The following is a 71,175-nucleotide window of genomic DNA, read 5'->3' on the forward strand; positions in this document are numbered from 1 at the left end:
CCTAGTTGTATAGTACCTGTGGATACAGATGAGGAGGTAAGTACTGATGCATATATAGGCCAGACTCTCTTCAGTACTGTTTTAGAAAGGGCTTGAGATGCTGGACGCACATACCTAGAGGTCTTATGTACTTACACATGTACCCCGATACAGCATGTAACATTGACATTAATAATAAGTCAGATGGCTAGCTCAGATTACATTAATTTCCGTTGCAATGTAGCAGCAGGAGATGAATGTAGTGTGAGATATTGTTGATGTGACATGGGTGTGTGTACTGTATGTGTAATGGCGGGTTTTTTGTTCATTTACCTGCTTCCACAGATTCTGCAGCAACAGGCCTTCTTGTCTTGGATGCGTTTGCACTTCGGGATAGACAATCTGTGAAAGGAAAGATGGGCAGCCATTATGGGGGAAATTTACCAATATGAAAAACCTAGTTTTTCGTATTGGTTGTTTCCCTACGACTGCATACGACTGTTTAAGTCGTATGCAAAGTCGTGTTCCGGAGGGGGATTTACAAAGCAGTCAGATACGACTGCTTTGTAACCCTCCGATGGTGTAATGATTCGTATTAGCGGCCGTATATACGGCCGCTAATACGAATTATTTCTAGCAGTCTGCACGGATCAAGTCAGATCCGTGCAGGCTGCAAGGTGTAAAAAAAAATAGAAAAATAAATAAATAAAAAAAAAAACGGCGTGGGGTCCCCCCCACAGCCGAAACCAGCACCAGGCTGAAGGAGCCGGGGCCGGTAATTAAAAATCAGGGAACCCGACAAATAGGGGTTCCCCGATTTTTAACAACCAGCCCCAGGCTCCAGGTCCGGGGCTGGTTCCCAAAATACGGGGGACAAAATGAGTAGGGGTCCCCCGTATTTTAAGAACCAGCCCCAGGCACAACCAGCCGGCAGGGTAATGTCACAGCCGGGGGACACTTATAATATAAGGTCCCGCGGCCAAAACATTCTCCCTACCGACCAGTCAGCCTGGCCAGGGGCCCTGGGGGAGTGGGGACCCCCCCAATAAAGGGGTCCCCCCCCTCCAGGACTTACCTGACCAGGCTGAAGCCTGGTGCTGTCCCCGGTGACCCTGGAGCGGTGGTCACCGGGCTGATGGTATTGTGTAAAAAATAGATAAACCATTGTTTTTTACTGTGGCACTACAAGTGCCAGCAAGCCTCCCCAGCAAGCTGGGACTTGGAGAACCACAAGTCCCAGCCTGCTGGGCATTAAAGGGCCCGCTGGCACTTGTAGTTCTACAGTTAAAAAAATAGTGCACAAAACACACTGACACACTTTTAAAATAAAACTTTATTACACACAAAGCCCACACATACTGATACTTACCTATCTTCTTCCCATAGGTCGCCCTGATGTCCTGTGTCGTCTTCGGGATCCATGTCGACGTCCTTCTTCATGTCGACGTCGCTGTCGGCGATGGTGTCCCCGTCCGGATCCGAAGAAATCCATTTGGGAAGCTGTGGAAGGAAACTATACTCACCTGTCCCAGCGCGACGTAGTCCAGGTAAGTGTCTTTGCAAAAAAACAAACCGACAGCCCCGAAACCAAACCGGACACGACGGAGACACACGGTGTGTTTACATCGTGCGGCTCCGCCTCCCGAATGCCGCTATTGGCCGCCTTGCGGCCTAGCGGCCAATCAGGAGCCGCTAGGCCGCAAGGCGGCCAATAGCGGCATTCGGGAGGCGGAGCCGCACGATGTAAATAAACACACGTGCGTCTCCGTCAGAGTCCGGTTTGGTTTCGGGGTTTTCGGTTTATTTTTTTGCAAAGACCCTTACCTGGACTACGTCGCGCTGGGACAGGTGAGTATAGTTTCCTTCCACAGCTTCCCAAATGGATTTCTTCGGATCCGGACGGGGACACCATCGCCGACAGCGACGTCGACATGAAGAAGGACGTCGACATGGATCCCGAAGACGACACAGGACATCAGGGCGACCTATGGGAAGAAGATAGGTAAGTATCAGTATGTGTGGGCTTTGTGTGTAATAAAGTTTTATTTTAAAAGTGTGTCAGTGTGTTTTGTGCACTATTTTTTTAACTGTAGAACTACAAGTGCCAGCGGGCCCTTTAATGCCCAGCAGGCTGGGACTTGTGGTTCTCCAAGTCCCAGCTTGCTGGGGAGGCTTGCTGGCACTTGTAGTGCCACAGTAAAAAACAATGGTTTATCTATTTTTTACACAATACCATCAGCCCGGTGACCACCGCTCCAGGGTCACCGGGGACAGCACCAGGCTTCAGCCTGGTCAGGTAAGTCCTGGAGGGGGGGGACCCCTTTATTGGGGGGGTCCCCACTCCCCCAGGGCCCCTGGCCAGGCTGACTGGTCGGTAGGGAGAATGTTTTGGCCGCGGGACCTTATATTATAAGTGTCCCCCGGCTGTGACATTACCCTGCCGGCTGGTTGTGCCTGGGGCTGGTTCTTAAAATACGGGGGACCCCTACTCATTTTGTCCCCCGTATTTTGGGAACCAGCCCCGGACCTGGAGCCTGGGGCTGGTTGTTAAAAATCGGGGAACCCCTATTTGTCGGGTTCCCTGATTTTTAATTACCGGCCCCGGCTCCTTCAGCCTGGTGCTGGTTTCGGCTGTGGGGGGGACCCCACGCCGTTTTTTTTTTTAATTTATTTATTTTTTCTATTTTTTTACACTGCAGCCTGCACGGATCTGACTGATCCGTGCAGGCTAAAACGCAAATAGAACAGGAAAATGGTGTTCTATTTTCCTGTCGTATTTGCGTGGGTGTTTCACACCACTAAGCAGCCGTATTGTCAGTACGGCTGCTTAGTAAATCAGAAACCACCATTCTTTTGAATGGTGATTTCTGTCGTATCCTATCGATGGTGTAGACATTCGTATTTGTAACTACAAATACGAATGTTCCATCTTTAGGACTACGAATTGTTGTATTTTTGGGATTGTAAATCCCGAAAATACAAATTCGTAAAAAAAAGGTGTATTTCTCCCTACGAATACACCTTTTTTCTACGAATCCATTTTGGTAAATGTCCCCCTATGTACCTTGCAATGGATAAGCATTTATGGCAAACATGCATTGAAATGACTATAATGGACAATACTTCCTTTGGATAAGGACTACATTATTTATTCCCCACATGATTTTTTATTTATTTTTTCCAGATTATTTTGTTAGAGTATTATTAAACTATTGTACACATGACAACTATTGGATAATCTGTAGTATGTAGGCATGGCAGCTAAACCACCAGTACACCTATGTGTTTTTGGCCACATACATGTTAGGCTGCTAGAAAGAATACAGTTACAGTGTTGATCAATATCAGCAGTTGTGGAACTACAAGGCCCAGCATTATGAGCAATTTGAAAGTAGGAGCAGGCAATTTCTTGTGCATGACCTTGCTGGGCTATGTAGTTCCACAGCAGCACTTTACTTAGCATAACAATTCAAGTAAAGATTACAGTTTGAAAACATTGGCATGTTTGTTTAAGATTGCATGTGGTCACACTTACCAGCTCTAGATGGCGTTTGCGGCCTATCGGTATCCGACACGTGCATGCCAGGCAGGACCTCAGGGGGTATGATGCGCTTCAACTTCACTTCATAGGATGTGTAGCACACAGTGGTGGGGCTTCCTCCGCCAGTCTTGGTGGCCTCCTCCAACTCCATGGCCATTTTACTTTTCAGCTGCCTTTTGATGTAATTGAATCTCTTCTTGACATTTCTGACCAGGCGCTTGTGCTGACTTACAGCGTTTACCGCCTGGGTGATGTCCTTCCACATAGCCCTTTTGCGCTGTGCAGTGGTCTTGTGGTGTGTTTTCCCAAGTAATCGGTCAAACACAGGCATGATAGCCCGGACAAGCGCAGCATTTTCCTCGTAGGAGAATCTGACCTTTCGGCCACTTTTGGTGCGGCCAACTTCTACCTCCTCCTCCTCCTTATTTTCTACTCCAGCCATGTACCCCTCCTCCTCCATTCCAGTGTCTTCCTCCTCCACACCTCCATCTTCCTCCACCTCTGACATGTGGCCCTCCTGCAGCTGCTGTGGGGTATGGTCAAGGTCTTGGCTATAGGATGGGGATGCCAGCGGATCCTCCACCTCCTCCTGCTGGGTCTGGACGCCCAGGGCCTGGTCTGGGGCTAGCCTTGCTGTGGCCATGCTGCCTGCCACACTGCTGGCTCTCCCACTTGGCTGGCTGCTGCCACTGGTCCCTCTGCCACTGCTCCCTCTGCCACTGCTTCCTCTGCCACTCCTCACTCTGCCACTGCTCCCTCTGCCACTCCTCACTCTGCCACCAACACCTCTTCCTCTACTCACACTGCCACTGCTCCTCTCCATGCTCCTTACTTCCTATCAAAGAGTGAAATGGCGCCAGTGCCCCTTTATATAGGGGGTGTGATGCATAATGGAGGGGACAGAGGTGGGCCAATAGGTTGGGGGGTTCTTAGTCATGCGGAGACAGTTTTGTAAATCGCACTCTGGTTGGTCCAAAACTCGCACATGACCAGCGGAAGAAATCGCACTTTTTTGTGACTTAAATTCGCACCACTTCGCCGCAAATCGCACCACTTCGCACTTTTCAGCCTCCAAAGCGCATCATCAAATATGCGATTTATTACAAAAAAATGCGAATTTAAAAAGGGCGAATAGCGGCGAAGTGGTGCGATATGAAAACATGCGCATTTATCTCATCCCATAGAATGTCACCCAGAGAGTGGGAGTCTTCTTGAGGGGGACAATGTAATAGCATATCATATTAATAATTATTTCTGCTCAGTATTCCCTGCTGAAAGAGAGGGGAAGGGGCCACAGTTAAGTATATTCAGAAAACTGAGGGAGAAACAAGTACATTTACAGAGGAGAAAGTCCTCACAGAACTCTCAAAACTGAAAGTGGATAAATCAATGGGGCCAGATGGGATACATCCAAGGATACTAAAATAGCTGAAAGGGGAGCTGGTAAAACCAATAACAGAATTATTCAACCAGTCACTAGCTACTGGAGTAATCCCAGAGGACTGGAAAATAGTGAATGTAGTCCCAGTGCACAAAAGTGGAGGCAAAGAAGAGGTAAGCAACTACCTACCATAGAGCCTTACCATCAGTAGTAGGGAAATTCATGGAAACACTCTTAAAACAAAGAGTTGTAGAATATTTCAAAAACAGCAACTTGCAGGATCCTAAACAGCATGGATTCACTGGGGGGAGATCATGTCAAACAAATCACGAGGACATGCACTGAAACTAGAGGTAGGAAGATTCAGGGGAAATTTGAGGAACAATTACTTCACAGAAAGAGTAGTAGATAAGTGGAATAGCCTCCCATCAGAGGTGTTAGAGGCTAAGACAGTAGAACAAGTTAAACATGCTTGGGATAGGCATATTGAAATAAGGATCAAATATGGTTTGAGGTAACATGTTTAAAATAGGGGAAGACTAGATGGGCCAAGTGGTTCTTATCTGCCGTCAAATTCTACAGAAGAAGAAAAAGAAGAAAAAAATCCTTGTTCTACTTCATCAATGGTAGGAAACCATATGGTTCTCCCCCATCGATGGCAAAAGTATTCAACATTGGTCATAGACCATTGATGATTTGGAATCATCAATGGGCGATGGCCATCCCGACTCCTTCACCAAATAAACCCGGAAGGACATACTGACTTTGGGACGGCATGCATTAATCAATAGTCAATAGGTCAACCGTTATTTGTCAACATAAACAATAGGTCAACACAAGTGGTACAGAGGGAAACCCCTGATTTTTAGATTATTTTAAGGCTGACAAATAAAGCAGACTAGATGGTAAAAGTGGTTCTCACCTGCCTTATGTTTCTATAACACGTTCTACCTGGTGGCCACACCCCCTCCATTTTCCAAGGGCCCGCCCCACTTGTCAGCACCCCTGTTGACATATATGTGTAAAACTTTATGGAATGACACAGAAGACTGCTAAGCTGTACAACTACGAGATGGTACTGTAGGTGCGGCTGTTTGTAGTTGAAGTGTTTCTCCAGGATGTCTCATATTTACTAATGTCTAGGTGTGTTAGGCTGATGGAAAAACGCATTGTGATCTGTAATGCTGCCCTGCCAGGCAAAACGTATATGGTACACTGGAGAAGTGGTCAGGTGGAAGGGGGAAATGTACTAAAGCTGTACTTTCAAAAAATAAAAAGAGATGATATTACCGGTAGCAACCAATCAGATTCTATAATTTTCTAGGATGCAAAAAGAGAAAAGATAGACAGAATATGGTTGCTATGGGCAACATAATATCTTTTTAATTTTTAGTAGCTTTATTAAATCCCGGATTTAATACCCCCCTATATATCTAATGTAGCTGCAAGTGGTTGGGAGTAAATGAAAACTCCCTTCATTGAAGAAAAGAGGAAACATTTATATTGTCACCACTGCGCTTATAGTTGATTAAAAATATATCTGTGTTGAGTTTATACATGCTCACCAACAATGTAGACTCAGGGAGTGAAATTTAATAGGATGAGAGATTCAGAAAGTGAGAGATTTGGTAAGAAATCTCCAGTTTTTTTAAAGCGGCAATCCTTTACACTGCAAAATCAAACTGGTGATTGCCGCTTTAAATAAACTGGAGATTTCTTACCAAATCTCTCACTTTCTGAATCTCTCATCCTATTAAATTTCCCCCAACATATCTGCACTTTCCACATAAATGTTTTTTATTATAAACACTTAATGCACAGAAAAAGGTAAAACATTTCCCAATAATTTTTAAGATAACGAATACATTTATAAAATCAGAGCAGTCAATAGCACAAAGACTGAAACTTGTGGACACATTCATTGAAAAGTTCCCCTCATATAATTTTAAGTGCATGTGCATTTAACCTCTTCTGTCCCAGCAGCCGGTGTCCTGGGATTCTAGGGCCCTGTTAGGTAGACGGACCCCAATGTTATTAGGACACTCACAACTATGTTGGTAGATGCTGGAGTGTTGAGAGGGCAAATTCCTCTTAATGCCAGATAGAGGCGGCCAGATAGCAAACCACAAGATGCTCTATAGTGAATCCTGGTAAACTCACTTTTGCGACACGCGGTGTAGTAGAGAGCCAATAGAACCCAAGGCGTATGGGTTGTTTTGTAGAATGGCAGTGAACCATGCCCCTCAATAGATGTATCTGCTGGCAACGGTGCTGTGTCGTCCCACAAGCAGGCAGGGACCGGAGGTATACTGCAATGTCCGAGCCTGCTCTTGGCGTGCGGTTAGGGGATGGAGCTTCAATAGCATCTAGAGCACTAATAGAGGCAAGTCATCTGCAGATAAGTTGGGGCTAGCGGCTGTGACATCAACTACATTTGTCCCGTGATTCGCCAAGTATCTTAAGAAAGTCCCGGTGAATCACGTGACAAAACCAGGAGAGGCTCCAGAGTTGGGGCAGGTAAAAATTCAAATAGGGAATGCACAGCAGCTGCTACCAACTGCCATTCCAACTGACTCACTGGCAGTGGGTGTGGCTCCCTTATTTGAATTTTGAACTATGCCCCCCCCCCCCTGGATCCACCACTGCTAGTGACTATTGATTGGTGCACCAATTATGATTAGCAACAAGTTATAACAAGCATCTCATTATTAAATGGGGCCCTAAGAGCCCAATCAACATGAGTGGTGGGATAACGCTTGGGTAAGTTTGGATCAAGTGCTTAAACCAGGAAAACAGTGACATTACAGGACAATGACATGGTATATAAACACTGCCGCATCAGCAGCAGGGTGACAGAACCAAAGGCTAAGTGTCATTATAGGGAACATGGAGAACATGATAGAATAAAAGTAAGGCAAAGTAAAGCACGAGGAGAGAGGGCCCTGCTCATGAGTGCTTACAAGGTGGGGGGGGGGGGGCAGACCAACAGGGGTGTCACAAATAGGGTAGACAGTGAGCAGGGTACAGAAAGCACGGCTGCAAATAAGATTTTCATCACCCAGGGCAAGGCCGTAATTTGGTTCTGCTTGCTCCGCCCCCCCCCCCCCCCCTTTCCTGCATGTCTGGGTATCACATCCAGAACCCAGGACATGTAATCCCCATAGCGCTCACCAGGTCCAGCCCTGCTGCAGGTTAGGATCATAGATGGCTGTTTTGGTGAAGATTGATGGAGATTGATGGAGAGTCTGAGAGGGAGAGAATTCCAGAGGTAAGGAGCAACACGTGCAAAGCTTTGGAGGTGTAAGGAAGGATGTAATCAATATCTTTTCTAGTCACTGTCTCTGATTATTCATCATTTGATGCCCTGTCTACTACAGTATTGCTTCATTATATCTAATTGTAATGGTGAAGGATTTAGGAGGAAAAACACTAATTATACATATCAAATACTTCCCACCCATGTTTTGGAATAGAGTTTAGTATAATGACTCAAAGATCTCTTTGCAATGGTTTGCTGTTCCTTGGATGTCTGTATTCTTTTTAAATGAAAGGGCCCATTTACCAATGAGCTTTAGCCATTTCAAACTCATTGAATATGATAAGTTGTTCCTAGCCAATCAGCTCCCAGCTGTCTTTATTCAAATACATAACAGTTAAAAGCTGATTGCAGTAGATTGCAATGCAGTAGGCTCCCCATTTTATATAGAGTGTTTATTGGACTGCCTTTGGGCACGTGGTCCAAAAAATGCAGTGCCCACTGTTATACGCAGAGGAACCGTTTCAGCCTATACGTGCACCAGTCTAGTAGGAAGGGCTTCACGATTGACTTGTGCATGATTGAAGACCAATAACGTGTTGGAATGTTACATTTGTAATATATATTTATCATTATCTCAAGTTCTACAAAATGGTCCAAATCAGCACAATAAACACTGAAAATGGGAAAGTCTCCTGCAAGACTCCAGATGGAACCGTGATCAACATCAATCGGCATTCTGCCATGGATTGTCTGCTGGATAAGATCCGGATGCTCCAGATCAAGGCAAAATCTTCTACAGAGACTGAACCGACCAATGGGACTGCTCATGCGGCCTCTCTTGGCATTGGGGTAAGGTGTCTTTAGATAGAGACCTTTTATTACTTATCACATGGAATTAAAATGACATATGATGTGATGTGGACATGCTGGACTCCTGCTGATAATATAAATGTTCTCCAGAGATCCATTAAGATTTATCATTGACTTTAACATGCTCGGATAGGACCATTTCTTTAGATCATTGTTATAAGTCTGGACCACCATGAAACCATGGCAACAGTATAGTTATTACCAGGGAAGAGTTAATAAACCAATGGGTTTGGTATGGCTAGTCAACAATTAGAAGGTCAACACGAGAATGTCAACAGAATGTTGGCATTAAACATGTCGATGCCAAAATGTCAACATATGTGTTTTTTAAAAAAATTTTTAGCCTATGGGTTCTCAAACTTGGTCCTCGGGACCCCAAACAGTTCACATTCATTTTCCAGGTCACCCGGCAGGTGCACAGGTGCACTCATTACTCACTGACACATTTTCCAGGTAACCCGGCGGGTGCACAGGTGCACTCATTACTCACTGACACATTTTCCAGGTCACCCAGCAGGTGCACAGGTGCACTCATTACTCACTGACACATTTCCCAGGTCACACAGCAGGTGCACAGGTGCACTCATTACTCACTGACACATTTTCCAGGTCACACAGCAGGTGCACAGGTGCACTCATTACTCACTGACACATTTTCCAGGTCACCGGGCAGGTGCACAGGTGCACTCATTACTCACTGACACATTTCCCTGGTCACACAGCAGGTGCACAGGTGTACTCATTACTCACTGACACATTTCCCAGGTCACACAGCAGGTGTACATGTGCACTCATTACTCACTGACACATTTCCCAGGTCACACAGCAGGTGTACATGTGCACTCATTACTCACTGACACATTTCCCCGGTCACCCAGCAGGTGCTCAGGTCTTCTTATTGCTCACTGACACATTTCCCAGGTCACACAGCCGGTGCACAGGTGTACTCATTACTCACTGACACATTTCCCCGGTCACACAGCAGGTGCACAGGTGTATTCATTACTCAGTGACACATTTTAAAAGATCCACAGGTGGAGCTAATTATTTTACTTGTGATTCTGTGAGGAGACCTGCACTGTGTGGGGTCCTGAGGACCGAGTTTGAGAACCTGTGTCTTAGCCTAACTCTAATTCTCACCCAATCTGATAAATGAACAAAAAACACATCTTGGCATTCTGGCGTTGACGTGTTAAATGTTGACATTCTGAATGCATCGACATTCAAATATGTTGATCTAAGGGTATGTGGACTTATTGAATCTAGAACTAAAGCCTGTACCAATACCAAACCATACTTGACTACCATTACAGAATTGCCAGGGGGCTCCCAATAATCGGGTGGCCCTCCAGCCACCTCCCCCCCACGGGAACTCCTGCATATTCCCTAGAGCCCCGCTTGCCCTTTCGCGCTGAGGTAAATGCTGGAATTTGCGGGTCTTCAGATCGAAGGAAGGGCAACAATGAATTGCATCATTTTGTGTCATTTTGGCCCGCCCTCTCTCTGAAGACCTATGAATCGTGGCGTTTGTATGGTATGGGGCGGGGCTTGGTGAGGTACCCCCGATGTGCTGCCTCTGTCTGTTTAGATGGATATTCTGTGTGGTAAAACTCACTATATATAATCATCTGTGTAGTACATATCGTATAATACATGTTTCCTTTGCTGTAGGTCTCCCTGATCAGCCTTGGCTGTATCTTCATCATGGTGGCTGTTTTGTACAGCCAGGACTGGGAATCAACTATCTTGGGGTACACCATACCTCCCAACTTCCGTCCGGAGGAAATAGGGACACTCGGAAAAGGGGGCGGGGCGTATGCAAATGAGGGCGCGGCTTATGCTAATTAGCCGCGACCTCATTTTCATACGAGAATAGACGCTGTGCGCATGCGCACAGCGTCTATTCTACTAGATTGGGGGGTCTCCCAACTGCCACCCCCCGCAGCGGGACAATGCCTGCCGCGGGTGGGACGTCGGGACAGGACCCGAAAATCGGGACTGTCCCGACGGAATCGTGACAGTTGGGAGGTATGGGTACACTATTGGGTAGGATTTCCGGTGAGTAATGGCTGCCATGATCAGGGGCGGGCTGGGCTGGGGGGCGGGGTGCCATGTGTCCCCCGGGCCGCTGAATCGTTTTGCGTGCGGGCCGCCATTGTTCTGAGGCTGCTGCTGCAGCCAGACTGACCAGTTTCCGAGTGGTCTCCATAAACATGGCCGTCGGCCTCCTGCACTGAGAACATGTTTAGTGCAGGAGGCCACTACAGAGAATCTGTATGTTCCACCTACTTCCTGCCTGTGCGTTACACTTTCTTCCATATGCTGCAGCCTGCCTCACTGTCTGGCATCAAGGTAAGAGGGAGTGGGACTGTACAGGCCGAGCAGCCTGTAAGGTTCAGTTATTATTTTAAGGGGGAGCAGCCTGTGGGGGTCCAGTTAATATTATAAGTGGGAGCAGCCTGTGGGGGTCCCATTATTATTATTATACAAGGGGAGCAGCCTGTGGGGGTCCTGTTATTATTAATATTATACAGGGGGAGCAGCCTGTGGGGTCATTTTATACAGGGGGAGCAGCCTGTTGTGTCCTGTTATTATAAAGGGGGAGCAGCCTGTGATGCATTTTTATTATACAGGGGGAGCAGCCTGTGGGTGTCCTGTTATTATTATTATACAGTGGGAGCAGCCTGTGGGGGTCCCGTTATTTTTATACAGGGGGAGCAGCCTGTGGGAGTCCCTTTATATACAGGGGGAGCAGCCTGTGGGGGTCCCGTTATTGTTATTATTATTATTATAATAATACAGCGGGAGCAGCCTGTGGGGTCATGTTATACAGGGGGATCAGCCTGATGTGTCCTGTTATTATAAAGGGGGAGCAGCCTGTGATGTAATTTTATTATACAGAAGGAGCAGCCTGTGGGGGTCCCGTTATTATTATACAGGGGGAGCAGCCTGTGGGGGTCCCGTTATTATTATACAGGGGGAGCAGCCTCTGGGGGTCCCGTTATTATTATACAGGGGGAGCAGCCTCTGGGGGTCCCGTTATTATTATACAGGGGGAGCAGCCTCTGGGGGTCCCGTTATTATTATACAGGGGGAGCAGCCTCTGGGGGTCCCGTTATTATTATACAGGGGGAGCAGCCTGTGGGGTCCTGTTATTATTATACAGTGGGAGCAGCCTGTGGGGTCCTGTTATTATACAGGGGGAGAAGCCTGTGGGGTCCTGTTATGATTATAAGACAGGGGGAGCAGCCTGTTGTGTCCTATTATACAGGGGAGCAGCCTGTGGTGTACTTTTATTATACAGGAGTAGCAGCCTGTTGGGGTCCCATTATTATACAGGAGGAGCAGCCTGTGAAGGCCCTGTTATTATTATACAGGGGGAGCAGCCTGTGGGGTCCTGTTATTATACAGGGGGAGAAGCCTGTGGGGTCCTGTTATTATAATAAGACAGGGGGAGCAGCCTGTTGTGTCCTATTATACAGGGGGAGCAGCCTGTGGTGTACTTTTATTATACAGGAGTAGCAGCCTGTGGTGTACTTTTATTATACAGGAGTAGCAGCCTGTGGGGGTCCCATTATTATACAGGAGTAGCAGCCTGTGGTGTACTTTTATTATACAGGAGTAGCAGCCTGTGGGTGTCCCATTATTATATAGGAGGAGCAGCCTGTGGGGGTACTATTATTATACAGGGGAGCAGCCTGTGTTGTCCTGATATTATACAGGGGGAGCAGCCTCTGTTGTCCTGTTATTATTATAAGACGGGGAGTAGCCTGTGGTGTCCTGATATTATACAGGGGAGCAGCCTGTGGTGTCCTATTATTGTTTTTTTTTTTTTTTTTATTAATACATATTTTTAAACCGCAAAACCTAAATTTAACGATGCACTGTTACTTATGGGCCAGTGCTCTGGACTTGCCCCCCCAGGCTAAAAGTTGCCAGCCAGCCCCTGGCCATGATACAGTATATTCCTCCCTCTTACTAAATGCTGACACCAGCTCTGTGTGTGGTTTTGATAGTGTAGCAAGCCAAGCACATTGTATTTACATACCTCCCAACTTCTGTCCGCGTCCGAAAAGGGGGCGGGGCGTATGCAAATGAGGGCGCGGCTTATGCTAATTAGCCGCAACCTCATTTTCATACGAGAATAGACGCTGTGCGCATGTGCACAGCGTCTATTCTACTAGATTGGCGGTCTCCCAACTGTCACCCCCCCGCAGCGGGACAATGCCTGCCGCGGGTGGGACAGCGGGACAGGACCCGAAAATCGGGACTGTCCCTCTAAAATCGTGACAGTTGGGAGGTATGTATTTATATACTTATGTGTGCAAGGCAGCAATACGGTATGTGGTCAGGGTCCCGGCGGTCAGGATTCTGACACCCGCATCTCAGTGGTCAGAATGCTGATGGTAAGTACTGGGGTCAGAGTTAGGGTTAGTGCTAGGCACTAGGGGGAGGGTAAGTTTATGGTGGAAGCCATTAGGGATAGCCTGTGGGGGAGTAAGGGTTAGGCTGCAGGAGGGGTTGGTCAGGGTTAGGGGCTTTATTCACTTAGAATACACCTATCCAGAAGGGAACACTGCACTTTGGTTACTACTATATAAGACATTGCTATGGATTCAAAGTTGAAAGGATCTTCTGGAAAGAATTGCAGAATTGTTTATACCAGGGAAGGGCAGTCAGGGGAAGCTTGGAGACACAGGGGGAGGCAGGGGGAGTCAACTGAGGCAGTAGGAGCAGGACAATGCAGGGGGAGGCAGGGAGATACAGGGTTGGGTCAGGGGGAGGCAGGAAGATACATGGGGAGGCAGGGAGAAGAAGGAAGAGGCAAGGGGGTAGCAGGGAGAAGCAGGGGTAGGCAGGGAGATACAGGGGTGGGGTAGGGGGAGGCAGGAAGATACAGGGGGAGGCAGGGAGAAGAAGGAAGAGGCAAGGGAGAAGCAGGGGGAGGCAGGAAGATACAGGGGGAGTCAGAGGAGACCGGATGAGACAGGGAGAAGCAAGCAAGGCAGTGCCTCACCTGTTATACTCCAATATAAATAACACATTTTTTCCAGTGATCTGTGCTATATTTACAGTATATAAAATGGTCAGTGTTCTAAATGATAGTAATCTGTTTTATTCATTGGTGCATGGCAGGGAGAGACAATGTGGGGCAGCAACAGAATTAGCCTCCTCTGCTGATCAGAAACTGCCCAGAGCTGGGGCAGGGACCACACCACAGCCAATGAAAAAAAACCTCAATGGGGGCTGTGCGGTGGTGGGTGACTGTTTCCTAGCCTGACCCGGGAGCTGCGCCTGGTTGGCACAACTGCGTCTCCCCCGCCTCTGTCAGCCAAGGGGACCTAAATCGAAGCCGTTGCTCAGTGCTGTTTCCATTCCATACTGTATATACTTTGACCTCACTACACTCCTCTGGCATGTACATAAAGGTGTGTATGTTTCTGTGTGTCTTCAACAATGAGAGATGCTATAAAAAGGGTGAGCGCAGCTATTCAAAACAGACGATGTCAGTCTTCCCCTTGTAAACTTTTATGTAATGATGTATTCAGCAGAGGTGCGGGTGAAAAGTCCCAGCTGTGTATAATAATAAGGTCTATGGCCTCTAACTAAAGCTGGAAGAGACCCAGGTCCTGATTCAGGCTGCAGTTTTTGCAGATGGACAAAACCCTGCTGCACTGCTGGTGGGGCAGATGTAACAGGTGCAGAAAGAGTTAGATATGGGTGGGGGGTGTTTAAACTGAAATCTAAATTGCAGTGTAAATGTTAAGCAGCCAGTATTTACCCTGCACAGAAACATATGTTAGGAATAGGTGGAATTTTGCGGCATTGTTTGTGTGCCCCTCTGCTCTTATTGCACTTGAGTGAATTGGCCCCACAGACCCTTTATAAAAGCAGACTAAAGCTGGGTACACATATATACAATTGTCGGGCCGTTCTTTCGTTCTGGGTCAGACGGCCGTTCAATTGTATATGTGTGTACGCTGTCCCGTACGAGCGATAAACGGCAAAAAACTGTCTTGACCGTCCATACTCGGTCGGTCGACGGTTCTTTGCTGTTTAATTTTCATCCGACAGGACGGCCTCATATCCGTACAAAAGTGCAGTGTGTACGCACGTTCGACCGATATGCTGCCGTCCTTGTGACTATACTGCCAAAGCTGGAACGCCCATGTGGGCGTTCCATAGCAGCATAATCTCTGGCAGGGTGACTACAAAAAAATAAACCGGCGTGGGGTCCCCCCCACAGCCGTAACCAGCACCAGGCTGAAAGAGCCGGGGCTGGTATTAAAAAATCAGGAAACCCGACAAATAGGGCTTCGCTGATTTTTTAAAACCAGCCCCTTGTGGTTCTCCAAATCCCAGCTTGCGGGGGAGGCTTGCTGGGACTCATAGTTCCACAGTTTAAAACAATAGTTTTTTCATCTATTTTTTTACACAAAGATCAGCTCGATGCCCAGGGGCATCGAGGACAGCACCAGGCTTCAGCCTGGTCAGGTAAGTCCTGGAGGGGGGGGACCCCTTAATTGGGGGGGTCCCCACTCCCCCAGGACCCCTGGCCAGGCTGACCGGTCAGAGGGCTAAATGCTTTGGCCACGGGACCTTATATAATAAGTGTCCCCCGGCTGTGGCATTACCCTGCTGGCTGGTTTGGCCTGGGGCTGGTTCGTAAAATACGGGGGACCCCTAGTCATTTTTTCCCCCGTATTTTGGGAACCAGCCCCGGACCTGGAGCCTGGGGCTGGTTTTAAAAAATCAGCGAAGCCCTATCTGGTTGGTTTCCTGATTTTGTAATACCAGCCACGGCTCTTCAGCCTGGTGCTGGTTACCCCACGTCGGTTTTTTTTTTACGGCGAGATTTACTAAAGGGAAAATGCCGTAAAACCCCCGTTTTACGGCATTTTCCTATGTATCAACATACGTCCGCAGCGTTTTCGCTTTGCAGGGTATCGCCACCCTCTGGGTGGCGATACCCTATAGAAGCCTATGGGCTTCTTTCGCCGCCCGCCGTACGCCGTCCGCGCGCCCACCCCCTCCCATCCTCCTGTGATCATCTCCTCCCCCTGGTGTGACAGCCGGCAGGACATCCGGCTTCAGGGGGGAGGAGGAGACACAGGGGGACGCTGGCAGCCGCCGGTAGGTGACGGAGACCCCCACAGCCAACATCACAGGTATCGCGGGGGTCTCCGTTACCGCAGCCCGATGCTGGCCGCATATGTTAGTACATATGCGGTAGCATCGCGGCGGCTGCCGTGCGAAGGGCGGAGATGTATGTTGATACATCCCGCCGTTAATGAGTAAAAGGGTGACTAAAATGTAGACGCATAACCCGTCTATATAGAAGTTTAGTCACCCTGCCGGCTGACTAAAGTTCTATATAGACGGGTTAGCGTCAAAATTTTAGTCAGCCGGCAGTAATGTAATTTGCGGGGCGTGGACATGTGATATGCATCTCGGCCCTGCCTCTACGGTTAGCGTCTCTTTTCCGGGCTTATCCTATAGGGGTGAAGTTATTGTTAAGGCTAACCGCCGAATTATTTATGTCCTATTTCCATGGGTATGAGTCATAATGTCGACGCACGTTGACATGGACACCGGATCAGTGCCTTGCGCGCACTTTTATATTCTCCCCCCACGCCCTAGTGAAAAAAAACATGAAAAGCTCATATGGTCCATTTGACTGTCGACCTAATGCTTGTGTCGACCGTCGGACTCTGTCGACTGTAGGCGTGTCCAACTATTTCATATGTTGACCGGCATGTCCCCGGTCAACCTTTAGAGATCGACCTAATGTATGTGGACCTTCATACTGTCGACCTAGTGACCGTTTGGCCAATTCTGGTTCACACGTGAATAACCGAATTCTACACATGTACAAACCCCGACTGCGAACAGCCGCGGCGAATTGCTCACTCGCCGGCCAGTTCGCAGAGGGGAGGGATGGGGGCAGTGGTGGCGCTGGGCCATGGGAACTCCCAGTGTTTCATGGGAGTTTATTAAGTCAATCAGAATGACCCAGGGTTGCCGACCCTCCCGGAATTACCGGGAGTCTCCCGAAAATCGGGTCCCCCTCCCGGCCCCCCGGAAGGGTGGACAACCCTCCCGGATTCAGGGGGGACCCCCGCTGCGCCCACGATTGCGGCATTTAAATGCCGCAATCCGCGGGTCTCAGACGAGGGGGCGGAGCTAAAATGGCAAAATCGCGTCATTTTAGCCCCGCCCCCTCCACGGAGATCCGTGAATGCAACTGTTTACCACAATGGGGGCGGGGCTCAAGCCCCGCCCCCCGAGCAGCTGCTGAAACTCTCCTCTCCGGGCTTCTCCCAGAGAGGAGAATATTAAAGTCGGCAACCCTGGAATGACCCCTTGTATCCCATTTCAACTGCAGCCTCTTACCCAGTGCTGAAGCTGCTGCAGATCAGAGAACGCACATTGTAGCATTGGAAAGGCCTGAGGACATTTTGTTTTATAACCAGTGATCTAATAAAGCTATACCTGAGTAAATATTGACCAAGTTGCATGTAAGATGTGCCACACAGATATCCGAGCTGCATGACACGCCCTGACAGGTCTGAATCTCAGGCTGGTAATACTCAGACTATTATTCTGTAGCGAGGTAACACTGCCATATGTTCTGTATTTGGGAACAAGATATGGACATCCCCTCGCATGCTGCCACAGGAGAAATCATTCGATGGTCATAATCTGTAATAATTATCGTCTCTATGACCTAAATCGGTTGCTTTTCTCTGTCACTATTAACATTTTTGTTTTCTGTGGCAATGTGTGTACATACAGTAGTGTTGTGTATGAGATACGGGATGCAGTCAATTTACCTACAATCAGTGGCGTAACTATGAATAGGGTATCCTTGATAAAGGCACACACGTGCCGAAACGCGTTGGACACCAGGACAGAAGTCCTGCACCCACCCAGCAACCCAAAAGTCTCCTCCGCAAGGAGTTGAGCGCGCGCCGCCGCAGGACCTCTGACACCCCGGGTAACGCCGTCAAGCCGAACCCGGAAGTGCCGTGAGCAACTGCATCAGCGGTGCGGACCAGACTGCCGGCTATCGCATCAAGTGAGGACGCCGGTGAAGACTCGAGGAAGGACGCGGCAAGCATCTCCTGCTAGCAACAAACCAGGTATCAGGTAAGTGCACGGTGCACCACCGGAGGGTCAGGGACGCCAGCCCACCGGTACCACCGGTCACTTTCCTTGACCACCCAGACTTTGTCTAATAAGAGACTTCCGCTATTACCTAAAGCCTGACAGTGCCCATCCAAAGTTCCGATCAGCCTCCCACCACCCAACCCCACCCAGCCCCATCCACATTAGTAAATCCTGTGCATTGACCAATCACAGAGGTCTGCTAAGGATCAACCCAACCTCCCACCCAGGGAGGATCACTACAACCCTATTTGCAGAAGACACCAAGTGAGATCTGCAATATTGGAGGTCCATGAGACTTACCTACCCCCCACCCACCCAGCACTTTTTTGACAACCCCCCAATTTTCAAGTGTCAAATAAAACCAGCACAATTCCCAGTGGGTGATACGGTAACTAGGTACGTCTGCTAAAAAAAAAAAAAAAAAGTTAAAAAATTCCGTCAACCTTTTGACTTTCCCATTGTCGACCTAATACTTGTGTCGGCCTTACCTATGTTGACCTTAATAGGGTCAAGCTAATGACCGTAGTCCGTACCCCATGCGAAAAGGATGTGTAAACACCTGTTGGCACATTATTGTACTAATAATTATGAATTATGCCCTTTTGTAACTTTTCTCAGATTGTATCACTTTAAAAAAAAAAAGATTTCCTGAGTGACTGTATGCCAGATGCACTAAGCTTCAAAAGTGATCAAATGGAGAGTGATAAAAAATCAACCAATCAGCTCCTGTCTGACATTTTTCAAACACAGTCTGTGATTGGCTGGCTGTTTATCACTCTCCATTTGATCACTTTTGAAGCTTAGTGCATCTGGCCCTGTATCTGTAAATCCTTCATGATGAAATTACATGAAATAAACTACTAACTACAGAAAGTAAACTGAGGAGGCCTAGAAACAAATAGTTCCCTCATCCCATATCCTTCCACCGTATACAGTAAGTGCCGGCCCCCTTCCCAGCAGCAGCCGCACCTCCTCTGTCCCTGCACAATACAAAGCTCTCAGCTACATGTTGTTATTACTGTATGTACAGTTAGTGCTGGGCTGGCAGTGCGAGGTACAGGAGCTGTGTCTGTGTCTGCTGGACTGACAGTGCGTATACTTTTTCTTATTCCCACTGCATTATACCTCATGTTGTGTTCTACAGTGTTTCTGTTTACTAGGTTCTTTTTATTTATTTTAAATATATATCATTTTATATATTGTTTCTTATATACAGTAGCGTACTCTGTATTAGTTCTGAATTTCTGTGTAGCTTGTAAAAGCTGTCTGGCTGTTATGGCGCACTGAGATCTGCAGGCTGTTATATTGGGATGCTGCTGATCGTCGTACAGGGGGCCTCCTGCTGATCCTCGTACAGGGGCCCCCTGCTGATCCTCGTACAGGGGCCCCCTGCTGATCCTCGTACAGGGGCCCCCTGCTGATCCTCGTACAGGGGCCTCCTGCTGATCCTCGTACAGGGGCCCCCCTGCTGATCCTCGTACAGGGGCCCCCCTGCTGATCCTCGTACAGGGGCCTCCTGCTGATCCTCGTACAGGGGGCCCCCTGCTAATCCTCGTACAGGGGGCCCCCTGCTGATCCTCATACAGGGTGCCCCCTGCTGATCCTCGTACAGGGTGCCCCCTGCTGATCCTCGTACAGGGTGCCCCCTGCTGATCCTCGTACAGGGGGCCCCCTGCTGATCCTCATACAGGGGACTTCCTGCTGATCCTCGTACAGGGTGCCCCCTGCTGATCCTCGTACAGGGTGCCCCCTGCTGATCCTCGTACTGGGTGCCCCCTGCTGATCCTCCTACAGGGGGCCCCCTCTTGATCATCGCACAGGGAGGGCCCCTGCTGATCCTCATCCAGAGGAGGGGTCGCTGATCCTTGTACAATGGGCCCACTGACCCTAATGGGACACTGGGCAGTGACACCAGTAGTAATGATTGCTGACTGTCTAAAGCAGTGTTTTTCAACCACTGTGCTGTGGCACGCTAGTGTGCCTTGAGCGGTTCTCAAGTGTCCCCCCAGATCTAGAGGGGATACAGTCATTAGGTCTACAGCAACTAGGTCGACAAGCATTGGGTCAATAGGCAACAAGGTCGACATGAGTTTAGGTCGACATGGGTCAAGGTCGACGTGTGTCTAGGTCAACAGATCATTAGGTCGACACAAGTATTATGTCAACGTGGGCAAGGTCGACAGTCAAAAGGTCGACATGTGGTTTTTCACAGTTTTTTGAGCCAACATGTGTCGCCAGGCGGTATTTCATGCCCTACCATCCACTAGGGCGTGGTGGGAGAAAAAAATAATAGTGTGCTGACATGAACTGCGTTTATGTCGACTGTGTTGACATCTGGGTAAAAAAATATATAGTGAAAACCCCCATGTCAACCTTTTGACTGTCGACATAATGCTTGTGTTGACCTAATGTCCTGTCGACCTTGACCCATGTTGACCTAGACCCATGTCGACCTTGCTGCCTGTCGACCTAGTGGTGTCGACCCAATGCTTGGCGACCTAGTTGTTGTAGACCTAACAACCTACACCCATTTGGAAATCCCCAAACCAGTTTACAGCCACCGCCAGTTCAACTTCACCTGTTATTTACTGGTGTCTTCTTTTCATGTAAAGGGCCAATGTATTTTATTTTTGTGACCTGATTGTTTTTTATATGGGGGCCAATAGGTCTTTTTTTTTTTCTTGTGGGGACCAATATGTTTTGCCCTGTGGGGATCTCATGGTGCCGTGGAACGAACGGAGCACCCCTGTAACTGCTCCATAGCGGTGAGGAGCAGCGTCAGTGTTTTATTATATAGGATATTCCTGGAGTTATTGCTTTCAGTGTGGGATATTATTAGTATATCGTTACCACGTTTCCCACATCGGGTACGAGTCTTAAGGTCGACAATAATTAAGTTGACAGGCCGTAGGTCAACAGGTAAAAAGTTGACATACCTTAGGATGACATGGTCGAAAGATTAACACAAGCAAAAGGTCGACATAAGTTTTTCACATTTTTTGGTGTCTATGCCGACATACAGTAGGTCGTACCGCAGCCCCTCACATGTGCTTCGGGCACACTATTATAATCTAACGCTATGTCCACTTGGATAGTAAAGTTTGAAAATCCACCTATTTCGTAAAAACGTGAAAAACTCATGTCCACCTTTTTTCATGTAGACCTTTTGCAAGTCAACATATTGCTTGCGCCATCTTTTTCACCATGTTGACCTAAGATGTGTCGACCTTTTTTCATGTGTTGCCCTATTATCTGTCAACCTTATTACTGTCTACCTGCCGACTGCATCCCTCCGACATCTACCCGCTCCTGGTATTGTGGCAGTAATAGCGTCTGGCTTCTCAAACCTATCAGTGTAAGAAAAACAACGTAGCAGGAAGCTAAGCGGTAATAGTACAATGTGTGGGTGTACTGGCTGCAGCCGGGATATTATCTGCAGAACGTGGCCTATATCATCATATCTGTGTTTGTATTACTGTTGCGGGGAAGAAACTTTGACCAGGATTTACGATGCTGCACTGCTGGACGACAGCCATATAGTTCCCTCGCCAGGGTTATTAAGGGGGAAGTACAATATGGCAGGTGTCTCTTCTATAAAGTGATGCGTCATCCCATGATTGACAGGCTGGGGAGTGGGCGGAGCTGGGAAACATTGCCGAAGGTGGGGAGTCTCCCTATTTCCCCGGGAGTGCCAAGGCCGGGGCATTTTCTGGCCTCAGCTATGGAGCAGCGAGAGACAATTTGTGTAACGTCAGATGGCCGATGGTCTCTCCGATGAGCCATTAATCTTCTCTTAAATTCATTTTGTTTGTCTTCTTTATTTATCTCTAGTTGAACAAAATGATCCCGGTCAGTACCATAAACACTGACAATGGGAAAGTCTCCTGTGAGGCTCCGGATGGAACTGTGATCAACATAAACATCAATCAGCGATCTGTCCTGGACTGTCTGCTGGACGCCATTCGGACAATCCGGACCAAGACGCAATCTCCTACAGAGACCAAGCCGACCGCTGGGACCGCTCCTAGTCATGTGTCCTCTCTGTGGCTCGGGGTAAGACGTCGTAAAGTAGAAATCCTTTTGCCGATTTTGATGGGTGTAACTAAAATGTCATATAGAGTGATATTAGGATGCAGCTTAATATCGCTATGGAAACCATGAATTAAATTAAACTAAATCGAGACCCTGGTCAAAAGTGACCATGTCGACACACATATTGACAGCGTCAATGGGCACCGTGTCCACCTTCTCAGAATATTGATATCTTTGCAATGTCAACAACTGAAGCTTTTACAGAATGCCGACAGTTTATATATAGGGGCAGTTGGGAGGTGGTCGAAATCCCGGCATTCAAAAACCTGACACCGGAATCCCAACCGCCGAAATCCCGACAAGGGGGACGTGGATCGCCCCCCCCCCCCTGCGGGCTCGCTGCGGTCGCCACACAGCAGGCCCGGTGCCTCGCTATGCTTGGCACACTAATTTATTCTCCCTCTATGGGTGTCGTGGACACCCACAGAGGGAGAAAGTGTTGGGATTTTGGCGGTCGGGATTTTGAACACCGGGATTCCGACCGCTGGGATTGTAACTGCATCCCACTGGAAGGGTTAATGGGAGGGTCAATGTACTTACTGGAACCCTGGAGTAACCTTTACCTCATGTCACTGATCTCCTCCATTTTCTACAACCCTCTGTTTCCTATCCTGCAAACATTGCGGCGGTAATGTAGCTATATATGATATAACTAGGTGATTCATCGCGCCCTACGGGCGCTCTTCACACCGTCGTAAGGGGCTGCGCCCCCTTAATTTGTGAACGTTTGTATATGAGAAATATGGTTAGAATTGTATGAAAGATGCCCTGTATTGCAACTTAGGTGTCCGCGAATCGAGGGAGGGGGGGTCGCGGAGGGTGCCGCGAATTGCAGGAGGGGGGGTTGCGGGGGGTGCCGCGAATTGCAGGAGGGGGGGTTGTGGGGGGGTGGATGCTGCGAATCGCGGGAGGGGAGGGATTGCAGAGAATCGTGGGAGGGGGGTCGCGGGGTGGGTTGCCGCAAATCGCGGGAGGGGGGTTACGGGGGTGGGGGTTGCGGCGAATCATGGTAGGGGGGGTCGCGGGGGGTGTGCCGTGAATCACGGGAAGGGGGGTCACGGGGTGGGGTGCCGAGAATCGCGGGGGGGTGTGTGTGTGCCGTGAATCGCGGGAGTGGGGGTTGCGGGGGGGGTGGGGGGTGTGACGCGAATCGCCACAAGAAAAAATCAACACAGAAATGTCAACTCATGTAAATGTTGACATAAGTGTGGCACTTTATTGGTGTCCATGTCGACACATGAGAATGAATATGAAAACATTCAAAAAATGAAAAAAAAAACTTCAAAAACTCATGTCAACCTTTTTCATTGTCGACCATAGCCATGTCAGTGTTTTCCATGTGCAATTTAATTCTGGAGTTGCCGCGAATCGCGGGGGGGTGCCGTGAATTGCGGGAGGGGGGGTCGCGGGGGTGGGTGCCGCGAATCGTGGGTGGGGGGGGTTACGGGGCGGGGGTTGCGGCGAATCATGGGAGGGGGGGTCGCAGGGGTGTGCCGTGAATCACGGGAGGGGGGGTCACGGGGTGGGGTGCCGAGAATCGCGGGGGTGTGTGTGTGTGCCGTGAATCGCGGGAGTGGGGGTTGCGGGGGGGGGGGGTGTGTGACGCGAATCGCCACAAGAAAAAATCAACACAGAAAGGTCAACACATGTAAATGTTGACATAAGTGTGGCACTTCATTGGTGTCCATGTCGACACATGAGAATGAATATGAAAACATTCAAAAAACTTCAAAAAAAACTTCAAAAACTCATGTCAACCTTTTTCATTGTCGACCATAGCCGTGCCAGTGTTTTCCATGTGCAATTTAATTCTGGAGTTGCCGCGAATCGCGGGGGGGTGCCGCGAATTGCGGGAGGGGGGGGTCGCGGGGGTGGGTGCCTCGAATCGCGGGTGGGGGGGTTACGGGGCGGGGGTTGCGGCGAGTCATGGGAGGGGGGGGGGCGGGGGTGTGCCGTGAATCACGGGAGGGGGGGTCACGGGGTGGGGTGCCGAGAATCGCGGGGGAGGTGTGTGTGTGTGTGCCGTGAATCGCGGGAGTGGGGGTTGTGGGGGGGGTGTGACGCAAATCGCCACAAGAAAAAAATCAACACAGAAAGGTCAACACATGTAAATGTTGACATAAGTGTGCCACTTCATTGGTGTCCATGTTGACACATGACAATGAATATGAAAACATTCAAAAAATGAAATAAATCTTCAAAAACTCATGTCAACCTTTTTCATTGTCGACCATAGCCGTGCCAGTGTTTTGCATGTGCCATTTAATCCTGGGGCTGCCGCGAATCACGGGGGGGTGCCGCGAATTGCGGGAGGGGGGGTCGCGGGGGTGGGTGCCGCGAATCGTGGGAGGGCGGGATTCACAGGGGTTCCGGTGGGGGGTTGCCGCGAATTGCGGGAGGTGGGGGGTCACGGGGGGTGCCGCGAATCGCGGGAGGGGAGGTTGCGGGGGGGTGTGACGCGAATCGCCACAAGAAAAAATCAACACAGAAAGGTCAACACATGTAAATGTTGACATAAGTGTGCCACTTCATTGGTGTCCATGTTGACACATGACAATGAATATGAAAAAAAATAAAAAAATTAAAAATAAATCTTCAAAAACTCATGTCAACCTTTTTTCATTGTCGACCATAGCCATGTCAGTGTTTTGCATGTGCCATTTAATCCTGGGGCTGCTGCGAATTGCGGGGGGGGGGGGGGGGGTGCCGCGAATCGCGGGAGGGGGGTCGCAGGGGGGGTGCCGCCAATCGTGCAAGGGGGGGTCGCAGGGGGGTTCTTTTTGCCGCGAATCGCGGGAGGGAGGTCGCGGGGGGGGGGGGGTGTTTTTTCCGCGAATCGGGGGGGGGTCACGGGGGTGGGTTTGCCGCGATTCGCGGGAGGGGGGGGTCGCGGGGTGGTGGTTATGCCGCGAATTGCGGGAGGGGTCGTGGGGGGGTTCTTTTTGCAGCGAATCGCGGGAGGGGGGGTCGCGGGGGTGTTTTTGCTGCGAATCGCGGTAGGGGGGGTCGCGGGGGAGCGGGTGTTTTTGCCGCGAATCACGGGGGGGGGGGGGGGCGTGCGGGGGGGAGGTTTTGCCGCAAATCGCGGGAGGGGGGCGCTCACCTGGTGGCTGTGGAGTAGCAGTGCTGGGCAACATGGGAAGGCAGTGGGTGTCTGGCACTGTCTGTGGGCTCACTGGGCTGGTTCTCTGTCACATACCTCCCAACATGACCCTCTCCAGGAGGGACACATTGCTCTGTTTCTAGACTTCCCCTTAATGTATGATTGCCATCACCTGTTTTAAACAGGTTAATTTCTCAGAAAGGTGTTCAGCACAGATGAAGGCAATCACACATTAAGAGGAAAGTCCAGGAACAGAGCGTTATAGACACAGACACCCACTTTGAGTGACAGATGTAGCCAAATATATAGGAGATGGGGGAAATGGAATAGGGTGAGAGAATCAGAAAGTGACAGATTTGGGAAGAAATCTCAAGGGTTTTTCGGTTTGATTTTGCAGTGTAAATGATTGCCGCTTTAAAAAAATATTTCTTACCAAATCTCTCACTTTCTGATTCGCTCATCCTATTACATGTCACCCACCATGTCTGAAATATTAAACAGAATTGTTTTTCTCTTGCTGTAGGCTACGTTGATCAGCTTGGGCTGTGTCTGCGTCATGCTGGCTGTTTTGTTGGCTGTTATAAGGCCAGGCCTAGTCATCTTCTATACTGGGACACACTTCTGGGTAGGATTTCCGGTGAGTATTGTCTCTGATGATAAAAGCAAAATATACACAATAAATATGGTACAGAATATATTATGCTAATGTTCTGTTTTTATGGTGCTTTCTATATTCCACTGAGCATTGTAGCGTAATGTAAGTCCTGGAAAATCACATTGTTTGTGTCTAAATATTGATTGTTTTTTTATTTTATTTTACAGTTGATGGTCACTGGTGCGCTGAATGTGGTGTCTTACAGGTATCCAAAGGCATGCTGGGTAAGTGTTTATGAGCCAGACACTAAGCTTCAAAAAGTGATAAAATGGAGTGTGATAAACAACCAACCAATCAGCTCCTGCCTGACATTTTTCAAACACAGTCTGTGACATGGCAGGTTGGTGGTTTTCCACCTAAAAGTTAACTGTAAGGGCCTAATTCATTACCGATCGGACAGGGCCGAATTCTGAAATGTCTCATGCGTGCATATGCACATGTAGTGCCCCACTGTGATAAGACCATCGGTGAATATCACAATCGCTGAGACATTCACATGGGTAGGGGAGGTAGGGGAGGTAGGGGGCGGCGACACGACGCTGCTTAGCGAGCTTTTCTGAATCAGGCCCAAAGTTTGAGATGCAGTCAATTTACCTACAGTCAAAATACTGACCACCATTGACCGACGGTTAAAATACTGACAGATTCAAAATGCGACATTCATGCCGACATGGTCAAAGGCCGACATTTCATATGTCCACGGGCCAAAAAGTTTTTTTAAATTTTTTTTACGGTCCTAATGGGCATAGAGTTGGATCATAATAGTATGCCAAGTGTAGCGAGACATCATGGCCGAAGCACGGCGGGTGCAACGAGCCATGCCAGGGGACGTGGTACACTTATACGCATAGACTCTGGAAAAATCAACATGTCGACGATTTGGCCTGTCGATCTTATAAAGGTCAACATTTTGACCACGTCGGCATAATAAATGTCAGCATTTTGAACGTGTTGAAGTCGGTCAATGGTGGTGGGTATTTTGACCGTTGGAGTTTTGACTGTAGGTAAGTCATACGGAACCTGTAAGTTTAAACTCTTTTTCCATGGCGCTTGCTACGATTGGGGGGATCCTAACACGAATACACAATGACCTCCCTCCTGCAGTGAGAAGCTGCGGCAGCGCTCAACAATGTAGTTTTCCCCATCCCCTAGGGTTAGAAGTTCGGTGTCGGTGAGCCTTGGTGGGACACAACCCCCCAAACAAGGCTGTAGAAATCACACATTGGCGCCAACAATAATAAGCAAATTGGTCAGCACAGGAAAAAACCTTAAACGTATTGCTCCACACAGGTAAAAAATTGTAGTGTCCCCCCCCACACAAAAAAAAAAAAAGATTTTCAATTTAATTTCCTCAGCTCTTAACTACTTACTTTAGTTCCGTGCAAAGTGTCAGAGGTGAAAGGAGGAATGCTGTAATGCTGATTGGGTCACATGTCAGAGTTCCATCTGAATCACGTCTTCTACTGACTGTAACTGGAAGCCCTGGTGTTGTACACTTCTGCCATGCAAATACCCTGTTGACTTGAAAAATGTCACAATTTATTTTTTCATACTTTACGATCAATGTCGACTACCATTGAGAACGGTAAAGGTTGCCGAGCGCAGTAAGCCATGTCAGGCTACGCCTTACACTTATTGGGGGGCCCATGTTTTACAGACGTCGACAATGACACACAAAAAATGTCAAGAAGAAACTTTGTATCGGCCTTTTGCTTATGTCGACCTATTGCATATTGATCTTTTATTCATGCATGGACCCTTTGCCCGTCGACCAATAGTGGTTGACGTATTGACTGTCTAGACACAGTCCATCTAATAATCCACATCCAATCACAAGCAAGCATATCCTCCTGCCCGGCGGTAAGGGAAGTACTGGAAGCTGGAGCAGTTTGATTATCTCTGTATTGGTCATGTGACAGATCTGAATGCTTCCTAATTGTCATGTCTCCATTGTATTTTCCCACAGAAGGTAATGGCCTCCCTCGGGCTCTTGGTCAGCCTTGCGGTTTCCATTGCAGGCCTGGTCATTGCTGCTGGTGATACCAACAGATATTGGTACAATGAATGGAATTCAATCTGTGACACTCTTCGCAATGGGAGAAACAACTATAACAACTATAACAACTATGACGGCTATGGCTACGGAAACACAAGACCTCCCAGAGATTATTATGAATCATCCTGGGAATTGGACAGATGCAAGACAGGATTTCAGCAGCTCAATGTGTGTACTATGCGGTATATGTGTGTACTATGCGGTATATGTGTGTACTATGCGGTATATGTGTGTACTATGCGTTATATGTGTGTGTACTATGCAGTATGTGTGTGTACTATGCGGTATATGTGTGTACTATGCGGTATGTGTGTGTACTATGCGGTATATGTGTGTACTATGCGGTATGTGTGTACTATGCGGTATGTGTGTGTACTATGCGGTATATGTGTGTACTATGCGGTATATGTGTGTACTATGCGGTACATGTGTGTACTATGCGGTACATGTGTGTACTATGCGGTACATGAGTGTACTATGCGGTATATGAGTGTACTATGCGGTATATGTGTGTACTATGCGGTATATGTGTGTACTATGCGGTATGTGTGCGTACTATGCGGTATGTGTGCGTACTATGCGGTATGTGTGCGTACTATGCGGTATGTGTGCGTACTATGTGGTATATGTGCGTACTATGCGGTATATGTGCGTACTATGCGGTATATGTGTGTACTATGCAGTGTATGTGTGTACTATGCGGTATATGTGTGTACTATGCTGTATATGTGCGTATTATGCGGTATACTGTATGTGGCAGAGAGAAGGTGGGAATGGGATTAAAAATAGGCCCTGGCATTTAAAGTACGCAGGCCCACCATGGCGACAAAAGCGAAGGAAGCAGTTGTGCGCGCGCCGAGGGCGCGCTCTGGAAAAGGGTGTGTGACTACTCAACAGGGGGCGTGTCCTTGAGTGTAGTGTACAACACCATATACAACTTCTACACATTATGCAACAAAATACTAGACCCTATTTATACTTGCCCCTTACACATGATGCCAAATGGAATGAGACAAAATTCACATAATGCCACATGGATTGAGCAAAAATTTACATAATGCCAAATGGTTTGAGCCAAAATTCATATAATGCCAAATGGATTGAGCCAAAATTCATATAATGCCACATGGATTGAGCCAAAATTCACATAATGCCAAATGGATTGAGCCAAAATTCACATAATGCCATATGGATTTAGACAAAATTCACATAATGCCACACGGATTGAGCCAAAATTCACATAATGCCATGTGGATTGAGACAAAATTCACATAATGCCACACGGATTGAGCCAAAATTCACATAATGCCACATGGATTGAGCCAAAATTCACATAATGCCACACGGATTGAGCCAGAATTCACATAATGCCACATGGATTGAGCCAAAATTCACAATACTCTTCATAAACAGGGACATTGTCCACCAAAGGCGCACATTAAACATTTGCACCATAATGTCCATTACACGTTAAGTTACACGCCATTATGTCCATTATGTATTATGCCAAACACCATAATGCCTATTAAAAATGATGCTACATAAATGCTGCTTATCTACATGCTCATTGCCAAGGGTTCAATGCTCATTGCCAGAGGTTCCATGCTCGTTGCCATGTGGGATTACATGCTCATTGCCAAGGGGGAATACATGCTCGTGGTAAATGGGGGACAGCCGCCGTCAGGCAGAAGTGACAGCCACTGACAGTGGCAGAGCCTGGCTGCATTCAGAGCACTGCAGGTCCCGGCTATTTGAAATAATACCCCTTTCACACCAGAAAATGTATTCCCAGGTTGGCCCCTTTTACACCAGCCTAGTCCCTGCATTTTCTGTTGTGCGGGGGAGAGAAAACCACCCAACCCCCCCCCCCCCCCTTCCTTTAACAAGTTATCTCATTTAACCGGCTATATCTTCGGAACCAACTGACCCATTTACATGAGACAAGTATCATATTGAAGAACTTTTGAGTGGGCTTTGAATGATTTTGGTCCAGTGAAACTGGAACGTTTGGTTCCAGAGTAATCTGCCCTCAAAGAACATGAACAGCCATGAAATTACATTTCAAAAATAAAAAAAACTGTTTACCCGCAATATCTCTGGAACAGATTGACCGATATGGACCAGCCTGGTATCATATTGAAGGCTTAGCGATTTGAAATTGAATGAGATCAACCACAAGCTTCTGTGATGCCAGGGAGGGAACTGGCAGCCGTCGAAACCGGGTGGGAGTCGGAATTGACGGGTCCCATATTATCCTATGAGGAAAAACGTTACAGCTTTGCCAGGCGATATCTCCGGTTCCTGGGGGGTTAGAGACACGGGGCTGGGCTCGTTGAAAAGCCCTGGTCCTCAGCTACAAAATAAAATGGCAGGGGGGGGGGGGGCACGTGCCCCCCCGAATCCGCTACTGATTGGAACCTATTTTGCAAATCCACGTGTCTTCCGAAATGTCAGAGCATTCTGACCCGTTTCCAAAAAGCCCCCAAAAATTGAATAGGTGGATTTGACTAAAAAAAGTTGGAAACTGACATTTTCTGACCAACTGCAGTTTCTGGCTCTAATTGAATAGACCCCTTAGTGTCTGTTGGAACAGAATCAAGGAATATATGTAATTAAGATGTAATTATTACATCTGTCATTGCACTTATCTTTCCTTTGTTTTCTGGGCTGGCTAACTTCTACGCCTTTCAGATATAAACCATGGCATTATCCAAGTTTGGACCCTAGACATAGAACATGGTTTAAAGAGGAGGTTTCATAACTTATCCCACCTCTGACACCTGGGTGATGGACCCAGGTTGTTCTCTGGTTGTCACCCCTTCACACTGGAAGACTGGGGCCTTCCATCTAGAAGTGAACATTTGAAGATGATTTTGTCTCCATGCACTACTATGGTCACCAGTGAACTCCTTTTAGGCATGATATGGGTCATCAAGTCCAAGGAATAACCCTGGCGGGATTTCATGGTCTTAGACCCAAGATTGTCAACTCGGGTCTGACCCTATAGATCTACCATAAAAAAAAACTCCCTGTGCCCCAGCAAAATCCATGTATGAAAGAGATATTTTTAGAAAATGTACATTCGTAAGAGATATCCAGGGGTATTCAATATGCACCTTCTGCGGTAGTTCCCAACCTCAGTCTTCACGTACCCCCAACAACTCATGGTTTCCAGGTCACCCAACCGGTGCACAGGTGCACTTATTAATTACTGACACATTTGATCCACAGGTGGAGCTAATTATTTCACTTGCGATTCTGTGCGGGGATCTAGTAAACCGGAACAGTTGGGGGTACTTGAGGAAGAGTCTGACCATCATATGAGCGAATAACTTCCTGCCACTACATAGTCTTCCTCCAAACTACGGAAACTGTTCCATGGGGTTCTGATGTAAGATGTCCTTTATTTAGGTATTATCGGCAGTTCTTCATCACAGAGACAGGAGAGTAGTAAATCTTGGGGTTCTGTTGGTGCACTTAGAGATACTGAAGTTGTCCTGTCCTTACGTAGGAGAGAGAATGTCTGATTGGTGAAAAATTGGTCACATGATCACGTGTCTCATTCTATTCCCTCCTCTCCCCCCTACAGAGCCTGTTGCATGGCTTGGCAATTATGTCCCTGCTCATTATGATCTGGGGTCTCTGCATATCTGTCATTGGTCTGGGCTGTAGACTGAAAGCTTTGTTGTCTGGCTGCACGTGTGAGGTAAGTGATGGCCCTTCGCATTATTAATCATCTGTATTTCACTATACTGTGATTTTTTTATAGACATTTAGTCATTTTGTGTCATCTCTAGAACATGTTAAATTGCCATAATGTGAAAATAGTCAAGTGTGTCCGAAGATGAAATTGGTTTATTTACATTCAGATGTAACCACTGCCAATTAGCCCCTTCAGTGGCGGGTTTGTATTACCATGTTACCCCTCCCAGGTTGGGTTTGTATTACCATGTTACCCCTCCCAGGTTGGGTTTGTATTACCATGTTACCCCTCCCAGGTTGGGTTTTTATTACCATTTCACCCCTCCCAGGTTGGGTTTGTATTACCATGTTACCCCTCCCAGGTTGGGTTTGTATTACAATGTTACCCCTCCCAGGTTGGGTTTTTATTACCATGTCACCCCTCCCAGGTTGGGTTTGTATTACCATGTTGCCCCTCCCAGGTTGGGTTTTTATTACCATGTTACCCCTCCCAGGTTGGATTTGTATTACCATGTCACCCCTCCCAGGTTGGGTTTGTATTACCATGTCACCCCTCCCAGGTTGGGTTTGTATTACCATGTTACCCCTCCCAGGTTGGGTTTTTATTACCATGTTACCCCTCCCAGGTTGGGTTTTTATTACCATGTCACCCCTACCAGGTTGGGTTTTTATTACCATGTCACCCCTCCCAGGTTGGGTTTGTATTACCATGTTACCCCTCCCAGGTTGGGTTTTTATTACCATGTCACCCCTCCCAGGTTGGGTTTGTATTACCATGTCACCCCTCCCAGGTTGGGTTTGTATTACCATGTTACCCCTCCCAGGTTGGGTTTTTATTACCATGTCACCCCTCCCAGGTTGGGTTTGTATTACCATGTTGCCCCTCCCAGGTTGGGTTTTTATTACCATGTTACCCCTCCCAGGTTGGATTTGTATTACCATGTCACCCCTCCCAGGTTGGGTTTGTATTACCATGTTACCCCTCCCAGGTTGGGTTTTTATTACCATGTTACCCCTCCCAGGTTGGGTTTTTATTACCATGTCACCCCTCCCAGGTTGGGTTTGTATTACCATGTTACCCCTCCCAGGTTGGGTTTTTATTACCATGTCACCCCTCCCAGGTTGGGTTTTTATTACCATGTCACCCCTCCCAGGTTGGGTTTGTATTACCATGTTACCACTCCCCGGGCGGGTTTTCAAGTTAAGAGTTGATCATGAAAACTCATCTTACAAAAAGTTATTTAAGAATTCAATAAGTAGTTTTTAGAATATATTGCCATAAAGGCCGAGTATATAAGCAAAATGATATAAACAAATTCTAATACTTTCTTCTACAAATTCATCTTCCATAAAAGTACAAATGTTCTTGCTATTATTCAGCTGGATACTTTGAATTAGATTGGATACTTTGTATTGCACACAACTGCTGGCCGTGGTAATGATACATTTAGCTACTTCATACTGATACTTTCAGCTATAATAATGGGGCACACTGAGCAATACTGTTGAAAGCCACAAGATGGCGCAATAAGCTCATTTATGAGGTCTGTTGACAACAAACACAGTCAGGAGATTAGTGCTGTGGTCATCTGGTCTATAGCATGATGGTCGACAGTCATTAGGTCGACACCATTAGGTCGATATGGGAAAAGGTTGACATGGGTCTAGGTCGACATGGTTTTAGGTCAAAAGGTCATTAGTTCGACAGGTCGTTAGTTCGAATGGTCATTAGTTCGACATTGTCTAGGTCGACAGTGAAAAGGTTGACATGGGGTTTTTCATAATTTTTTGTTAGCCGACATTTGCCGACAGGCGGTATGTCATGCCTTACCATCCACTAGGGCATATAGGGAGAATAAAATAGTGTGCCGGGCGTAGCAAGGCACCGTGCCTGAAGCATAGTGAGCGCAGCAAGCGATGCGAGGGGATGTGATGCACTTTAAACTGTGTCCATGTCGACTTTGTTGACATTCAGGTAAGAAAAAAAACCATGTCTACCTTTTGACTGTCGACCTAGACATTGTCGAACAAATGACCTGTCGAACTAACGACCTGTCAAACTAATGACCTTTCGACCTAGAACCATGTCGACCTTTTCCCATTTTGACATAGACACATGTCGACCGTTTCCCATGTCGACCTAATGGTATCGACCTAATGACTGTCGACCATCATGCTGTAGACCAAATGATCCCAACCCAGTGCAAATTACAGCACAGAGAACTTCTGGGTTTGCCGACTTGAACATTACTGCTCAGCCTGGAAATTTTACATGAGAACCACTGAACTAGTTAAAGCCAATAGTAAGATACACAAATATTTTTTTCCCTTGTAAAAACCCATAAGGCACATGTCCCAATGAGCATGTGTCATTTGCAGGGATTCTGCGCCTTAACATCTGCATCAAAGAAAGATCCCACAAAGGACGAACATCTCAACCAAATGGCCCCTCCCCCAGTTCCCCGCGATCTTAGTGGTCTTAGGATCTTTTTTAGGCTTCTATCCAAAACGAACATAGCACCAATAGCACAGCACTTCCTCGAATGAGCATGTTGGTATAGTGATTGAGGGGGTGTGATATAGCTCATAGACAATGCCTAGGTCAACCAAAAAGTCGCCGCACAAAATTGACACAAGAAAAAGGTCGACGAGAGTTTTTACTTTTTTGTGTGTTTTCATGTTGATACATGAGCATTTGGGTCCCTAATTACTGTACCATGTCCCCTTGCTTTGCTTGCAATACAAGGGCCAGGTGCTGTGCTGTGGGGGTGGGGGAGCAGAAATAAACATTCCTATTCAAAAGACTAGGCGGCCTCTGAATTTTCCAAGACACGCTAACGCTGCAACACCTCGCACTGGCACGCTGCTGTGGGTGCGCACGTATAGTTGTGATAAAATAGCCAAATAGCACTTTTCGCACAATTGCTGGGCCTGCTGAATTAGGCCCATTGTGTGGTGTTCAGGCCACACTATTTGTATTATATATCAGTGCAGGTATACAGTAAGGCTTGCCATTGTAACATAACATAACATGCGTTTGCTTTGTGTTCTAGAAGCCGGATGAAGAGAAGGACGATCCTCTGCTGTCCGCTGATCCTACCGGGGACATAATCACTGTATAGAGAGTCTACACACATTATCTGCCATAATGATCCTCTCCGTGACCTAAATCTCTGCCACTATTACGGCTTCTATCATATTGCAATGAAATAATGAGACAACAGGGTGACCTGATATCAGCCAATGGAACATTACTTGTATAGGTATAAGTGCACTTACTGTATGAGCACCGTAACTTACTGCTCTCTGTTATACCGTTTCTCTAATGTTACAATTAAAAGATTTGTAATCTGCCAAATTGTGTATGTTGTGTTGTGTATGACATGCAATGGACTGCTGTATATTACGCACAATATAACAGTGTCATGTGTATAAGAGCAGGAGACTGCAGTAACCGTGCTCTGGGTAACACACTAATTGCTCAGTTAATATGTTTATAACCAACACGGAGCTTCCAAGAGTTGATGGTTTCATCCAATGATAGTCATCACTTTTCTTTCACTGATTGGCCTGTGTGCCAATCACAGCCTGAGGGTGTGGTTTCACGAATGTCAGGGGTGGAGCTATGTATCATATTCTGGTATGTCTAGGGAAATGTTTTCCAACCACTGTGCCTTGAGCTGTTCTCAAGTGTGCCCCCAGATCTAGAGATGCCAAAACCAGTTTACAGCCACCACCAGTTTAACTGTTATTTATTGCTCTCTTTTATAAAGGGACAATGTATTTTATTTTGTTACCTGTGGGGACCAGTGTGATATTTTTTGTATGGGGCCAATAGGTTTTTTATTTTTATTTTTTGTGTGGGGGTCAATGGGGCAGATGTATTAAGCCTTAACAAGAGATAAATGCAAGGGCGATAAAGAGAGATAAACGTCCAGCCAATCAGCTCCTTACTGACTTTTTTCAAACTCAGCCTGTAACATGGCAGTTAGCAGGTGATTGGCTGGACGTTTATCTCTCCTTATCACCCTTGCATTTATCTCTTGTTAAGGCATAATACATCTGCCCCAATGTGTTTTGCCCTGTGGGGATCTCATAGTGTGCCTCTGCAATTTTAAAATAGTATTTAGTGTTCCGCAAGGTAAAAAAGGTAGAAATCACTGTTCTAGGGAGAGAAAGGAAAAAACATGAGATTCATCTTTACCATCAATAAGGTGGAAACCATCTGGTGATCATTTGACGATTTCTTTTTTACATTGAGTAATTTTTATTACATTTTCTGATACACAGATTAACATATCAAACATAAACAAATTTATCGACTGAAATTTAGGGAAAAAAATATATATAAATAAATAAAAAAAGTAAAATAAGATAAAATAAATAAGATAAAATAAATAAATAAATAAATAAAAAACATCAATACAATAATATTATATAATAAATAAGTTACATTAGCAGAAATATATTTTCTTTCGAACAAATGGCGTTATCAAATTAACATGGATTAGAAGGTAATCTAAAATTAATAAAATTATGTTTTAAGAGATGAATATTTTGATGAAAGCCATCGGGACCAAATATGTTTAAACTTAACTTCAGCCTTACGGTTAATATATAAATATTTCTCATGTAGCACTGTTACATTGACCAAGGAAATCCAGGCTTTAAAATCAGTCTAGCTATGCAAACCTTAGCCAATGTACACAAATTAATTGTATATTGTCTAGATTGTTTATCCAGGACATCATTACCCGATACCCCAAGGCAACAAAATCTTGGTGTTAACTTATTTAAAGGAATTCCTGTTACAGATATAGCTTGAAGCACTTTGGTCCAAAATTGTTTAACCACCGGACAAACCCATAATAAATGCCAAAATGGGTACTTATGTAATATCTGGGCTCCCGTTTTTCTTATGAGACCGCGTCCCCTCGCGGGGCTCGCTGCGCTCGCCACGCTTCGGGCACGGTGGCTCGCTGCGCTCGCCACACTATATAAAATCAACTCCATGCGTAATTGGATAGTGGGGGTATGAAAAAATGGGGTGTATTTAACATGGGAGCCCAGATAATACATAAGTACCCCAAAATGTTTCCATGTTACATTTACATTTGGGACATATATCAGAAGTTCTTCCACCAAATTGTACTAATCTAACCGGAGTCAGATACGTTCTATGTAAAATAAACAATTGAATTTGTTGAAATCTAATTGAAGCAGTGGAATTACGAGGACATACAAGTGCCTCATTCCATTCAACCTCAGACAACCTACCCACCTCCAATTCCCATTTCTGCTGCAGATTTGGTAAGTCATTAGTATGATGATATGATTGAAGAAAATTATATAAACATGAGAGTGCACGTTGTGAGAGGAATGTTTTTAGAGGAGAATGCCGAATAAGAGGAGGGCCTTGAGGAAACTGCAAAGACAATGCGTGACGAAGTTGCAGATATCTGAAGAAATACATAGATGTAAAATTAGACTCATCTTTCAGCAGATTAAAACATTTCAAAACTCCATCCTGATATAGCTGACCCACAGATATTACTTCCCTTTCACCCCAAACTACACTAGGATTAAGGGAGGAAAGCTTTGAATAATTTAGAAAATTCCATAATGGAGGGTCTGGGTCAACATCCTGAAACTTCATTAAAGCATGTATCTCTTTCTATATTTTTTGAGCCTGAATAACAAGTGGTAACTTTTTATGCGAAAAAATGTCACCAAACATTTTTTATTTTTTAGCATTTGATGATTTCTGGAACATCAATGGTCATTGAGTCGACCAAATTTAGGTCGACATGCATTGGAAAGTCAACACAAGCATTAGGTCGAAGGTCAAAAGGCCAACATGTTTAAAAAAAAAAAATTCCCGAATGTCGACGCAGTCAACGTGGACACTAAGTGTACCACATCTCGCTGCGCTCACCATGCATTGGGCACGGTGCCATGCTGCACTCGGCACACTATCCTTGCACCACGCCGTAGTGGATGGTAGGGTATGAAACCTTTTTGACTTTCCCATTGTCGACCTAATACTTGTGTCGACCTTACCTATGTTGACCTATTTCAGGTGTCGACCCAATGCTTGTCGACCTTAATAGGGTCAACGAGCGACTGTAAATCCTTCATGATGAAATGACATGAAATAAACTACTAACTACAGAAAGTAAACGGAGGAGGCCGAGAACAAATAGTTCCCTCATCCCATATCCTTCCACCGTATACAGTAAGTGCCGGCCCCCTTCCCAGCAGCAGCCGCACCTCCTCTGTCCCTGCACAATACAAAGCTCTCAGCTACATGTTGTTATTACTGTATGTACAGTTAGTGCTGGGCTGGCAGTGAGAGGTACAGGAGCTGTGACTGTGTCTGCTGGACTGACAGTGCGTATACTTTTTCTTATTCCCGCTGCATTATACCTCATGTTGTGTTCTACAGTGTTTCTGTTTACTAGGTTCTTTTTGTTTATTTTAAATATATATCATTTTATATATTGTTTCTTATATACATTAGCGTACTCTGTATTAGTTCTGAACTTCTGTGTAGCTTGTAAAAGCTGTCTGGCTGTTATGGCGCACTGAGATCTGCAGGCGGGTATGTTGGGAAAAGTTTGCAAACGTACCTTAACTATCCTCTAAGGCCGATAGAATCTGTTCTTGAAAACGGGCCCGGCCCCTGCTGATCCTTGTACAGGGGGCCCCCTGCTGATCCTCCTACAAGGGGTCCCCTGCTGATCCTCCTACATGGGTCCACCTGCTGATCCTCCTACTGGAGGTCCCCTGCTGATCCTCCTACAACGGGCCCCCTGCTGATCCTCCTACATGGGTCTGCCTGGTGATCCTTCTACAGTGGGTCCCCTGTTGATCCTCCTATGGGGGGGCCCTGCAGATCCTTGTACAGAAATCTCCAACCCATGGTAATGAGACTTGCCGAGAGTGAGACTTGCTCTATGATTAGTAATCTAGTTACCAGCCCGTTACATGTGAGCGCCGGCGGCTGTGCGCGGCTGTGCAGAGCACCCCTGGAACCGCTCCATAGGGGTGAGGAGCAGCGTCAGTGTTTTATTATATAGGATATTCCTGGAGTTATTGCTTTCAGTTTGGGATAATTATTAGTATATCCTTTTCACCTTTTTTGGTGTCTATGCCGACATCCAGTAGGCCGTATCCGCATCCCCTCACATGTGCTTCGGGCACACTATTATAATCTATCGCTATGTCCACTTGGATAATAAAGTTTGAAAATCCACCTATAAAAAAAAAACCGTGAAAAAACTCATGTTGACCATTTTCTTGTAGACCTATCCCATGTTGACCTATTGCTTGCACCAACCTTTTCACCATGTTGACCTACAATGTGTCGACCTTTTTCACGTGTTGCCTTATTATCTGTCAACCTTATTACTGTCTACCTGCCGACTGCATCCCTCCGGCATCTACCCGCTCCTGATATTGTGGCAGTAATAGCGTCTGGCTTCTCAAACCTATCAGTGTAAGAAAAACAACGTAGCAGGAAGCTAAGCGGTAATAATACAATGTGTGGGTGTTACTGGCTGCAGCCGGGATATTATCTGCAGAACGTGGCCTATATCATCATATCTGTTGTTTTACTGTTGCGGGGAAGAAACTTTGACCAGGATTTACAATGCTGCACTGCTGGACAACATCAATAAAGTGATTTGTGTTTTTGTTTTGTTGTTGGAAGAATTCCTGCGTCATCCCATGATTGACAGGCTGCGGCCATGTGTTGCTGTGGAGTGGGCGGAGCTGGGTAACACATGGGAGTGCCAAGGCCGGGGCATTTTCTGGCCTCAGCTATGGAGCAGCGAGGGACAATCAGTGTAACCTCAGATGGCCGATGGTCTCTCCGATGAGTCGTTAACCGTCTCTTAAATTCTTTCTTATCTCTAGTTGTACAAAATGATCCCGGTCAGCACCATAAACACTGACCATGGGAAATTCTCCTGTGAGACTCCGGATGGAACTGTGATCAACATCAGCATCAATCAGCGATCTGTCCTGGACTGTCTGCTGGACGCCATCCGGACGCTCCGGACCAAGGCGCAATCTCCTACAGAGACCAAGCGGAGCGGTGGGACTGCTCATGGTCAGGTGTCCTCTCTGTGGCTCGGAGTAAGACATCTTTAAAGTAGAAGTCCTTTGCCGATTTGGGGCCGATTTGGGGCGGTACCACAGCATTTTCTGGGAGTGCCCCAGAAACCTGCAGGCGTTCCCCAGCCGTTGGGAAGAAGAGCCACTGACATCATCAGCGGCAGCCTCCCCACGGCCTCCGCAGCGCTGAGTAAGTCTAGACTTACTGAACGATTGTGAACAGGGGGGAATCCATTCGATGGCGAAGAATGTCTAAATCGGGCCTCTGGTCAAAAGTGACCATGTTGACACACATATTGGCACGACAATGTAGACAAGGTTTACTGGGGGAGGGTCAATGTACTTACTGGAACCAGTGCTGGATTAAGCCTTCGGGGAGCCCGAGGCACTTTAGCCAGGGGGGCCCCCTCCCACTTGTCATTACTGGCCGCAAACTGCATGGGAGAATATTACACTGTCAAAACACAGAGTAAAGGCAGTATAAACTTGTTCATTGGGTAACTGCAGGAGGGGTTAATGTGTGTGTATATATATATATATATATATATATATATATATATATACACTACCTGAAAAGCCTAATTGTCCCTCTGTACCTTACTGTGTAGGAGACCTCACAGGCTGAGCCCTGCCTCTGATTAAAAACCCTCCCATGATGAGGCTGCTGCTGCTGTCCTCCATGGGCCTGAGAAGCATGTGGTGATCTCCACCAATTAGAGCTCAGCATGTCTCTCAGCCTCTGACCTCATGAGTCAACTCCCAGTAATGCACTGCACACTTGTGCAGTCAGTGTGCCTTGGCTCCCAATCCTCAGCACCATTAATAATGGTCACATTGGCAGATAGACCACAGGGGGCTCTAGATAGAGGTGGTCCCATGGGTACTGACTGATATCCATTTTCTACAACCCCGTTTCCTATCCTGCAGCCATGGCAGTGGTTAGGCAGCTATATATATGGTATAACATGTCTGAAATATTAAAACAGAATTATATTTATTTTGCTGTAGGCTACATTGATCAGCTTGGGCTGTGTCTGCGTCATGCTGGCTGTTACATTTGCTGTTTATGAGCCCCTGCTGCTGTACATCTACTTTACTGGGACAAACTTCTGGGTAGGATTCCCGGTGAGTATGGTCTATGATAATAGCAACATGATCACAATAAACATGGCGCAGAATATATTATACCAATGTTCTGGGTTTTTTTTCTTGCTGAAGTTTTTTCCACTGAACATTGTTGCTAAATGTAAGTTCTGGAAAATTGCATTGTTTGTTTCTAAATTGTTTTTTTTTTTATTTATTTACAGTTAATTGTCTCTGGTGCACTGAATGTGGTGTCTTACAGATATCCAAAGGCATGCTGGGTAAGTGTTTATGTCTGGATTGTTTTCTTTCTCTGATCGTGTCCTGAACAATAGGTGAGCGATTTATAGAATGTTTGTACTGTAAACTAGTGCAGATGTTGTACTGGGTCCAGCTGAAACCAGTACAAGGAAATTGGGTTATCCACCTAAAAGTTAACTGTAAGGGCCTAATTCATTACCGATTGGACAGGAGAACCCAATAGTTAATTCTATTTCAAATCAGTCCGGTGCCCACCACCCAGGGGCTCCAGGGACAGCCCCGGGCAAGGTTAATCCTGGAGGGGGGAGTGGGACCGGTCAGAAGGATAATGCTTTGGCTGGGGGGAATTGTATAAAAAATTTCCCCCAGCTGTGGCATTACCCTGCTGGCTGGTTGGGCCCAGTGGTGGTTCACAAAATACGGGGGACCCCTATTCATTTTGAGAACCAGGGTCTGGTTTTGAGCCTGGTGCTAGTTTTAAAAACCAGGGAACCCCAACTCAGATTGTTTCCTGAATTTTCCAAACCAGGACCGGCTCTTTGAGCCCGGGGCTGGTTACGGCCGTGGGGGGGACCCCACGCATTTAAATATTTTTTTAAATTTATTTTAACAGTTTTTTCTTTACACTGGAGCCTGGGCTGATCTGACTGATCTGTGCAGGCTGATTTGTATTTAGCGACAGTATACTGTATATGAATACCAAATACAGTGGCATGCAATTCGTACCCAGCATCGGCCGTATTTCCGGATCTTCGTAAATTTCTTCTTAGTAAATGTCTTCTCTCGGTCCCTTAATCACCGTGGCTGCTGGAAGTGAGAGGCCTCAGGTGAGATCAGCAGCGCTGTTCCAGAAGCCGAGATGCTGCCGCCACTGAACGTGGGGCTTGGTCTTCTGGAAAATGGCCGCCGCTCCCTCAAACTGGGGACAATTATTTTGGAGACCTACTTGTATTTACAGCATGGAATCTATCAGCTACCGGTGACCTCACATTACAGAACTCTCTCTATGCATTCTCCCAAGACAATTACCGCTTCTACCAGTCTCACACAGACTGTGATAACTCAGTGTCCTCATATAGCGGCGGCCATTTTCTTGTGGTCTGTACTCATGTCCCAGACTCCCCCGCGGCTACCAAAATGTATTTCCTGTCTGGGGCAGATTGGGAGGAGCTGTGTTACCAAGGAAACATTTTTTTCTTGGTGTGCATGGCAGGCAGGACTGAGAGTGCTGCAGCTGTTGATGAACTACACATCCCAGCATGCCTTGCATCAGTTTAAGCATGACCAAATAGAAAAACTGATGCAATGCATGCTGGGATGTGTAGTTCATCAACAGCCCTGAACTAGACAGTCAAAAGGTTGATGCTAAAAAGTCAACATGGGAAATAGCTTGACATGGAAAAGGTCCAAACATGAAAAGGCCAACATGAGTTTTTCACAAATTCTTTAAATTTTGGGGACTTGTTTCATACCTAGTGATCAATGTTGACTACTATTGAGAATGGTAAAGTTTGCCGAGAAGGGAGCCATGTCAGGGTACGTGGTACACTTTTTAGGGGCCCATGTTGACAGACGTCGAAAATGACACCATTTTTTTTTTTAAATAACACACTTTGTATCATCCTTTTGCTTGTGTTGACCTTTTTATTAAGTCGACCTTTTGCATATTGGTCTTTTTTTCATGGGTCGACCCTTTGCCTGTTGATCAATAGTGGTCGACCTATTGAATGTCTAGACACAATCACAAGAAAGCCTATCCTCCTGCCCAGCGGTAAAGCGGGCCATACATCTACAGATTTATTGTCAGATTGGGCTGGTTGGAACAAAAGCCTGGTACTGGATTAGAGAAAATGACAGTTGACCATTTGCTTTAAAATGCCGGAAAACTGCCAAAACCTGTCATTCAGATATTGCCAGTTTTTTGTTCCAACCAGCCACATCTGTCAATCAATCTGTAGATGTATGTCCAGCTTAAGGGAAGTACTGGATGCTGGAGCAGTTTGGTTATCTGCTCTGATCACCCTCTGTATTGGTCATGTGACAGATCTGAATGCTTCCTAATTGTCATGTCTCCATTGTATTTTCCCACAGAAGGTAATGGCCTCCCTCGGGCTCTTGGTCAGCCTTGCAGTTTCCATTGCAGGCCTGGTCATTGCTGTTGGTGATCACTCCAGACGTGGGTACAATGAATGGGATTCAATCTGTGACACTCTTCGCAATAGGAGAAACAACTATAACAACTATAACAACTATGACGGCTATGGCTACGGAAACACAAGACCTCCCAGAGATTATTATGAATCATCCTGGGAATTGGAGAGATGCAAGACAGGATTTCAGCAGCTCAATGTGTGTACTATGCGGTATATGTGTGTACTATGCGGTATATGTGTGTACTATGCGGTATATGTGTGTACTATGCGTTATATGTGTGTACTATGCGGTATATGTGTGTACTATGCGGTATATGTGTGTACTATGCGGTGTATGTGTGTACTATGCGGTGTATGTGTGTACTATGCGGTGTATGTGTGTACTATGCGGTGTATGTGTTTACTATGCGGTGTATGTGTGTACTATGCGGTATATGTGTGTACTTTGTGGTATATGTGTGTACTATGCAGTACAGTATATGTGTGTACTATGCGGTATACTGTATGTGTGTACTATGCGGTATATGTGTGTAATATACGGTATATGTGTGTGCTATGCGGTATATGTGCGTACTATGCGGTATATGTGCATACTATGCGGTATATGTGTTTACTTTGCGGTATATGTGTGTACTATGCGGTATACAGTATGTGTGTACTATGCGGTATATGTGTGTACTATGCGGTATATGTGTGTACTATGCGGTATATGTGTGTTCTATGCGGTATATGTGTGTTCTATGCAGTGTATGTGTGTACTATGCGGTATATGTGTGTACTATGCAGTGTACACACATATACTATGCGGTATATGTGTGTACTATGCGGTATTCTGTATGTGTGTACTATGCGTTATATGTGTGTACTATGCGATATATGTGTGTACTATGCGGTATTCTGTATGTGTGTACTATGCGGTATATGTGTGTACTATGCGGTATATGTGTGTACTATGCGGTATATGTGTGTACTATGCGGTATATGTTTGTACTATGTGGTATATGTGTGTACTATGCGGTATATGTGTGTAGTGTGCGGTGCATGTGTGTGTACTATGCAGTATATGTGTGTACTATGCGGTATACTGTATGTGTGTACTATGCGGTATATGTGTACTATATGGTATATGTGTGTACTATACGGTATATGTGTGTACTATGCGGTATATGTGTTTACTATGCGTTATATGTGTGTACTATGCGGTGTATGTGTGTACTATGCGGTGTATGTGTGTACTATGCGGTATATGTGTGTACTATGCGGTGTATGTGTGTACTATGCGGTGTATGTGTGTACTATGCGGTATATGTGTGTACTATGCGGTATATGTGTGTACTATGCGGTGTATGTGTGTACTATGCGGTGTATGTGTGTACTATGCGGTGTATGTGTGTACTATGCGGTGTATGTGTGTACTATGCGGTGTATGTGTGTACTATGCGGTATATGTGTGTACTATGCGGTGTATGTGTGTACTATGCGGTGTATGTGTGTACTATGCGGTATATATGTGTGTACTATGCGGTATATATGTGTGTACTATGCGGTATATATGTGTGTACTATGCGGTATATATGTCTGTACTATGCGGTGTATGTGTGTACTATGCGGTGTATGTGTGTACTATGCGGTGTATGTGTGTACTATGCGGTGTATGTGTGTACTATGCGGTGTATGTGTGTACTATGCGGTGTATGTGTGTACTATGCGGTGTATGTGTGTACTATGCGGTATATGTGTGTACTATGCGGTATATATGTGTGTACTATGCGGTATATATGTGTGTACTATGCGGTATATATGTGTGTACTATGCGGTATATATGTGTGTACTATGCGGTATATATGTGTGTACTATGCGGTATATATGTGTGTACTATGCGGTATATATGTGTGTACTATGCGGTATATGTGTGTACTATGCGGGGTATATGTGTGTACTATGCGGTGTATGTGTGTACTATGCGGTATGTGTGTGTACTATGCTGTATATATGTGTGTACTATGCGGTATATATGTGTGTACTATGCGGTATATATGTGTGTACTATGCGGTATATATGTGTGTACTATGCGGTATATATGTGTGTACTATGCGGTATATATGTGTGTACTATGCGGTATATGTGTGTACTATGCGGTATATGTGTGTACTATGCGGTATATATGTGTGTACTATGCGGTATATATGTGTGTACTATGCGGTATATGTGTGTACTATGCGGGGTATATGTGTGTACTATGCGGTGTATGTGTGTACTATGCGGTATGTGTGTGTACTATGCTGTATATGTGTGTGTACTATGCGGTATATGTGTGTACTATGCGGTATATGTGTGTACTATGCGGTATATGTGTGTACTATGCGGTATATGTGTGTACTATGCGGTATATGTGTGTACTATGCGGTATATGTGTGTACTATGCGGTGTATGTGTGTACTATGCGGTATATGTGTGTACTATGCGGTATATATGTGTGTACTATGCGGTATATGTGTGTACTATGCAGTATACCGTATATACTCGAGTATAAGTCGAACCCGAATATATAAGCCGAGCCACCTAATTTTACAACAAAAAACTTTGAAAACTTATTGACTCAAGTGGGACCCTCACTCGAGTATAAGCCGAGGGGGGGCTTTTTCAGCATAAAAAATGTTCTGAAAAAGTAGGCTTATACTCGAGTATATATGGTATGTGTGGGCCACATGGGCACCTTATGTTGTCATCTACAGTGCGGCTGCAAATATTTTCTGCGATTTAGAATCTAGTTTGCAAATATGCGTTTTATGGGTCTATTCAGTGAGAGTCGGATCCATTGTGCATTTGTTGGAATGGATCCGACAAGCCCTATTCAATGAGCGACTAAATCTGACTGTCGGATTTGGCCATTCCTGTTGCACCGTCATGCTGCTGCTGTCAGCAGCTCCCCGTGTTTATAATCACAGGGCATTGCTGGAGGGAGCTGCGCTCTGCCTGTAGCTGCCGGGGAGCGTTGCCGGAAGAGATGGGCCTGGACAGGGAGACAGCCGTCAGAGAAGAGAGTGCCGTGCTCGAGTGAGCAGCAGCAGCTGGAGGATGAGCTGGGGGGAGGGTGCAGCAGTAGCACTGCCGCTGCTGCTCACCCGGCACCGCCGTCCCCGCCCTCATCTCTTTAATCTGACCTTTTTTAAAGTCAACTTGAGATTGTCGGAAACGGGACAAAACCTGTTGAATTTGGCCCCGTTTCTGACAAAAGAATGCGGATTGGAGGCTTTTCCGCAAATCCATGTTTTTCAAAAGGTCGGAGCATTAACCCAGTTTGGACCCTAGATACAGAACATGGTTAGAAGAGAAAGTTTCTTAACTTAACCCCCCATTGACACCTGGGGGACACCCAAGTTGCTCTCTGGTTGTCACCCCTCCACACTGGAAGACTGGGGCCTTCCATCTAGCAGTGAACATTTGAAGATGATTTGATCTCCATGCACTACTATGGTCACCAATGAACTCCTTTTAGGCATGACCTGGGTCATCAAGTCCAGGAAATAACCCTGGTGTTATTTCATGGTCATACAGTAGACCCAGGATTGTCAACTCAGGTCTGACCCTTTCAGACGGACCAGAAGAAAGACACTGGTTGACTTCTTGTGCCCCAGCAAATTCCATGTCTGAAAGAGATATTCTTTAAATATTAAGATATTCGAGTTATTTAGATACCACCTGGCACTTGGGATGGCGATTGCTCCTTTTCACCAGTTTCCAATTCATAATGATAGTAAACGTACATTCGTAGAAGGAGATATCCAGGAGTATTCAATATGCACCTTCTACGGCAGTTCCCAACCTCAGTCCTCAAGTACCCCCAACAACTCATGGTTTCCAGGTCACCTAACTGGTGCACAGGTGCACTCATTAATTACTGACCCATTTTAAAAGATCCACAGGTGGAGCTAGTTATTTCACTTGCAAATCTTTATGAAGACCTGAAAAACATAAACTTTTAGGGGTTCTTGCGGACCAAGGTTGGGAACTGCTGTTCTACAGTCTGACTAGCGGCGGCTCTTACCTTTGTGGAGGAGGGGGGGCTGCCACGATGTGCCCCCCCCCTCAGCTGCCGCCGCTGCTGTGCTCCCCGCTGCTGCCGCAAATGAATCCCAGCATGGGGCCAGCACATGCTCAGTAGCTTCTTAAATACTGCGCATGTGCTGGCCCCAGTCTCTATGGGCTGTTTTTGCAGCAGGCCACTGGAGGGCGCTGGAGGGCGGTAGTTTGGAGCAGTTGTCCCCCTACCTGGATGGAGGTGAGTGGCGGCGTCGTCCCCGGATCCCCCGTTCCCTCTTCCATGGCAACCCCCCGTGGAACTTTGCAGGACCCCCCCCCCCCCCTTGTAGAGAGAGCACGGCGTGGAGCGGACGGCCTCCTGACGCCGCAATGCCCGGCACCCTCCCCCTGTAGAGAGAGTGCGGCGTGGAGCGGACGGTGAGCAGGGTTCCTGATCTGGCGCATGTGCACTATCATCCGTGGTACTGTGCATGCGCAGAACCCGTTTTAGGGGCTGCACTACAGAGCCAACCCGGAGGGAGGAAACACCTCCCAATGGGACTGCCTTGAGTGGCTGGCAGGTCAGACTTCCAATAGGAAGTCACTGCCAGTCACAGTGAAGTCAGAGCAGTCTCACACACACTAGGCAGAGAACAGTGGCAGATTTACCTGGGGGGAGGGAAGCTGAAGCCCTGCAGCCCATAGGCAACAACCGCCACTTAGTCTGACCATCATATGAGTCTGACATGAACGAATAACTTCCTACCACTACATAGTGTTCCTCCACAATAACACTATGGAAACTAGCCAAGAGGGTTCTGATGTGAGATTTCCTTCATTTAGGTATTATTGGCAGCTCTTCATCACAGAGACAGGAGAGTTCTAAAACTTGGGCTTCTGTTGGTACGGAAGTTGCCCTATCTGGGTGTACCACCCTTACATAGGAGAGAAAATGTCTGACTGGTCAAAAATTGGTCACATGATCATGTGTCTCATTCTATTCCCTACTCTCCCCCCTACAGAGCCTGCAGGAGGGCTTGGTAATGATGACATTGCTCATGATGATCTGGGGTATCTGCATATCTGTCATTGGTCTGGGCTGTAGACTGAAAGCTGTGTGTTCTGGCTGCACGTGTGAGGTAAGTTATGGCCCGTCGCATTATTAATCATCTGTATTTCACTATACTGTTGTTGTTTTTTTTGTACAAGTTTAGTCATTTTGTGTCATCCCGAGAACATTTTTAAGTGCCATAATGTCAAAATATACACGCAAGCCCGAAGGTGATGTTGGTTTATTATTTACATTCAGATGTAACCACTGCCCATTAAAGCCAGTAGTAAGATACAAAAATATATTTTTCCCAATTTAAAAACCCTTAAGGCACATGTCCCGACGAGCATGTGTCATTTACAGGAAGTCTGCAACTTAACATCTGGATCAAAGTAAGATCCCACAAAGGAAGAACATCTCAAAATAACGGCCCTTTTCCCGGTTCCCTGCAATCTTATTGGTTTCTAAGGTCTTTGTTAAGCTTTTAGCCAATAGAAACAGAGCACTGATGTAACTACAGCACTTCCTCTAATGAGCATGTTGGTATAGTGATTAAGGGGTGTGATATAGCTCACAGACAATGTCTAGGTCTGGGGTAGCCAACCCTAGTCCTCGAGAGCTACCAACAGTGCATGTTTTGCAGGTCTCCTCACAGAATCACAAGTGAGCTAATTAGCTCCACCTGTGGATCTTTTAAAATGTGTCAGTGATTAATGAGTGCAGCTGTGCAGCAGCTAGGTTGTCTGGAAAATGTGAACTGCTGGTAGCTCTCGAGGGCTAGGGTTGGCTACCACTGGTCTAGGTCAACCAAAAAGTGTACAAAGCTGACACAAGGAAAATGTCGACAAGAGATTTTCTTCACTACTATTGCGCTCTGCACACTTTACCACCCATGTTCCCAGTAATGTATGAAAATAGGTAAAAAATTTAAAAAATCCACAAAAATTCATGTTGAACTTTTCCTTGTCAACATTTGACCATGTGAACTATACATGTGTCAACAATATAGTGTCGACCTATTGGCTGTAAGCCATCCGGAAAACCTGACATAGTACAGTGGGTGTTTTATGTGCGTTCTCCGAAAAATGCTGGTTGTTCCCCTGATGCAGGAGTGTCGTTGCCTGCGTGAGGCGGGCAGATGATGTCACATGACGTCAGTGCCCGCCCCCTTTTCGGCCATCTCCGTCCAGGATAAAAGTAAGTATAGGCTTACTGGCTGCATGCCAGGGGATGTGTTCTCATACACGTCCATGCTAGTGAGGGGATTCAGGGGGCCGGGCATGCAGCGAGCACTGCTTACCTGTATGTTAGGCTGCGAGTATACGGTCTGAATAAGGCCCAATTTGTATTATATTTCAGTGCAGATATATAGTCAGTGCCATCTTTCCCATTGGGCTTAATGGGCAGTTGCTCAGGGGCACAAGGATTGTAGGGGCCCACCCCAATGGACGAGGAGCAGCTGCAGCGGCGGGCAGCTGGAAGCTTGTAGCGCTGAGCTATTTGCCGGGCGGAGGGTGGGAAGCAGATTTTGAAACGACTGGCCGGATGCTGATTGGCTGAATGCTCTCAGCCAATCAGCGTCCATGCAGTCTTTTCAAAATCAGCTTCCTGCCCGGCAAATAGCTCAGTGCGCTACAAGCTCCCAGCCATTGCTGCACATAGGTATGTGGGGGGCCACACTAATGTTCTGCTCAGGGGCCCCCGCCAATGTTAAGATGGCCTTGTATACAGTAAGCACAATATAGGCTTGCCATTGCAACATAACATAACATGCATTTGCTTTGTGTTCTAGAAGCTGGATGAAGAGAAGGACGATCCTCTGCTGTCCGCTGATCCTACCGGGGACATACTCACTGTATAGAGAGTCTATGCACATTATCTGCCATAATGATCCTCTCCGTGACCTAAATCTCTGCCACTATTACGGCTTCTATCATATTGCAATGAAATAATGAGTCTCCAGGGTGACCTGATATCAGCCAATGGAACATTACTTGTATAGGTATAAGTGCACTTACTGTATGAGCACCGTAACTTACTGCTCTCTGTTATACCGTTTCTCTAATGTTACAATTAAAAGATTTGTATTCTGCCAATTTGTGTTCGTTGTGTTGTGGAGTGTGGATCAGTTGGTCACTAGCAAGTTGTTAGACAGTCATTAGGTTGACACCATTAGGTCGACATGTGTCTTGGTCGACATGCAGGAATGTCAGCATGGGTTCGGTCGACATGGTCTTTTAGGTCGACAGTCAAAAGGTCGACATGGTGTTTTCCATGTTTTTTTACCGGAATGTCAACACAGTCGACATGGACACAGTTTAAAGCGCATGGCTTGCTGCGCTTGCCATGCTTTGGGCTCGGCACATTACTTTATTCTCCCACCACGCCCTGGTGGATGGTAAGGCATGAAATACCGCCTGTCGGCACATGTTGGCTCAAAAAACAGTGAAAAACCCCATGTCGACAGTCATCCTAACCCATGTCAACCTAATGACCCTGTCAACCTAACCCATGTCAACCTAGACTCATGTCGACCTTCCTGCATGTCGATCTAGACATACGTTGACCTAAATGCATCGCAACCTAATGGTGTCGACCTAATGACTGTCTAAGAACTTGCTGGTGACCCAATGACCGTATCCCGTGTTGTGTATGACATGCAATGGACTGCTGTATATTATGTACAATACAACAATGAATACAACCCAATGATAGTCATTACTATTCTTTCATTGGTTGGCTTGTGGACCAATCACAGCCTGAGGGTGGGGTTTCACGGATGTATCATATTCTGGTTAGAGAGGAGCGGTCCTTATTCCGTACTGCTCTGAACAGTGCCCCCTGAGCCAGCCGCGCGCCGCGCTCGTGAGTTTACGGCTTTGGTTGAAAACCCAAGGCCGAAGGGCGTAGTCTAGCGTTGCAGTCTCGTGAGACGCTGAGGCTTTATAGACTCAAGAATTCAGCACCATTTTTCCCACGCTTCTCCAAGAAGCGCACATCTCTGCAGTGGAGGGGGGGGGGGGGGGTTGGTTGTTGTTGACATTCAGCTTGTTGTACATGTACAAACTTAAGTTGTGCTGGGGGTTTGTGCAGGAGGTCTTGTGCAGGGTTGTATCAGTGACAGTAAGATTCATCACATCAGTCAGTGGGCACGCTGTGTCAGTGTACTGGTTGTGTTAGGCAGGCTGTGTCAGTCAGTATGTCAGTGCGTAGAGGGCAGAGGCTGCCAGTCAGTGTACTGGGGTACAGTACACAGACAGGCTGTCAGTCCGCTTTTCATTTTATTTTACATTGTTTGTTGTGTGTGTGCTGCACTGCACTGCACCCCAATACACCATACTGATACTGTCAGAAGTTATGTGTGTGATTGTTCTGCCTGTTTTGGACAAGCCCCGTCTTTAAAAAAATAAAATAAATTTGCTCTTCTTTAATGTTTGTGTGTACTGCACCCCAATATACCATTCTAAACTGTCAGAAGTTCCGTGTGTGATTGTTCTGCCTCCACGCAGTGTTATACAAGCTGCGCATTTAAAAAAAAAAAAAAATTGTTCTTATTTATTGTTTGTGTGTACTGCACCCCAATACACCATACTGATACTGTCAGAAGTTCCGTGTGTTAATAACCAGCCAGCTTGCTTCAGACCTTGGCCTAAATTGAATGAAAACAACATTGTGAACTGTAAAGTGGTCAAAATTGGCTGGAAAAGGCTGGAAATGAATTTTATTGAGGTTAATGTTACTCTAGGGACAACAAAAAGCAAAAATTATGTGATTTGGGTGTTTTTTGACCATTTTTGAATAAAATCCAAATCTAAAGCCTTTCACCGCCGCTTGACAAAGCCAAATCCAAATCCCGGAGACAAATCCAAACCCAAATCTTTGGCCCTGGAACCCATCTCTAATTCTGGAAGTTGTAGGGAGAGAAAGGAAAAAAACATGAGATGCATCTTTACCACCAATAATGTAGAAAGTATTTGGTAAGCATTTGATGGTTTCTGGAACATCGATGGTCAATGGCCAAGGGTATGGGTCATTGACACTATGTTATTCACCCACATGCCCTAATGGATGGTAGGGCATGAAATACCACCCGTCGGCAAATGCCGGCTCCAAAAAAAAAGTGAAGAACCCCATATGGACCGTTTGACTGTCGACCTAACCCATGTGGACCTTCCTGTGTGTCGACCTTCCTGCATGTCATCCTAGTGGTGTCGACCTAATGCTTGTAGACCTAGTGACCTACATTTCCTGAGTATGTATCTGTAAATCCTTCATGATAAAATGAGGCGGGGACACCAGTAATAATGATTGCTGACTGTCCAAAGTATACAGTATGGCATCTCTATTGTTTAGAAATCTCCCACCCATGGTAATGAGACTTGCCGAGAGTGAGACTTGCTCTATTAGTAATCTAGTTACCAGCCCGTTACAGGTGAGCTCCGGCGGCTGAGCGCGGCTGAACGGAGCACCCCTGTAACCGCTCCATAGCGGTGAGGAGCAGCGTCAGTGTTTTATTATATAGGATATTCCTGGAGTTATTGCTTTCAGTGTGGGATAATTATTAGTATATCTTTACCACGTTTCCGACATCAGGTAGGGATCTTAGGGTCAACAATAATTACGTTGACAGGCCGTAGGTCAACAGGTAAAAAGTCGACATACCTTAGGTTGACATAGTCGAAAGGTTAACACAAGCAATGGGTCGACATGAGTTTTTTTTCACTTTTTTTGGTGTCTATGCCGACATCCAGTAGGCCGTATCCGCATCCCCTCACATGTGCTTTGGGCACACTATTATAATCTATCGCTATGTCCACTTGGATAATAAAGTTTGAAAATCCACCTATTTCGTATAAAAAAATGTGAAAAACTTATGTTGACCTTTTTCCTGTAGACCTATTTCCTATTGCATGCGCCAACTTTTTTCACCATGTTGAAGATGTGTCGACCTTTTTCATTTGCAACCCTATTATCTGTCTACCTTATTACTGTCTACCTGCCGACTGCAGGTAGACAGTAATAAGAAGGAAGCTAAGCGGTAATAATACAATGTGTGGGAGTTACTAGTCATATCTGTTGTTGTCGCGGGGAAGAAACTTTGACCAGGGTTTATGATGCTGCACTGCTAGACGACAGCCATATAGTTCCCAGGGTTAGTAAGGGAAGTACTATATGGCGGGTATCTCTTCTATAAAGTGATGGGTTTTATTTTGTTGTTGGAAGAAGCAACTATGGAGCAGTGAGGGACAATCTGTGTAACCTCAGATGGCCGATGGTCTCTCCGATGAGCCATTAACCGTCTCTTAAATTCTGTTGTTTTTCTTCTTCTTTCTTTATCTCTAGTTGTACAAAATGATCCCGGTCAGAGCCATAAACACTGAAAATGGGAAAGTCTCCTGTGAGACTCCGGATGAAACCGTGATCAGCATCAATCAGCGATCTGCCCTGGACTGTCTGCTGGACGCCATCCGGACGTTCCGGACCAAGTACTCTCTGTGGCTCGGGGTAAGACGTCGTAAAGTAGAAGTCCTTTTGCAGATTGTGATGGGTGTAACTAAAATGCCATATAGGGTGATACTAGGATGCATCTTAAAATTGCTACGGAAACCATTAATTATACCATCTCTCGGACATTATATGCCAATTAGCCAGATACAATATCCAATAACTATTTTCAATATGTACAAAATGTTGCTCTTGCTCGGTAAGCTACTAGCATCCCAGCTTACCGAGTACCTGAGGCGCCGCCCCGCCGCATCCCCCCACTGCCGAATCCCCTCGGTACCATGCAAGGGGTGTACGAGAACACACTCCCCGCATGCCTCCACTAGTAGGGAACATCTTTTGATAGTCACGACCATTGAATGATTTCTCCTGTTATTTAAGAGCGCAACGCCAAAGACAGGCCGGGCGGCTGTCTTCCTGTGGCATCAGCCAACCGCCAACGGCAGGCATCGGCCTGCCCACGAACCCATGGGGACATAAAATGCTGGGTGTTCCCATTGTCCAGCGACTTCACCGCCCCGGCCCTCCCTCCCCGAATGTGTAACTCGCCAAGGCCGTTCATTGTTGGGATCTACATATGCGTAAATACATGCTGGCCCGACCTAACATTATACCACACACCGTAATGCCCATTGCACATTTAGCAAACTTTGTAATACCCATTACACATAAAGCCACACGCCGTAATGCCACTTACACATTAGGCCACGCATGATGCCCATTACATACTATATAACAAACCGTAAGGCCCATTACATACTATATAACAAACCATAATGCCCATCACATACTATATAACAAACCATAATGCCCATTACATACTATATAACAAACCGTAATGCCCATTACATACTATATAACAAACCATAATGCCCATTACATACTATATAGCTAGAGACAGGATTATATGCAACATAAAAAGCTTGAAATATGCATGCAAATATGCATGAAAAATACTTAAAATATGCATGAAAAGTGTTAAAATATGCTACATTAAATAATAAAAGAAGTACTTTTTAACTTATTTATAAAAAATCAGCATACAATTAGTTGCAAATAAAAATCAAAAATAAACCCACAGCATCTGCAGATATCTAGTGATGTATACAGGACTTTTTTTCTTCCTGGCTGCTACAGCATACTGCAGCGTCCAAAGCTCTTCTGGCATTAACTACACGGACCCTCATCTCTAGCGCCGAGGGCGGCGCAGTGGAAGGCTTCCTCCATGCGCCGCATACTCACTGTGACACGGTATTTCCTCAGCGCCGCATGAAATCACAACCCTTCCGCCTACTTCCTCTGCTACAGAAGTCTGTCTCTTGGTGTAAAGTCCCAGGCCAGGGGCAGGCAAAGGTTCAGGAGCTTCGTAATGGCATCCGCACAGACTGACTTTTATTAACATAGATTGGCAGCCTAGAGCAGCATCAGACATATCGTACATCCAAGGTTTCCCACACTGCGCACATATTGCCCAAGCCTGCACACACTACCACTACCTGGCCAGCAGCAGCAGGGCAAAGCAGTGGTGACTCGCGGGTCTAAAATATGCACCATCACTAGATTTTAGGTAAAATATGCAATAACCAGTGAGAATGGGAAAAATCTGCAAATGCATATAATCCTGTCTCTATATATAACACACCGTAATGCCCATTACATACTATATAACACAGCGTAATGCCCATTACATACTATATAACACAGCTTAATGCCCATTGCATACTATATAACACACCGTAATGCCCATTACATACTATATAACACACCGTAATGCCCATGACATACTATATAACACACCATAATGCCCATTACATACTATATAACACAGCGTAATGCCCATTACATACTATATAACACACCGTAATGCCCATTACATACTATATAACAAACCATAATGCCCATTGCACATTTGACACATACCTGCCACTTACCTACATGCATATTGCTAGGAATTTCATGCTTGATGCCAGGGGCTTCATGCTCGATGCCAAGGGGCTTCATGCTCGTTGCCTAGGGGGACTGAAATAGCTTGTTGCCAAGGGGGACTGAAATAGTTTGTAACCAAGGGGGACTAAATTTGCTCATTGCTAAGGGGGACTAAAATAGCTCGTTACCAAGGGGGACTAAGTAGCTCATTGCCAAGTGGGATTAAATAGATTGTTGCCAAGGAGAACTAAATAGCTTGTTGCCAAGGGGGACTAAATAGCTTGTTGCCCAGGGGGACCAAATAGCTTGTTGCCCGGCTGAGCTGCCCTGTCCACTGCTATTTTCAATTAAGTCTCCCACTGGACCAGCACTTGCGGTCCAGCAGCCAACAATGCTGCTTCTGATTGGCTGCTGGACCGCAAGTGCGTATTGGCTAGCGGTCCAGCGGGAGACTTAATTGAAAATAGCTGTGGACAGGGCAGTGCCGCAGCTCAGCCGGGCACAGTGGGGAGTGGGCGGGGGAGTGAGCAGGCGGGGTAGTGAATGGGCGAGCAGGGCGGGGGAGCTGGTGGTACAGTTTGTGGTGCACGGCTCCGGCGCCCTGTAATCTTTAGGCACCCGGAGCTCGTACTCCACCCTCCCTACGCCCCTGTGTCTGCCTTCTCAGAATATTGATATCTTTGCATTGTCAACAACTGAAGCTTTAACAGAATGCCGACAGTTTATATATAGGGGCAGTTGGGAGGTGTTAAGGATAGGCACTACTGGAAGAATCCAGGAGAGGGTCAATGTACTTACTGGAATCCTGGAGTAACCTTTACCTCCTGTCACTGATCTCCATTTTCTACAACCCGTTTCCTATCCTGCAGCCATTGCGGCGGTAAAGTAGCTATATATGAATGGGGGATATGGAATAGGGTGAAAGAATCAATCAGAAAGTGACAGATTTGGTAAGAAATCTCCAGGTTTTTTTTTTTAAAGCGGCAATCATTTACACTGCAAAATCAGTTTGATTTTGCAGTGTAAATGATTACCTCTTTAAAAAATATTTCTTACAAATCTCTCACTTTCTGATTCTCTCATCCTATTACATGTCACCCAACATGTCTGAAATATTAAACAGAATTGTTTCTCTTTTGCTGTAGGCTACGCTGATCAGCTTGGGCTGTGTCTGTGTAATACTGGCTGTTGCATTCGCTGTTATAAAGCCAGGCCTTGCACTCATCCAAACTAGAGCACACTTCTGGGTAGGATTTCCGGTGAGTATGGGCTATGATGATAAAAACAAAATATACACAATAAATATGGTACAGAATATATTATACTATGTTCTGTTTTTATGGTGCTTTCTATTTTCCACTGAGCATTGTAACGTAATGTAAGTCCTGGAAAAATCACATTGTTTGTAACGGGTTGGCTACCCTCCCAGATTGGCCGGGAGTATCACAAAAATCGGGTCCCCCTCCCGGCCCCCCGGAAAGGTGGGCAATCCTCCTGGATTCTCGCTCACCCTTCGGATCTGCCTGGCCGCCTCCTTGAATTACCGCGATTCACGGCTTTTCGAGGGGAGGGGATGGGGCTTAGGGCGAGATGTATCAAATGGAAAATGCGGTAAAACCCCGGTTTTACCGCATTTTCCAATGTATCAAAGATGATACCGCACTGAAGGGTATCGCCACCTTTGGGTGGCGATACCTTATAGAAGCCTATGGGCTTCTTTTCGCCGCCCGCCTCGCCGACGCAAAACCGCCGCCTCGCCGACCCCCCCTCTGGCTTACCTTCCTGAAGGGTCCTCCTGGACCCCGGAAGGTAAACCCCCTCCTCCCCCTAGTGAAGCAGCCGGACATCCTTCCGGCTGCAGGGGGGAGGAGGAGGCGCCGGGGACAGCATGCTTAGCTGTCCCTGGCGAGGGGAGAGCGTGGCGGCAGGGAGATGACGGAGACCCCCCGCAAACCAGAGTACAGGTATTGCGGGGAGCCTCCGTCACCGTACCGCGATGCCAGCTGCATATGTTAGTACATATGCGGCAGCATCGCGGCGGGCGGGGGGGGGAGGTATTTTAATACATCCCGCCCTAAATACGCAAATCGAGTCATGTAACCCCGCCCCTCCTTGAGGTCCTGCAAATTGGGGGGATTTTCAGTGCTGGGGGCAGGGCTTGATAACATCTACATCAGGCCCCCACCCCCAGAAGTGATGCTGTCAGTCTCCTCTATGTGCTTCTCCCGGAGAGGAGAGTTTAAGACTAGGCAAGTATGTTCTAAATATTGGTTGTTTTTATTTACAGTATATTGTCTCTGGTGCACTGAGTGTGGTGTCTTACAGATATCCAAAGGCATGCTGGGTAAGTGTTATGTCTGGATTGTTTTATTTCTCTGATCACGTCCTGACCAATGGGTGAGCGATTTACAGAATGTTTGTACCTCTGTAAACTAGTGCAGATGTTGTACTGGGTCCAGCCGAAACCAGTGCAAGGAAAGTGGGTTATCCACCTAAAAGTTACCTGTAAGGGCCTAATTCATTACCGATCGGACAGGGCCGAATTCTGAAATGTCTCATGCGTGCATATGTGACAGCGCCCCTGTACGGTGTGGTGCAAGATGGCGTACCTTAATCTGGAGCTGGTGACTGCGGCGGCTTCTAGATTCTTCGCGGCTCCTGCTGGAGAACCTGTGGCAGGGAACGGCACAACCCAAGGGACCCACAGAAGACAACGCTAAACATTTAGCAGCAACTGAAATTTATTTAAAGAATACGTAGTGCAATCCTGCTGCTCTTTCCTCACATAACTGCGTAAACATCACACTTACAATAACGACTGTATGAATGGGTGAATGAATGAATATCTCTGCATCGCTAACTAGTAACCAATGACCACCTCAGTCCGTTTCAAGGGTCAGACTGTACTGGTCATGAGCATTCCTACCTACGGTACCGTAACACTAAACACTGGTGCAATAAATGACAGTTCTACATAAAATGACAGTCAGCAAAAATATTATAATAAAGACAAGGGTAAAGAGATTTACTTCAAAGACTGGTATTTCAAAACAAGATGACTTTACCGGTGTAACAAAGAATGTCCACAAGATGGCGCCGGGCACCTTATATATGCATACTACACGATAGTCCCTGAGTCGGAGTACAAGGTCCCACGAAGGCAAATCCTCACTCTGAATTAGGCCCTAACAGTGTGCACACTTATCTTCATAGACCCACAACAGGGTAACTCACAAAACAATCCTCATGAAAGAGGGGCAGGCAGATTCCCGTTTCCTGGGGTAACCTCCTGTACTCAGGTAACAACAGGCTTTGGAAGCTCTATGCAAAATAGGGAATATCAATCACTGCCTTGGGTCTGTGGCTGTGTGCTGCAGCTCCTCTCTTAGTCTCTCCTGGCTGCTGCACTTCACGCTGCCCAGCTCTGGCTACTGGACACACACTACACAGTGTCTCCTCTCTGGCAGCACGTGTATCTCTTCTCTCACGCTGCTGCAGACTTCTCCCTCTCATCAGTTCCTGCACAGCTGACGTCTGACCTCCTCTTCACGCTCCCTCAGCCAGCTAATCAGGGGGGTGTCAGGTTCTCTGCACGTGGATGTGAGCTGGGTCTGTTAACCCCTCACATCCCTGCAGTGTCTATGAAGCTGCAGTCTTTCCTAATAGCAGCATTGGCTGCCATTAAACCTTTTTGAGGGCACAGGGGCACTCAGAGTGGATTGCCACATACCTCCCTGCTGGAAATTTGCCTGTCCGCAGGCAACTGTACCAGGACCAATAAGTTCCGGGCAAAGTCCTGTCAATGTCCATGACAAAGTATTTAAACGCTAAATGAAAACAGGTGTGAACAATTATACATTACATAACCATTACAAGTATCACTACCTTCCTATCTAATGTGGGCTCCCCGGGTCAACCATCCCTCCGCCACAGGACTCCATCCCTCTGCGGTCCAGCTTCTCCACTGCTGTCAACGGATGGCGCCCACTCTCACGACTTGCACTCAGCTTTAGGCACGTCTCGCCTCTCGATCTTGCCTCTTCGACCTCTGTGTTGCTTGCTGGATTCTGAAGGCGAATTCTTCTCCAGAGATGGTCGTGTACTCGCCGTCCGTTGCAGGCTTCCCATTGATGAAACAGGTCTCGGCCTTTTCATCTCTCTCTGCTGGTTCTATCTTGGCCTTGGGTTCAGGCAACGGTATAGCTGGTTCCACTTCTGATGGCTCCACAGTCTCTGTCACGGCCATATGGACCACAATTTTGGAGTTTCTCTCTGGTTCAGCCATTCTGATATTTCTTGGCCCTAGGTTCGCCGCTCGGTAATTGGCATCGTCCATTCTGGGCACATACTCCCGCGTCGGCTCTGGAAGTTGAGGCCTGGTCGCTTCTCGCCAGTTCTGATGGACTGCCTCACTCCGCACGACCGGTTTCTTGCTTGACCTCGTGATGTCAGGTTCTGGTGGGCGGGGCATCTGTCCTGGTCGAGGAGGGTTGGCATTAAATCGGTCACTCTCGCCATTTACTTCCCTCAGTTCAGCTCTACTTCCGCTGTGGCTGTACTCTTGCTGGTAGTACGGTTGGGGCTCTCTATGACTTGGATAGTGTGCTGGGGTGCGTCTGTTACGTAGCACCGGTGTTCCATTCGGTCCAGTCACGTTGGCGGCCTTGGTGCCTTTCTTACCGCTTGTCAATTCGAATTCTACGGCCTCACCGTTGCTCAGGCTCCGGAAGCTGTTTTGGGGGTTGGCATGCTGGATGGCGGTATAGTGGACATACACGCTATGGCCAGTGTCTGCGCGCTTAATGAATCCATACCCGCATGGTACATCAAACCATAGGACACGACCTGTAATTCTTCTTGGGCCGGTTTGCGGCCTATCGGTCATCTGCATTCCACAGGACGCTCTCGTCGTATTCTGGAACACTGCCGGTGGACCGCCTCTCCCGTGTCTTCTCGTGGTCTGTGGGCACACAGTGACCTGGTCGGTGGGTCGTCGCTCCAACCTCCATCGGGGATTCCGCTGGTGTCTGTACCTTCTATCAAGTTCACGTCGCCATCTTCTATATTCATCTTCCTCCCGTTCTCGACGCATTTCACGGATTACCTTAGTCGCCTCCTTGATTTGTTCTATCATGGTCTCGATAGCGTCTGGACCTACTTGGGGTGGTGGACTGGCGGTTGTCCGCATCGCCTGAGGTGCTGCATATTGCGATCGCCACATCTCGTCGTTCACAGGGGCCTTTGCAATCCTGTTCGTGACGCCAAGTGTGACAGCGCCCCTGTACGGTGTGGTGCAAGATGGCGTACCTTAATCTGGAGCTGGTGACTGCGGCGGCTTCTGGATTCTTCGTGGCTCCTGCTGGAGAACCTGTGGCAGGGAACGGCACAACCCAAGGGACCCACAGAAGACAACGCTAAACATTTAGCAGCAACTGAAATTTATTTAAAGAATACGTAGTGCAATCCTGCTGCTCTTTCCTCACATAACTGCGTAAACATCACACTTACAATAACGACTGTATGAATGGGTGAATGAATGAATATCTCTGCATCGCTAACTAGTAACCAATGACCACCTCAGTCCGTTTCAAGGGTCAGACTGTACTGGTCATGAGCATTCCTACCTACGGTACCGTAACACTAAACACTGGTGCAATAAATGACAGTTCTACATAAAATGACAGTCAGCAAAAATATTATAATAAAGACAAGGGTAAAGAGATTTACTTCAAAGACTGGTATTTCAAAACAAGATGACTTTACCGGTGTAACAAAGAATGTCCGCAAGATGGCGCCGGGCACCTTATATATGCATACTACACGATAGTCCCTGAGTCGGAGTACAAGGTCCCACGAAGGCAAATCCTCACTCTGAATTAGGCCCTAACAGTGTGCACACTTATCTACATAGACCCACAACAGGGTAACTCACAAAACAATCCTCATGAAAGAGGGGCAGGCAGATTCCCGTTTCCTGGGGTAACCTCCTGTACTCAGGTAACAACAGGCTTTGGAAGCTCTATGCAAAATAGGGAGCTTTCGCCAAGGGAGTCTCTCAAGGGGCCTCCTCTCCAGGTGCTGGGTAGGGGTGTCCCTGGAACTGGGCCTCAGCTGGGTTCTACGCAGGTTGGCACATGGATGGGTCAGCCAAGGGGGACTGGGTACCTGTGATTACTGCTGCTGATGCTGGCTCCAGCCAGTAACGGTTGCTTCCTCTCAGCAGCTGTCTCTAGCATCCAGGGTCTGTGGGGTCACTGCTCTGATTTGATGCTTGTCTCTCTCTCTCTTCCCCTTCCAGCTGGGCACCGGCTATCAATCACTGCCTTGGGTCTGTGGCTGTGTGCTGCAGCTCCTCTCTTAGTCTCTCCTGGCTGCTGCACTTCACGCTGCCCAGCTCTGGCTACTGGACACACACTACACAGTGTCTCCTCTCTGGCAGCACGTGTATCTCTTCTCTCACACTGCTGCAGACTTCTCCCTCTCATCAGTTCCTGCACAGCTGATGTCTGACCTCCTCTTCACTCTCCCTCAGCCAGCTAATCAGGGGGGTGTCAGGTTCTCTGCACGTGGATGTGAGCTGGGTCTGTTAACCCCTCACATCCCTGCAGTGTCTATGAAGCTGCAGTCTTTCCTAATAGCAGCATTGGCTGCCATTAAACCTTTTTGAGGGCACAGGGGCACTCAGAGTGGATTGCCACATATATGCACATGTAGTGCCCCACTGTGATAAGACCATCGGTGAATATCACAATCGCTGAGGTGTTCACAAGGGTAGGGGAGGTAGGGGGCGGCATCATGCAAACGCTGGGTGTTCCCCTGACACGAACGCTGCTTAGCGAGTTTTTCTGAATCAGGCCCAAAGTTTGAGATGTAGTCAATTTACCTACAGTCAAAATACCGACCACCGCGGACCGACGGTTAAAATACTGACACATTCAAAATGCAACATTCATTATGCCGACATTTCATATGTCCACAGGCCAAAAAGTTGACATGAGTTTTTCACGATTTTTTTTCTTTGAAACCGACTTGCCAAGTGTATCGAGACACCATGCCCGAAGCATGGCGGGTGCAACGAGCCAGTGGCGTAACTAAATATTCACAGGCCCCATAGCAAAAGGTCATAAGGGACCCTATTTACCAGCTGATGGTGATAAATGTATTTAAAACATATTACTTAGACCAGGGCTGGGCAACACCGGCCCTCCAGATGTTAGTGAACTACACATCCCAGGATGCTTTGCATTGTGGCCATGCTGAAACTGATGCAAGGCATGCTGGGATGTGTAGTTGATCAACATCTGGAGGGCCGGTGTTGCCCAGCCCTGACTTAGACAGTAAAGATGGGCCCACTTCAGCTCTGTGCCCCATAGCAGCTGCACCCCCTGCACCTATGGTAGTTATGCCCTTGCAACGAGCCATGCAAGGGGACACGGTACACTTATACGCTGTCCATGAAACAGCGGATGTGGATCGCCTCCCCCCCCCCTTGTGGGCTCACTGCGCTCGCCACGCAGCGGGCCCGGTGCCTCGCTACGCTCGGCACACTTATTATAAACTGCATCCCACTGGCAGCAGGGCCGGTGCTAGGGTGTCCGGCGCCCTCCTGCCAACCATAAATTTGGCGCCCTTTCACATTGCCATTGCAACAAGCTGCAGCCCGATTTTGTAGGAGCGTATGGAACATGCGATCCTATGGAGGATCTCGGGTGCATGTACATGTATGCATACACCATCTCAGTGCTGTGTCTGCAAAATGTTGCAGGCACTAAAGGTGCCCATACACGCTGCGAGAATCGCATACGTTATGGGCTAGATCACATCGCACGGCATGCATGCAATGTGTGTGCGATGCGATCAGAAAGAAGTACAAAAAGTTTGTGCAGCACACTTTTTGTACTGTGCGATGCGATGACCGTGGGAGCGCACATCGCATCGCATGCTGCTATTGCAGTGTGTATGGCCACCTTTAGGCACATAACCCAGCCCATTATTTAAAAAGTGTCTAAATTAATATAAAAAAAATCTACAATTATTAGCTGCTCAGCCTCTCCATACTGCTGTCCGCTGTCAGACAGGCGCTGCGGGCAGCGTGCAGGAGGCAGTGACAGTGAGGGCTGAGGCAGCTTTAGCAGAGCAGGGAGGGAGACAGTGCCTTTTCAGCATGGCGCCTCACTGCTTTGCAGGAGCTGCTGAGTGGGTAGCGCCGGCCCTGACTGGCAGCCCTGGTGTTGTACACTTCTTCCATGCAAATGCCCTCTTTTCTCATTACAGATAACACATGTCCTGCCCTCTATTCAGGGGGTCATTTTGGGGGTGAGCACTGCAAAGACTACAGGTAAATGTATGAAGCTTGGAGAAGTGTTTTCTATCCCCAAAAATAACGGAATGTGCTGAATAGGAGCTGATTGGCTGGAGCATTATCACCTTGTACTGTACATAACTTCTCCAAGCTGCATACATTTACCTCTATATTTCCAAAAATTGCTAAAGCAGGCCAGACCTGAACGTCATTCCACTGTGTATGTCTGCGGATATGTGAACAGCATTCATATTAAGTCATGTAATTATCAGTGCATCTATGTCAGCACCAGGGAAATTATTATTATTATCTTGTTATTACGAGCGGTGGGCAGAATCTTTGAATGTACAAAGTGGTTCCAGTTGTTAGATCTACAGTATCTAGCGAGACAGTAGGTTGATGCCAAAAAAAGTCGACATGTGCACTATGTTGACATGGAACATATCGACTTGGAGATTTCGACATGAGTTTTTCACAAATTCTTTAAATTTTTGGGTGACTTTTTTCATACTTTATGATCAATGTCGACTACTATTGAGAATGGTAAAGTGTGCCGAGCGAAGTGAGCCATGTCACTTTTTGGGGGCCCATGTTGACAGATGTCGACAATGACACACAATAAAAAAAAAAAAGAAACTTGGTATCGGCCTTTTGCTTGGGTCGAGCTTTTGATTATGTCGACCTATCGCATATCGATCTTTTATTCATGCGTCAACCCTTTGCCCGTTGACCAATAGTGGTCAACCTATTGACTATCTTAATAATCCACACCCGACCACCAGAAAGCATATCCTCCGGCCCAGCGGTAAGGGAAGTACTGGAAGCTGGAGCAGTTTGATTATGTGGTTTGATCGCCCTTTGTATTGATCATGTGACAGATCTGAACGCTTCCTAATTGTCATGTCTTGTCATTCTCCCACAGAACGTAATGGCCTTTGTCAGTCTCTTGGTCAGCCTTGCCGTTTCCCTTTTTGGCCAGATCATTGCTGTTGCCGATACATTGTACAGATCTGGGTACAATGAATGGGGTTCGATCTGTGACACTCTTCGCAATGGGAGAAACAACTATGACAGCTATGGCTACAGAGTGACAAGACCTCCCAGAGATTATTATGAATCATCCTGGGAATTGGAGAGATGCAAGACAGGATTTCAGCAGCTCAATGTGTGTACTATGCAGTATATGTGTGTACTATGCGGTATATGTGTGTACTATGTGGTATATGTGTGTACTATGCGGTATATGTGTGTACTATGCGGTATATGTGTGTACTATGCGGTATATGTGTGTACTATGCGTTATATGTGTGTACTATGCGGTATATGTGTGTACTACTGTATGCGTTATATGTGTGTACTATGTGGTATATGTGTGTACTATGCGGTATATGGGTGTACTATGCGGTATGTGTGTGTACTATGCGGTATATGTGTACTATATGGTATATGTGTGTACTATGCGGTATATGTGTGTACTATGCGGTGTATGTGTGTACTATGCGGTATATGTGTGTGTACTATGCAGTATATGTGTGTACTATGCGGTATATGTGTGTGTACTATGCGGTGTGTGTGTACTATGCGGTATGTGTGTGTACTATGCGGTATATGTGTGTACTATGCGGTATATGTGTGTACTATGCGGTATATGTGTGTACTATGCGGTATATGTGTGTACTATGCGGTATATGTGTGTACTATGCGGTATGTGTGTGTACTATGCGGTATATGTGTGTGTGTACTATGCGATATATGTGTGTGTGTACTATGCGGTATATGTGTGTGTGTACTATGCGATATATGTGTGTGTACTATGCAGTATATGTGTGTACTATGCGGTATATGTGTGTACTATGCGGTATATGTGTGTACTATGTGGTATATGTGTGTGTGTACTATGCGGTATGTGTGTGTGTACTATGCGGTATATGTGTGTGTGTACTATGCGATATATGTGTGTGTGTGTACTATGCGGTATATATGTGTGTACTATGCAGTATATGTGTGTACTATGCGGTATATGTGCGTACTATGCGGTATGTGTGTGTACTATGCGGTATGTGTGTGTACTATGCGGTATATGTGTGTACTTTGCGGTATATGTGTGTGTACTATGCGGTATATGTGTGTGTACTATGCGGTATATGTGTGTGTACTATGTGGTATATGTGTGTGTACTATGCGGTATATGTGTGTGTACTATGTGGTATATGTGTGTGTACTATGCGGTATATGTGTGTGTACTATGCGGTATATGTGTGTGTACTATGCGGTATATGTGTGTGTGTACTATGCGGTATATGTGTTTGTGTACTATGCGGTTGTAACACCCCCTTCTGTAGTATGCGAAGTGAGGGTATATATGTACCAGATGATGTAGGTGTATCTCACCTCTGAACTTTATTGGCAGTGCCTCCACCCGAATCACGGCTTCTCTTCTGGGGAGTGTTCTGGAAGTACACCAGGGGGAGATTCGGGAAACCCCCTGCCCAGTACTAATACGCTGTGACACACTGTGTGCTGCAGAAGCCAACTTGGCACATTTATTTAACTGGGGCAACTAAATGCAGCTTTTATAATTTTATATGAAAATCATACATTGGAATGACATGACAGAATGACGGGAAAAATACAATAATAGGACATTGGGGATGAAAGCATAACACCAGCTCCTAGCTTATACTGTGGACAATCGGCTAGCACAATAACTCTAAATGATTCCAACAGTCTCTGACATAAACATCACTTGTCATACACTGTTACACTGACTCAGTATCTCAGAGACTAACCTTACAGGTGCTGGCTAATGGGAATAACCACATGTGCTGTATGTAGCATATTTACTTATAACTCTACAATACCTTCCATGCACAATGATACCACACACAACCACACAAATGGAGCAGTGCACTGCAAGTTGGGGCCCTTCTATATTGATGTCAGCATGGCTTGGAAACACTCTCTGTCCAGTTTACAGCTTTGCAGGAGTTGTTAATCCTTTCCAGTAAAGTAGAACAATCCCAGTGTGTACACTTGTATGCAGCAACAAATAGTAATTCCTCAGCTTGTATCCTTGCTTAGGTGTATCCTGAGACTTGTAGTTTCACAGCTTTTATTTATCATCAGGGGAATACCATGGAGTATAAGTTCAAATGCATGATGCTTGCTGTATATTTACCTGCCCTCCCATCTATCCCTAACTCTTCAGCCCTTGTGGCCAGACACAGTCCGAACCCCACTCAAATAACAGTTACTTATCTGCACACATGGGGATCACAAGACTTGAACTTGATTCTCACTCAAGATGGCTGACTAGCAATGTGTCCTTCCTCAGAGGTGCATGCAAGCCTCTCCCTGGTGCTCCTCACTGTCACTTCACAGCACTCCCTCTGGCTCTGGAATCCTTCTTCAAACTGTGAGTTCTGTCTATATCAAGAATATTGTGACTTCTTGTACAGGGTCCCCTCTCCTGGACTTCTCACACAGCACAGTCTCTCTCTCTGGATACTCTTTGATCTCCTCTCCCTCATGCACTGGGGGATTCCAGTCCTCCCACACACAGATCCGTTTTTAGCTCCTCCCCCTTTTTACAGTGGCCTCCTGGGAGGTGTAGTTTCTCTTCCTGGAATGTTAAAAGACATTGTCCATCTCTCTCCTTATTTGTGTAGAAGTTATTAGTAGCCTCTGGGTGCTCAAGTCCAACTGCAGCACTCCCAGGGGTTACACACTCCCCCTGTGGGGCAAGTCCATAATGAACAGATGATGCGGCTTGTCCCACAACCTGAAAATTAATAGGGGTTAAGACATCCTGTCTAAATAAACTTTCACAGTCATACTCAACAAGCCCTGTCGTAATAGATATGGGAGTTACATAAGGCCACTGGTAGACCCAGCAAGGATGAATCATCCTAGGAACCTCACTTATTTGACCTGGACTATCATAAGTCAGCATCATTGGAGCTCTAGGTGTCCTTTTAGGCCGACCTTGAACTGCTGGGGTCCCTTCCTCTCCCCCTGACACTCCTCTGGGGCATTCAGTATTCTTCACATCTGGAACAACCACATCCCTATCAATGTCATTGATTGGTTCAAGTCCTTCCTCTGGATGCTGGGAATCTAACCTTCCCGATATCCTTGGGTTGATGCCTATTTCATATGGTATGGAAACCATAGGTATACTTTCTTCTACTTGTGGATGTCTCATAGGGGCCCCCTCGGTAGACCCAGTGAACCTTGGGATATCTTGTATGCAATTAATTTCTCTTGATGGCCCTGGAGCATCATAACCCCAATCATCTTCTTGAGACTCCACAAACCTGCCCGGTAATCTTGACAAAGCATCTGCATCTACATTGCTTTTTCCTGGTCTGTACTTTATGGTGAAATTGTAAAGGGCCAGGGCCGCCAACCATCTGTGCCCCGTTGCATCTAGCTTTGCTGTGGTTTGCACATAGGTAAGAGGATTGTTGTCTGTGTGCACTTCAAATGGTACTCCATATAAATAGTCATGAAGTTTGTCAACAATTGCCCACTTAAGGGCCAGGAACTCCAACTTGTGCACTGGGTAGTTTCGTTCACTGGGTGAGAGGCCTCGACTGATGTAGTAGACTGGTCTCAGCTTTCCTTCTTTCACTTGGTATAGCACTCCTCCAAGTCCCTCGAAGGAAGCATCTACATGAAGAATATATGGCAACTCTGGATCAGCATATGCCAGAACGGGTGCTTGAATCAGGCAGTTTTTCAAACCCTCAAATGCTTGTTCACACGATTCATTCCACCTTTCACCAAAGGTATCATTTACCCGGAACAATGGTTTTTCTTTCTGGTGAGAGCCTCTTGGAGCTGGGTAACCCCGAGTTAGATCTGTAAGAGGTTTGACAAGTTTACTGTAGTTGGGAACAAACCGTTTGAAGAAGTTACCAAACCCCAAGAATGACCTTAAGTCCTTCAGTTTTGTTGGTCGAGGCCACTCTATCACTGCTTCTATCTTTGCCGGATCTGTAGAAATTCCATTCCTGTCCACAATATGTCCCACATACTTGACTTTGGCTTGGCAGAAACTACACTTGTCAAGAGATAACTTCAACCCCTTCTTCATTAAGCGATCCAGCACCTTGAGGAGTCTTTCATTGTGCTCTTCTAATGTTCGGCCAAATACTATCAAATCGTCCAAGTAGACCAGCACTTCTCTGAAGTTCATGTCACCCACAACTTCATCCATGTATCTTTGGAAAGTGGCTGGGGCTCCTTTTATTCCTTGTGGCATTCTTTTAAACTGAAAGAATCCAACTGGACAGATGAAAGCGGTTTTGTCAGCATCCTTCCGACTCATCAATATCTGATAGTATCCACTGCGTAGGTCCAGCACAGAAAACCACTTGCTTCCCTGAAGACAGTCAAGGGCTTCATCTATCTTAGGGACTGTGTACTGGTCCGGAATAGTGCGCTTGTTTAAAGTCCGATAATCCACGCACATTCGTATTTTCCCATTCTTCTTTCTAGCTACTACAATAGGGGATGCATAGGGGCTCTCTGATTTCTCAATTACATCATTCTCGAGCATCTCTCTTAAATGTTCTCGAACATCATCCAAGTCAGCAGGTGCTAGGCGTCTTGACCGTTCTCGGAAAGGCCTGTCATCGGTCAGCCTGATGTGGTGTTCTACCCCTTTGGCTTGGCCCAAATCCCAGTCCCCTGAGGAGAAGGCAGCCTCTCTTTGCAGCATCTGCTCAACAAGCCATTGTTTGTCTTCTTGACCAGCATCACTTCCAGCAAAGCAGTGATCAAAACTTTGCATGTGTAATTTGGTATCTTTTGAAGAACTCTTTCCCTCTTCCTTCTTCTTATAAGCATCCAAACACATAGGGTGAATTTTAAGAGTTTTACCATAATTTTCCCCTCCTGCCTCTTTGCACCATTTGGCCAGTATCTCAAACAAGTGGGAGTTTGTTCCAATAATCACTGGGACATCTCGAGGTTCTCCTTCACTATTAGGGCAAACAAGTGCAACCACCTCTACCTCCTCTTCTATTCCAGCTATTTCTTTTGGGAACTTCAATGGTACAGTGATGTATCCGAGGTAGGGATAACTCTTGTCACTCAAGCCCCAGATAGTCAGTCCACATAATGGCTTGATGGGGAAGTCAGACAGATTCTTTCGGTACCAGTTCTCAAACACAATGGACACTTGAGAACCACTATCTAGCAAAGCTATACATGATCTTCCATTCAACGATGCAGGAACATGAGGCGTAGGGCCTAGCAATCCTTCAGGAAAATGGCTCCATCCTGGGTTAGAGTTCCCCACAGTGTTAATGTTCACTTTCTTTAGAGGGCCAGTGTGGGGTATCCTGGTCCTCCCCCTCAGTTTTCCGCCGGCTTCCCATTCCTTGGGCATGGTGAAGGAGACCTCCTCTTTCTCCACCTATGTGAACATTGTCTAGCGAAGTGCCCAACTTCTCCACAATTGAAACACACTCCCTGCCTCCGAGCGGAGATATCTTCTGACATGGGTAGTCGTTCTGCAAGGTGGCCTTTCTGCATCTGGGACTGGATCTGTTTCTGCATCTCCAACAGCTGGGCAATCTGTTCCCCTTGTTTCTCCACAATCTTCATTAGCTCAGCGCCGGGAAGGGCAGCATCAGGTTTTGGCTGTACAACCTTGACTTTCTTGGTCACCCTTTCTCTGGACTCGACTATAGATTCCTCTTGCTTAACATCCTCTATTAGCTGAAGGAAGGTAGGTGATGTTTTCCCAAGTTGAGAATTTCTTATCTTCATTGCTACTGGGTCAAGGGACAAAGCTCCCCTTAACAACTGTTGCATACGCATGTTGTCCACTTCTGCTAGGGATATCCCTTTCTTTGATACGATAAAATGGATAAGCTTGTCCAGCCGATAGATATAACTGGACAATTTCTCCCCGGACTCCTGGTAAGTGTGGC

At 46.6% G+C, this 71,175-nt stretch overlaps 2 protein-coding genes and 1 long non-coding RNA gene across 5 annotated transcripts; all 3 read left to right on the plus strand.

Annotated features, from left to right (window-relative positions):
* The first annotated feature begins 11,334 nt into the window (after nt 1–11,334).
* On the plus strand, nt 11,335–35,167 carry LOC146007533 (transmembrane protein 176B-like). 3 transcript variants are annotated; one of them, XM_083145963.1, is made up of 7 exons: nt 11,335–11,382; nt 22,033–22,254; nt 25,920–26,033; nt 26,219–26,275; nt 28,018–28,275; nt 31,697–31,813; nt 34,863–35,167. In XM_083145963.1, exons 1-7 carry the CDS (start codon nt 11,350–11,352, stop codon nt 34,929–34,931), a joined length of 870 nt encoding a protein of 289 aa, XP_083002089.1. In that variant the 5' UTR covers nt 11,335–11,349; the 3' UTR covers nt 34,932–35,167. The 3 variants fall into 3 exon arrangements, with proteins under 3 accessions (XP_083002089.1, XP_083002091.1, XP_083002090.1); XM_083145965.1 differs by lacking the exon at nt 11,335–11,382 and adding an exon at nt 19,017–19,135; XM_083145964.1 differs by lacking the exon at nt 11,335–11,382 and adding an exon at nt 19,142–19,290.
* Nucleotides 35,168–38,061: 2,894 nt separating this feature from the next.
* Nucleotides 38,062–47,047, plus strand: LOC146009582 (transmembrane protein 176A-like). Its single transcript, XM_083150028.1, has 6 exons — nt 38,062–38,199; nt 39,727–39,948; nt 40,936–41,052; nt 41,235–41,291; nt 43,363–43,704; nt 47,021–47,047. The coding sequence occupies exons 2-6, from the start codon at nt 39,736–39,738 to the stop codon at nt 47,045–47,047; spliced, it is 756 nt and encodes a 251-aa protein (XP_083006154.1). The 5' UTR covers nt 38,062–38,199; nt 39,727–39,735.
* A 1,396-nt stretch (nt 47,048–48,443) lies between these two features.
* Nucleotides 48,444–50,594, plus strand: LOC146006908 (uncharacterized). The gene is made up of 2 exons (XR_014444123.1): nt 48,444–48,586; nt 50,291–50,594. It is a non-coding gene; the product is annotated as an uncharacterized LOC146006908 (long non-coding RNA).
* The last annotated feature ends 20,581 nt before the right edge of the window (nt 50,595–71,175 follow it).

This window comes from Crinia signifera, chromosome 6, assembly GCF_055691185.1.
Source record: "Crinia signifera chromosome 6, ASM5569118v1, whole genome shotgun sequence".
Taxonomy (NCBI): Eukaryota; Metazoa; Chordata; class Amphibia; order Anura; family Myobatrachidae; genus Crinia; species Crinia signifera.

Bases quoted from the DNA above. Each gene is read 5' to 3' on its own strand.
- LOC146007533 (XM_083145963.1), top strand. From the start codon at position 11,350: ATGCTGCAGCCTGCCTCACTGTCTGGCATCAAG. The intron at 11,383-22,032 runs GTAAGAGGGAGT...ATTTATCTCTAG, and splicing joins CCTCACTGTCTGGCATCAAG to TTGAACAAAATGATCCCGGT. The intron at 26,276-28,017 runs GTAAGTGTTTAT...ATTTTCCCACAG, and splicing joins GGTATCCAAAGGCATGCTGG to AAGGTAATGGCCTCCCTCGG.
- LOC146009582 (XM_083150028.1), top strand. From the start codon at position 39,736: ATGATCCCGGTCAGCACCATAAACACTGACCATGGGAAATTCTCCTGT. The intron at 41,053-41,234 runs GTGAGTATGGTC...ATTTATTTACAG, and splicing joins ACTTCTGGGTAGGATTCCCG to TTAATTGTCTCTGGTGCACT. The intron at 43,705-47,020 runs GTACTATGCGGT...TGACCCTTTCAG, and splicing joins GTACTATGCGTTATATGTGT to ACGGACCAGAAGAAAGACAC.